The 70,777-nt window shown below is 50.6% G+C and overlaps 2 protein-coding genes across 2 annotated transcripts; both read left to right on the forward strand.

Moving 5' to 3' along the window:
• The first annotated feature begins 1,785 nt into the window (after positions 1 to 1,785).
• Positions 1,786 to 12,772, forward strand: SLC25A28 (solute carrier family 25 member 28). The gene is made up of 4 exons (XM_002718637.5): positions 1,786 to 2,181; positions 9,450 to 9,678; positions 10,745 to 10,801; positions 11,927 to 12,772. The coding sequence occupies exons 1-4, from the start codon at positions 1,891 to 1,893 to the stop codon at positions 12,442 to 12,444; spliced, it is 1,095 nt and encodes a 364-aa protein (XP_002718683.3). The 5' UTR covers positions 1,786 to 1,890; the 3' UTR covers positions 12,445 to 12,772.
• Positions 12,773 to 37,144: 24,372 nt separating this feature from the next.
• On the forward strand, positions 37,145 to 41,764 carry LOC138845284 (large ribosomal subunit protein uL23-like). The gene is made up of 2 exons (XM_070057140.1): positions 37,145 to 37,371; positions 41,629 to 41,764. Exons 1-2 carry the CDS (start codon positions 37,145 to 37,147, stop codon positions 41,762 to 41,764), a joined length of 363 nt encoding a protein of 120 aa, XP_069913241.1.
• The last annotated feature ends 29,013 nt before the right edge of the window (positions 41,765 to 70,777 follow it).

Genomic DNA, 70,777 nt, shown 5'->3' on the forward strand with positions numbered 1-70,777 from the left:
ATAAATCTTTTAAGTAGGGCTTAAAGAGAGAAGGCAAAAGTCATTATTGGAGACAACTGGGAGAAAAGGAATTAGTACTCCAGCAGGACTAAGCGGGTTTCTTGTGAGATCTATTCATTTCTCAAGGGTGACAAATGGACAAGAGGGAACATTGAACATGCTGAATGGGACTCCACCAGTTACCTGCAGGGACTTTGCAACTCAAAAGTTATATGCAAAATTTTGTGTGTACGCGGGAAGAGAGGTGGGATAACAGGATCTGTAGTTTCATTAGCTTCCAAAGGTCATGACCCAAAGGTTAATAATGGCTACTGATGAAGTAGAGAATAGGTGATTTAAAAGAGGGGTGGGGGACATGCAAGGTTAACAAGCAAAAAGAAACAAAACACTGGAGGCCTGGGGAAAGGCAAAAGTTCAGAGAAAAAGAAAAACCTCTTCCCTATTTAAGGAAGCGCGGTCAACAGATGAGAGTTCACAATTGCATCATCAGTCAAATAGGTGGCAAAGACCGAGCTGCAGAGAGCGGGCATGCAGGCGTGCGCAAACTCGCTCGGAAGCCCGGCCGCGCGGGTGTAGAGAAAGCGCGGGGTTCTCAGAGGCCGCAGCCTGGCCCCGGGGCAACGTCCAGCAGCTGGGACTCTCGGGCATTGTCCGACAGCCAGCGGGCGCTGCTCCTAAGACTCTGGCCCGCCCGCGGGCAGGGAGGGGCGGTCTTTTCAGTCTGGGCCCTCGCTGCAGCGCCGGCTCAGGGACCGGACGCTGAAGTTTCGCACTCCGGACCGGAGTGCGTCCGAGCCTGCCCATGGTCGCCAGACTTTCCCCTTGCCGCCAGTCGAGCTCCGCACTTGTCCTCTCGGAATCATCCCTCCCCATTTCGACATCTCCCTTCCCGCCCCAGCCCTCAGCCTGGCCCAGGGCCCGGCCACAGCCCGGGCCGCGGAGCACTCATCCATTCAATCAGCGCGCGGTTTACTCAGCGACAACGGCTGCGGGGCCCGGCGCCGGGTCCTGCCCGAGGGAGCTGCGGGTCCTCCGGAATCCTTCCGCGGACCCGGCCCTCCAGACCCGACCGGCGTCTAACGGGCTGCCGCGGTCCAGCCCGGCGGCCGGTCGGGCCCGGCCTGCGTGTCGCAATAGTTCCCCACACAGACACGCAGGTTGTGCCAGGGGATGCCCGGGCCGGCCGGCTCCGCCTCCCGCGCGCCACAAGATCCCGCGGGAAGACAGCCCGGGGACTTGGGGCGCGCGCCGGAGCGCGGCTAGTAACGGCATCCATCAGCGGTTTGACCTTGGAGACTCTGGCGCCACACCGTCCCCAGTGCGATAGAGCCGCCAGGTCCCCTAGCGCCCCTAGCTTCACAGGCGCCAGCCTGGGGCTCCCAGTCGGCCACCTTAGGGTCCCGGGGCGCTCGGGTCTCTTTCTGCAGCCAATCGGAGACAGACGTGGTGAGGGCCAATGGCCGCGGCCAAAGTATCAAGAGTGGTTGAGCCTATCAAAGTTCAGTCTTAAGTTTTTCCCGCCCTCCTGAAAAGTCTGAGGCGGGCTGATCTTACCTGTCGACCAATCAGTGGCCAATAAACAAGAAGCTTCCAAGATCAAAGGGGAAAGGGTGGGATCTAGACGGTAGCAACGCCTCAGGGCGGGTGAATGACAGGCAACTTCGCTAATACCACAGAGATATTTTTACAACGTAAGGAAAGGGGTGGGGCTAACTTGTTATCTGCGCCAATGGTTGGCTGGGGGGCGTGTCCGCTGGGCCAAGCGGGAGCCGGAGGCCCCGGGCTCTCTGGGCCGTGCCTGAGGTGGACGCGACGGGGCCCGGGGGCGGCGGCAGTGGCGGCAGTGGCGGCAGTGGCGGCGGGGGTGGGCGCCGCAGCTGGCCCGGTTGGATGGAGTTGGAGGGGCGGGGCGCTGGCAGTGTGGCGGGGGGGCCGGCATCTGGGCCCGGGCGGAGTCCCGGGGAATCGACACTGCTGGACGGGTGGCTGCAGCGGGGCGTGGGCCGGGGGGCCGGCGGCGGGGAGGCGGGGGCCTGCAGGCCCCCGGTACGTCAGGATCCGGACTCCGGTCCGGACTACGAGGCGCTGCCTGCTGGAGCCACTGTCACCACGCACATGGTGGCGGGCGCCGTGGCCGGGATCCTGGAGCATTGCGTGATGTACCCCGTCGACTGCGTCAAGGTGAGACCTGGACCCGGCTCCGAACCCGACCTGGGGCTGACCTGACCCATGGGTCCTGTGTGGAGCCAGGATCCCGGTTGAAAGCCGGAATCAACACCGGTTCCCTCCTGGCTCTTGCCACTACCACTCGATTGGAACCGATACTGCGTGCAAGCAAGGTCCTATTGCTAGCGCCAGTGAGATCTGAATCGGCACACAGGACCGAAAACCTGTCAGCCAAAGCCCTGGACCCCACCTGGGACTAAACAGGAATAGGGTGGGCTGGGGATCCCGAAGCACAGGTAAGTGTGCTGCTAACTCCATTAAGGTGACGCCAGCTGGCATACATCAGAGCCTGGGTTGGATCTTGGTGCTTGAGGTGTTTCCTGAGCTAGTATTTGAGAAGTTCCTTGCTGTGTCTTCCCTTAGAAGCGACCCGGCAGGAGCTGGTGGTGTCTGGTCTCTGTTACATGAAGGATTTACATGCAAAACCTTTACCCCTGAGTGCCGGGAAATCATTGTGCAGTCAGAATTGAGTTCCAGACTGGAAGTAACACGGGAAAGAGCGTGTTCAGGGAAAGGTTTCAGTTTCTCTGTGAAGCAAAGCATGCTATCCCCCCCTACTTCCGGACTATGAAAACAGCTCGGATTAGGACTGTGTGTGTGTGTGCAGGGAGACAGCAGCCGGCCAGCGAGAGAAGGAAACGGGTAGTGTATTTCTTTGGCCACCTGAAGCTGACTTAAAGGAACAAGTCGCCGAGAAGTGTGAGTAATAGAAAAGTAGATGGAAGTGTAAAGAAGATGAGATGAGAGCAACATGAGGACACGATTCCTGTGAAAGTCAGACTAGTTGTTACCACGACCACGCACAATGATTAATGGCTTCAGAAGCCTGGCCCTTCTGCAGGAAGCTAGGTGCGGAAGGGGACAGATTGTTGTTCTTTACAGCTCTTGTTCTTGTATCGTAGTAAAGGGGAGGCCTAAACTGAGGAGAAGTAAACTCCGGGAAGGACGGCCATTGAAATAGAGGGGTTGAGGCCTCCTTTACCTGTTAAAGTTAACAGTCAGTATCCTGGTGGATGGCTTCTCCCCAAATTAGGGGAATGCTGTCTATACAAAAGGAGGATAGTATCAACTTAGGAGATGCGAAGGAAATCATGCAAAAGGCATGCCCCTGGCTCCAGTACCGTTTCATGTCTTCATGAGGCACGTGGATGAGGAAGTCGGGAAAGTGCTCACAGAGCTTCTCAAGTGACACTAAGTTGGCAGGAGTATTCTGGCACAGTTGCAGGGTCACTCCTCCCAAGGGCCATACCCACTGAGAATTAGGTACATGGATATTAGCATTTCAAATCTCTTATCAACTGGGGGAAAGGGAAATAAACAGCAAAATCCATTGAAATGTAAACTGATTAAGTAGAAATTAAAAAGATGCAGATTGTCCTCTGGATTATGTAATAGACTCTAGGTTGAATGGACTGTGAGTTAATAATGCTACATATGCAAAAGTTACTTTTATCTAGTTACAGAGTAACCTCAGTCTGCTTCTACTGTGAGTGGAGTACAGGGTATAGGGTGCTATGTTTCAGGACCATCAGCAAATGAAAAAACAATCAGGGCAATTTTTCATGGCTTGAAAAATACAATGTAATAATATGAGAAATATTACTATAACTTATCAATGTAATTGTTGTCCTATTATAGTATGAAGGGCTATCTCTTTGCTCCTTTAATTTACAGAATGGTATTAATTCTTGTTTTAGAAGTACCTCTAGAATTTTTGGGTATACATTTTTAATGGAGACAGGTCCTTGTCCTGTGACAAGATACAATCGATTTTGTAGTATCAGTCCACTGAGAATCAAATATGGAAAATGAGGTGAGAGACCAAAATGACTGATACTGCTTGGGGTCTAAGTTATGATGGGCCTGGAAAGCAGGGACACTGATTTGCTCCTGAGGCCTATAAACCTAGGAAGGGAACACTTCCAGAAGAGGAGATCTGAACTATTTTGCATAACCACAGCATTGCTGCAATCAGTCACTTCTGGCCTTTTCAAGGTAACTATTCTGAAGAACAGTTGTTCATTTTCATAAGCTTTGGAATTTTTGATTTTTAGAAATTAGTCATATGACACTACAACCAGGCCTCATAACCTGGCATTAAAGAAACACTTATTTGATCTGGAGGACAGCTGCTCAGGAGTACAAATGCTTATTTCAGAAGAGTCATTTTTATTTGCCATCAATGCTGGGATTTATATGACCAGAGGGAAGGACTAGGTGAGGCCAGTGTGATTTAGCTTCTGTGCAGACAAGAAAGCAAACATCAATCTCTTCCTTCAGGAGGAGCGCCCAGTTCACATGTGCCCTGGTAGCTAGTCTCTCTAACCAGAAATGGATAACAGCAAGGAAATCAGCCCAACTGTACTCTGAGAGAAGAAGCAGGTGTCAATGTTGTAGCCTAAACAGCCACCAGAATGTTTGCAAATGAAAGCTGACATTGCTTCTTGGCATGCAAGCCTGTGTCTCCCCAGCCACTTCTCAGGGTCAAGTTGACTTAAAATATCCTTGGGAGGGGCTGTGGAAAGTCAGTATAGCCTTGCTGGGCCATGGTTATTCAGCCAGCTATTTCCATGGTCATAATAGGAAGGTTTGGAAGCCCAGATAAATCCCACTTTCCTTATCTAGGCCTCTGAGCCAAATGTCAGACTCGATCTATATGGACAGGCTTTGCGACCCAAGGCAGTCAGAACCCTTCCCAGAATCATCTGGCCAAGTAGCCACCTGTCACCAAGGTGCTGTTTGGGGTTCTGTAGTGGTGAAGTGAATATCTATTTACATAATAAGTTAAAGGAGAAAAGAGCAGAGGAAGACAAATCTTTTCCAAACTTCAGATATATATGAAAAGTGAAAAGTGAGGAAATAGAACCATTGGCTTACTTGATCTTGCACCTCATAATAGTAAGTACTCAGCAAATGCCATTTGTTTTTGTGTAGCAAGTGCTGTCTGATGTGCCTTACATACATTGATTCATTTAAACCTTGAAACAAGTTCATGTAGTAGACACCATTTTCCTTATTTTATAGATGAAAAAAAGAGGAGTAAAAATTGTCCAAGGAAGCAGCCCACAGAGGAGAATCATAGAATGACAATTGCTCTAAACAGCACTCTGACCTCAGAATCAGTCTTTAAGGCATTCTGGTCTGGCTGAAAAGCCCACAAGAGCATTTCAGGCATGGAAAGCCAAGACACTGTGGCAAAAAAAGGTCCTACATGAAGTATCTCTGTGAGTGAGACCCCAGTGGAAAGAAGTAGCCATCAAAGAAGGATGTACTTTTCTTTAAAGGGAGGAGAGAACTTCCACTTTGCCTATGGCCTTGTCTAAATACTGACAGAGATTGTGGATTCAAAAGGCTTCCATTGTTGTGGCAGCTCATGTCAAGAGCCTTGGGTGATCACTGATATACATAAGAGTGTTAATTGTTAAATTAACAACAGCAGTCACTGTGCACTTACTTCCCATGCAGGACCTCTGTCCTCAATGAGTTGTATTATGAGAATCAACTGTAAAACTTGTTCTCAAATAGTTTGTGTGTGTGTGTGTGTGTGTGCAAATTGTTGGAAACTTTACTTAGTATACAGTTGGTCTTCTGTGTATAAAGTTAATTGATAATGAATTTTTTTTTTTTTTTTTTTTTTTTTGCCAGGCAGAGTTAGACAGTGAGAGACAGAGAGAGAGTTATAGACAGAGAGAGAGACAGAAAGGTCTTCCTTCCATCGGTTCACTCCCCTAATGGCCACTACGGCCAGTGCTGTGCCGATCCAAAGCCAGGAGCCGGGTACTTCCTCCCTGTCTCCCATGTGGGTGCAGGGACCCAAGCACTTGGGCCATCCTCCACTGCCCTCCCAGGCCACAGCAGAGAGCTGGTCTGGAAGAGGAGCAACCAGGACTAGTACCCGGCACCCCAACCGGGACTAGAACCTGGGGTGCTGGTGCCGCAGGCGGAGGATTAGCCAAGTGAGCCACGGCACTGGCCGAGAACGAATCTTAATAGAGAATGGGACAGGGGATGGCAGAAAGGGGAGGAGGTGGGGTAGGAGTGGGGGCGGGAGGGCGGGTATGGTGGGAAGAATCACTGTATTTCTGAAGTTGTACTTACGAAATTTGTACTCATTAAATAAAAGGTTTATTTGGGGGAAAAATTGTCCAAGGCCATATAGCTCATCTTTCTTACTCCTAAGCCTTCTGTAAAGTGACTAAAAACTAGATTTCAACTACACAGCAAGCCGGGTGGGTGTTTGGTGCAGTGGTTAAGACCCTGCTTGGAACACTTAACATCCCTTTTATGAGTGTCTGAGTTTGAATTCCAGCTCTGCTTCCAATTCTAGCTTCTTGCTGATGTGCAACTTGGGAGGCAGTGGGTAATACTCTAAGTACTTGGGTCTTTGCCAACCACGTAGGAGACCTGAACTGAGTTGGGTCTCATGGCTTGGCCTGGCCCAGCCTTGCTGTTTTGGGCATCTGGGGGAGTGAACTAGTAGTTGGAAGATCTCTGTCTGTCTCTGTTACTGTGCCTTTCAAATAAATTGGAAACAAATAAAAAAGCAAAGCACAGAATTTCACAATAGAGCTAATCTCTGAACATACAACCTTCAGATTAATTGCTGAACATGTAAATCATATAGCCACAGAGAAACTTCAAATGAAAACAAAAAATAATAAAACTGAACCTGATTTATTAGTAGCTAAGGACCAGTTTGTTGCCCATGCATATTTGTGAAATGACGTAGACAAGAGACAATGCTTCCATGATCTGTAAACTCTTAGATATGAACAAATATATCTTGGAATCATTGGAGTCCATTGAAGATTACATTTCTCACACCTTATGAATCACCAGTGGCTTTACGTGCCCTGCCCCCTTCAGTCCGCACAGCAGCCATCTGTGCCAGCCGTTGCTGGCCTCTGGTAACAGATGACAGCTTTGAAGCTCAGAGAGCTACATGGCGTGCCCAGGACTACACACCCAGCAAAGCTGGGGCTCAGACACGGGCTCGCTGACGTAACGTAGCCTGTCTTCTTACCAAACTGCTCACCTCCCTGCTCGTTTGCTTGGTTCTCCAATGCCAGGCCATGGCTTTTCATGTTGCTGGCTTTTCATACATCCTTACTCAAAGAGTTTATCTTTCTTTAAAAGGTAGACTTAGTGGCCCCCAGATCTGGGGAGACATGTTCATATTTAGACTTGGCAGTTTCTGTCCAGGTTCTTTCCATAGGGAGGATGCATTTTCACTGAGTTAGATAGTGTGGGAAATGTTCAGAGAACTTCTGACAGTCCAGCTTGCTCTTAGGGAACGAAGCCTCTGAATCCAGACCTTTCAAGACTGCCAGATACGCCATTGACTCCAGCAGAACAATGCAATTTCTCAACATTTTTCCTATTCAAGATCAGTTTCCAACAAACATGGAAATGTATTTGTTAAGCTACCAGGTCTGATTTATCTTGGTTTATTAGCTATCACCAGCATGGACTCATAGTCTCTATAAAAAATTTCTTAGATTTATTTATTTGAAAGGCAGAGTTACAGAGAGAGAGATCTTCTATCCACTGATTCACTCCCCAAATGGCCGCAATGGCTGGAACTGGGCCGATTTGAAGCCAGGAGCTTCCTCTGGGTCCCTCAACGTGGGCCATCCTCTGCTACTTTCCCAGGCACATTAGCAAGGGGCTGGATTGGAAGTAGAGCAGCCAGGACTCGAACCGGTGCAAAGGTGGTATGCAGGCGTCACAGGTGGTAGCTTTACCTGCTGTGCCACAATGCCATCCCTTAGATGTATTTAGTATCCTTGGGTAATGTGAAAAATTAGTAAGCACATCCGTTATTAGAAACTCATGGGCTTTTTTTTTTTTTTTTGAGAACTGGAAAGAATTTGTCAAATTGTGATAAGTGATACGTGTTTCAGATTGCATTTCTGATAACCTTTTAAGCTTCCAGTTTTTTGTTGGTAGCAGGCAGGAGGAAATAACTCTAGAGGAACTTGGATTGCTTGTGGCTAACCAGGACCCATTAATCTGGTTAGTTTCTTTGCTCTCATGCTCTTGAGAAAGGTATCACTCTTGGATACCAGTTGGCCAACAATAAGGTTTGAGCTTTTAAGTCTACACTAAAGCTATTGGTTGGCATGAAGCAAGCTTTTAAACCATGTGGGCATCAGTTGCCCTGTTGGCTCACCAGTGTCTGTACTTGGTATTTTTAGCTGTGTGACAAAAGATTCATTCATTCATTCAGCAAAGAAATCTTAAATACCTACTATGTGCCAGGCACTGGACATCGATTTCATATTAACCATTAGTCTTCATGTTACTTTAACCTTGAAACGGGTCAGGAGACGAGATTTTCATGGAGAGACATACCCTTCAGAGAAGGTCTGTGATTTTGGGGAATTGTTCCAAATAAGATGCATTCCCCTAACTCCAATAAAACTTTATCCAGAAACTTCATCCAAATTGTCTGCCATACACTTTGTTCCAATCATTGACTCCTCCAGAGATTCTGGGGATTATGTTTCACTGGGGCTGATTTTAGTTGCTGATGCCAGTTTTGGGATTTGGTCATTAAGACTAGAAATCTGGAAGGCTCTTCAGTTTTAGAGACTAGGCTGTTTGCAGCTAGATACTCACCACCTTCACAGTTTCAGGGTCAACTTTCCTCCCCAGGAAAATTAGAGCAGCATACATTAGGAAGGCTACTCGTGCCAAGACTCTAACTTGCAGCCCCAGCTACAACTGCCAGGTCGTTTGAAAAGGTATCAAAAGATGAGCCATCATCTCATTAGTCAGTGTAGTATGTGGTTGGGAAGCAGAGCCAAGGTCAGCATTTAGAAGTAAGGCATAAATTATGCTGTAAGCAGTAAGTACTTGAATTTCAGGTCCATTTATAAAGAACTCTTAGCCGGGGTTTAGTATGGCACAAAAGCAACTTTTCCTGAAACTCATGCATGTTACTTGTCACCGGGCCTATGAATCATGTTGAAGTTCCAGGACACTTACCAAGTAGTGATGCTCTCAGGGAAAATAATGGCGTTTCACTCAGACTAGAAAAAGGTCCAAGGCTTGGAAAGATCAGATATACATTTGGAAAGAAGGGAAGCTGGGTGCCAGGCATCACTCCCACAGACTGGCATGATCCCATGTGGAGCTTCTGCCCAGTGCCCAAAGTGTGCATAATGAGGTTGGTTGAGAACTTGACCTCACTGACGTTGTTCTTCTTACTGTAATTTCAGACCCGGATGCAGAGTCTGCAGCCTGACCCAGCCGCCCGCTATCGCAACGTGTTGGAGGCCCTTTGGAGGATTATAAGAACGGAGGGCCTGTGGAGGCCCATGCGGGGGCTGAACGTCACAGCAACAGGCGCAGGGCCTGCCCACGCCCTGTATTTTGCCTGCTATGAAAAGTTAAAAAAGACACTGAGTGATGTAATCCACCCTGGGGGCAATAGCCATATTGCCAATGGTATTGAGCCTTCCTGTGCTGGTTCTCCCACTTTCCCAACTCTCTGGGCTTTGCTGCTGTCAGTGCGTCCCAGTCTCGAGATGATTGGGAGCTGAAGCTTTGGGCTGGGGGAGGCCAGATCATAGGGTGGGCCTTCCAAACCTGATACTCTCAGACAGTGGGCTGCTTCTGCCCCACCCCTCCTTTGGGGCACTTCAGCAAAGGGCACGGTGTCCTCCCTTACCCGCCAGCTTGACTTTCTGCTCATCTCCCTGGCTTCAACTTCTAATACCTGGGGAACATGCAGACACACGCCAAACTACCCCTGTATGTATTTTCTTGGTAGTCGGGTGGTGTCCTGCTCCTCAGGGCAGGATCGGAGGTGACCAAGTCGCCCAAGGAAGACAAAGCCTCAGCTCTTCGCCTCACCTTTTCAGGATCCTGACTGACCCACAGGCAGCTGGTGTCGTTGAGGATGTGACAAAGCCTCCCTACGTGAATAGGGCTGGGAACAAGGGACTATTTGCAGAAACCAGAAGGTTGGAGGCTGTATGGAAGGAAGGGAAGGGAAAGCAGCCTAGGGTTTCATGATTGGAAATCAAATCAAGTGTGGAGAGGCTGAGGGTTGTCAGGACCTGGAGGAAAGATCTAGAGGGACACATGTCAGCATTTGGTTGGGCAGCAGGAAGCAAGGCCGGATTCTATGGTGGGGATCTGATCTCCTGGCCCCTGCATTCCTCCACTGGTTGATGTGCTCGCCCCCCTCGGCAGCCATGTGTCTGCCAATCAAGGGGCCATATTTCCTCTCAGAATCTTCTTCATTCATAAAATCCGGCTGCTTTCTGTGATTCCTCCTGGCTTTCCCATCATAGTTGGGGACTACACACTGGTGACTTTATTAAGTTGGTGGGAACGAATGCTTTGATTTCTTGGAAGATGAATCTGGGGGCAGTGAGTTCCTATCTTTTGGACTGACAGCACTGCCTTGCCCCCAGTGTGGTTTAGCACAGCTGCCCCCCTTCTCTGGGGGCCTCAGTGCATCGGTCACCCTCTCCCGGTCTTACGTGGCAGTTGTTCTCATTGGCAGGTGCAGCGGGGTGTGTGGCAACATTACTGCACGACGCAGCCATGAATCCAGTAGAAGGTAATGGTTCCTCAGCCTGATCTCTCTGTGTCAGCTGCATCTGCATCTCTGAGCTTTTCCTTCAGGGGTGAAGAAGAAAGCCAAGGAACCCATCAGTTTTGGTGGGAAATTCTGTACGTTATATTATGTTGCCACTAGATGGCGCTGCCCCCGTGGTTTTGGAATTCAGGAACCCCTCAGACAGGAAGCATTCATTGGGATTTAATTCCTCTGCGGGACTTCCCTGGCAAAAGATGGGGCTCCACTTGACCTGTTTCTGAGCCTTCCCAGAAGTCTCCTTTGTAGTGGGTTTGATCTAAAAATTAGCAGATTATTTCATTTTTCTTCAAAGAGGCTGAGATGGATTTTGACGTTTAAACATAGCGCCTTTCTTAATGGAACGAGACGGTTGAGAAAGGAATGAAAGGTTAAATTGCAGAGTTCAGTCCCTGCACTGCTGCCTGGATCTTGCTTTTCAGCTGCAGGAAAGTAGTCCAAAAACAGTCTTAGTGTGAGAATGAGGCACCCCAACAAACATAAAGAGGTGGCCATGTCCAGTTCTTTGTCTGTCTGGGCAAGGCCCTAGGGTGGAAAGGCCCAAAGCTAAGCTGAAGATGACCAGCTCACACCTTGTTATCTGCTTGAGGAGGCGGGAGATGTTTGGAAACTGAAGCTAAACTCTTTGGCCCAGAATCTCGCTGTCTTTGTGGTAGCACTTCGTGCCCCGCTCAGGAAGGATGCCATCTCATGTCTTGACAGTCAGGTGCTCTTAGTGTCAGCGTGGGGCTGGTTGGACTCTGTGTCCATGAGTCCATTCCCTGTGAGCAGGTTGGCTCTTGTTGGGAGCTGTGAAGGGGCCGGATAGTGTTACTAAGCCATAGACACAGCCCTTGTGTTAACTGGCTGATTTTTACAGCAGCCCTCTAAGGCATGGGTCCATTATTGACTGTTTGCCAACCTCTTCTGCTACCCCCTGCACTAAAAAGAATGAGAAACATTAACTTGGCAGGTTAGCCAGCAGCTCACTCTTCCTTTCTTCTCTCCCCATTCGCTTGGCTGACCTGCCGACCTGGGATGCTGAACCTGGACACTGTGTCGCTGGCTGGTGGCTGTCACCGTTTCCTTCCTTAATGATGATGCACCCAGTGGTCAAGCAGAGGATGCAGATGTACAACTCACCGTACCACCGAGTGACAGACTGTGTACGGGCAGTGTGGCAAAACGAAGGGGCCGGGGCCTTCTACCGCAGCTACACGACCCAGCTAACCATGAACGTTCCCTTCCAAGCCATTCACTTCATGACCTATGAATTCCTGCAAGAGCACTTTAACCCCCAGAGACGGTACAACCCTAGCTCCCACGTCCTCTCCGGAGCCTGTGCAGGAGCCGTTGCTGCCGCCGCCACAACCCCACTGGACGTTTGCAAAACACTGCTCAATACCCAGGAGTCCCTGGCTTTGAACTCAAACATCACAGGACACATCACAGGCATGGCTAGTGCCTTCAGGACGGTGTATCAAGTAGGCGGTGTGACCGCCTACTTCCGAGGGGTGCAAGCTAGAGTGATATACCAGATCCCCTCCACAGCCATCGCATGGTCTGTGTATGAGTTCTTCAAATACCTAATCACTAAACAGCAAGAAGAGTGGAGGGCAGGCAAGTGAAGGAACGCTGGACGAAGCCAGGGTGCAGACAACACTGCTGCCTTCTGCCCACCCCAGCCATGTTCCCGGTCTTCTGGCGTGCTTCCGCCTTGTGTGCAGCTGGAGGGGAAGTAGAGGGCTCCCCCAGCCCACCTACTGGGGGTTTGGCTAACGCCACTTCCTGCCAGCCTCTGTCGCCACTGTCTTTCCTTCCAGGCCTAAGGCCAAGTGCAGCCGAGCTCAGCACTTGTGACACCCTCTCTCCATCCTGGGCCTGAGGACCTGCTCAAGACTGTTAGGGATCAGTAGCACATCCCCCTGGTTCCTAATAAAAAGCCTTTAAGTTAAATGGTTTCAGTGGGTTTGTCTTGCCAAAAGGGACAAGAAATGCTGTCTCCTGCTCTTGACTTGGAGCATACATGAAGGGACCCAAAGCAAAGGTTTGCTGAGTGCCTGTAGTTCTTGTTTCTGCTGATTTTCATGATCATTTGGGATTTTAGGGCCCACTCCGGTGTTTCAGTGGGCTCCAAAGACAGTTCTTGCTGGCTGGAACAGTGGGCCTTGGGCAGACCCCAGCTAAACAGGTGCTCCTGACCACTACCACCCCTTCCCTCGGGCAGCAGCTGGCATAGAGGATTCTGTGGCATAGAGCTGATTCTCAGCTCTGCCCGCAGCTCTAAGAGTTTGCACATGGAAATGTGTTTTCTAATGTCGTTGCAAAATAAGCTGATTCAGTGAAGTTGCAAGCCCTGAAGACTGATAATGATAATACATATCATTAGATTTTTAAGGCTCTTACAAAGTACTTTAGTATGCACAATCTCATTTGGTCCTCAAAATCTGTGAGGTGAGCAGTGCAGATATGTCCAGTTCACAAGAAGGGAAGCCCCTCCGTGCAGAGTTGAGACCCCAACCCAGAGCTCGTCCCAGGAAGTGAATCTAGTTGTGGCTTCCTGCATATAGGGGCTGAGCTAAGGGTGGATTCTCCAATCTGCTACCTGAAGAAGCCCCCTGCCTGATGAGTTTTCTGCTTGGAGACTTTCAGAGCTGGGGCTTTGGCCATGCTTTGTGGGTCAGTCTGTTCCTTTTATGTTTTTTTATATTTTTTTTTTTTTGAAAGAAAAAGAGGGAGTTAGGTTACATCCTCTGATTCACTGCCCAAATGCCCACAACCACCAGGGCTGGGCCAGGCTGAAGAGCTAGGAGCCAGGAGCTCCATCTGGGTCTCCCAGATGGGCAGCAGAGACCCAAGCAGTTAAACCACCATCTGCTGCCCAGGGTGTCCAGGAGCATGAAGCTAGATCAGAAGTGGAGGAACCAAGACTTGAACAAGGCACTCGCATATGAGACATGGGCATTCAAGTGGCAGATTAGCCACCGCACCAAATACCTGCCCCTCTGTTCCTTTTTAGGATATTACCAGCTATTGGCAAGTCTTCCATGTACAGAATAGAAATTTCCTCTTGACACTTCCAGCAATCATTCTTCCATCATCTGTTACTCGTTCACTCTAACTATTGAGTATCTGTCTGGGGATCCCATCATAAATCAAGCCCAGCCCTCAAGTTGCTAATTGTCTGCAGTAGGAAGATTCATGGATCGGGCAATCACAAGGTCAGATGACGAGAGAGCTGATGGTGAAAGCCTAGAAAACCCAGCCTCACCGTGGGACTAGAGGAGGTGACACCTGGAAGGCAGATGAGCTAACAGTGAAGAGGGCACAGGAACATTCTAGGCAGAGATGTGCAGAGAAGAGAAGAAAGGGATTGGGGTGCAAGGCCTGAAACAGCAGGGCAAGGCCTGCAGCTGGAGCACCAAGCAGGAGCCGGGCCTCCAAAGCCACACTCAGGAGTTCCGAGTTTATCCCGAAGGCAGTGCAGAAGCATCACGGGGTTTTAAGCAGAGGTGTGGTGTGATCCGATTTACAAGTTAAACAGCTCACTTAGGCTCTCTGGAGAAAGGATTAGAGGAGCAAGACTGGACAGGCAAGCAGCCCGGGCAGGAGGCTGTTGCAGTAATCCAGGCAACTGCACGGTGGTCTGGGCAGGACTGCGGCAGGGAGCCGGGAGCCATGTTAGGGTTGTCAAAGCAATAGGATTTGGTTACAGAATAAATCTTGTTCCCCTTGCATCTGACAGCCCTTCAAGTATCTATGGAGAATCATGTCTGAGTGGACTTAAAAAAAACAGAACTGTCAAGAGAACAGCAGGGTCTCCTGTTCTGAGCCTTGTTTAAGTAAGTGAGGCTGCTCCTCTGATTTAGTGATGGAAAGGAGAGAGGTTAGTAGTGCCAAACAGCGCTCATGGAGTTTGAATTATCTGTGGAGTAAAAAGTGTGATGATGACACTGCAGGGAAGTTTCAGAGGGTTTGCAAGGGAAAACATCAGAGTAGATACCTGTCATCGGTGACAATGCAAAAGGCCCAAGGGCTCTGCACAGCTCCTGTGTGGCCAAGGGCTGGCTCTCCGGGCCCCATCCCTTCACTCAGCTCTGCACAGCTCCCGTGTGGCATAGCATCTTCGAGAAGAGGATGGAGGGTAATTTCTGAAAGAACGGTTGCTACTCAGGACTCCTGCAAGCTCTAATGCAGTTCAGAAATAATGAGAAAAGAATGCAACAGTAACCTTCCAACCTCAGATTGTACCCTAGAACTAGAGTTTCGTTTGGGATTTGGACAGGGCCTTAAGCTCTGCAGGTCTTGCGGCCCAGTCCCTAGAGGAGACAGAGGCAGGGTAGTGGGACAGGGCTGAGGGGTGTGGACAGCTGGGTCACGTCCATGGCATTGTACCCAGGAGAGCTGTGGGTGTTTGGGTGGGGTCTGGAATCTCTTCAAAAAGCTGACACCCGGAGGACCAAGCCACTGTCCAGTGGCCAATTGCTAAGCACTCTTACCCAGTGCTAAGTGCCAGGGAAAATAGGGAAATAACTCACAATGTGGCAAGAGTAAATTTTTCTTAATTGGTGAAACAAGACCAACAAGAAACAGATGATCTTGCTATAGCACATACCGTACATAGCCATGTCCCAGATTATACACAGCCAACAGTGAGGTTTAGGGGCAGAAAAGATAAACTTAGGGTAGGGTTAGCAGAGAAGATGGTGGCTTTGACAAATATTAGAATAATTCATAGAGGTTGAATCAGACTAATTTTACAAAATTTAGAACACAAATATAAAATGAAAATACCTTGACCCATTACCTAGAAAATAAGAAGTTTTGATGTATGCATCATCTATTATTTTTCCTATGCTCAGTTTTTTTTTTTTTTTTTTTTTTTTGACAGGCAGAGTGGACAGTGAGAGAGAGAGAGAGAAAGGTCTTCCTTTTCTGTTGGTTCACCCCCCAATGGCCCCTGGGGCAGATGCACCATGCTGATCTGAAGTCAGGAGTCAGGTGCTTTTCCTGGTCTCCCACCCGGGTGCAGGGCCCAAGCACTTGGGCCATCCTCCTCTGCACTCCCAGGCCACAGCAGAGAGCTGGACTGGAAGAGGAGCAACCGGGACAGAATCTGGCGCCCCGACTGGGACTAGAACCTGGTGTGCCGGCACTGCAAGCAGAGGATTAGCCTATTGAGCCACGGCGCCGGGCAGTTTTTTTTTTTTTTTTTTTTTTTAAAGATTTATTTGTTTGAAAGAGTCACAGAGAGAGACAGAAAGACAGAGAGGAAGGTATCTTCAATCCACTGGTTCACTCCCCAGATGACCACAATGGCCAGGGCTGAGCTAGGCTGAAACCAGGAGTCAGGAGTCTTCCAGGTCTCCCACAAGGGTAGCAGGGGCCCAAGCACTCGGGCCATCTTCCACTGCTTTTCCCAAGCCATTAGCAGGGAGCTGGATCAGAAGTGGAGCAGTAGGGACACAAACCGGCACCCATATGGGATGCTGGCAGTGCAGGCGGCAGTTTTACCTGCTATGCCACAATGTCAGACTGCTGTTGCTGCTTTCAAAAATGAGATCCTACTGAACCCAGCTTCTTTCACATAATAGGATACGATGGCCATCTCTGCACATCCTTAGCTTTCTTCCATCACTCCCATGTAAATGGCCACACAACATTCCATTATATGAATGTGTAATAATAGTTATCCCATCAGGCCCTTGTTGCACCTATGTAATAATTTATTTTTTTTTTAAGATTTATTTATTTGAAGGGCAGAGTTACAGAGAGGCAGAGGCAGAGAGAGAGGTCTTCCATCAGCTGGTTCACTCCCCAAATGACTACAGTGGCTGGAGCTGGGCTGATCCAAAGCCAGGAGCCAGGAGCTTCTTCCGGGTCCCCCATGTGGTTGCAGGGGCCCAAGGACTTGGCCAATTTTCTACTGCTCCAGGCCATAGCAGAGAGCTGGATAGGGAGTGGAGCAGCCAGGACATGAACCGGCACCCATATGGGATGCAGGCAGTGCAGGCGGCGGCTTTACCCACCATGCCACAGTGCCGGCCCCTGTAACAATTTATTATTAGAAACACTGCTGCAGGGGGAAGAATCCAAAGGACTGAAAGGAGCACAGACAGGTAAGGTCCAGAGTTTGGCGCCACCTCCTGGCAGGCACTGAAGAGATCCTCCGTGGAGACAGGTGCCATCACGGGGGCCCGTGAGCGTCAGAGGTGGGTGCTTCGTGTCCCTCTCGGAGCCCAGTGGCCCCAGAGCCTGCTCTGCAAGGCTGTCCATGTCGCTGTTGCAAATTTCCATCCGTCAGAAAGCTCCTGGTGTCTGGCCTCCGCTCCAGGCTCATGTCACTCGCTTGCCTTTGGGACAGGGGCCTCATGGCCCACAGGGCTTTACACGGCTTGGCCCTGGCCTCTGTCTCCAACCCCTTGCGTGCACCTGACGTGTCAAACACAAAAACCTATTTCCTGCAAAATCTCAAGTATCCATTCATGGATTTAGAATCTTCACGAGGGGCCTTTGGACTGGGGGTACAGTGTCGAGCTACTTCCTGCCACCTTTGACCGTGAGAGGACAGCAGGTACTGTAAGAACAGCACGCAGTGTTCCACGCACTCTCAGAGCTCGGCCAGCACAACCACCCCCTCCCTCACTCTTCACCCCTGCCACCCACAGTCACATGAACAACACGGACATTTCTGGATACACAGAGGCACTTGACTCTCCTGTAGTTCACACCGCTGATGGCACTTCTGCCCGCTGGGGCAGCCCAGAGCAGACTCCTCCTCCTCCTCTCCGTCAGCCCTTCAAAACCATGAAGACAGCTGTCGGGTCACCCAGCGAGGGGTGTGAGTGTGGACCGCAGGGAAGCCAGCAGGCGTCGAGACGTGACTGGTTTGCTCATGCATCTGCGGCCTGGACAGATGGGCCCCAAGGAGTGTCTGAAGATGATTCACCCAGCACCCCGACACGGGAGGGCCTGGAGAGGGGACAGCTGGGGGCAGGGGCCACTGTCATCATCTACTCAAAAGCCCACCTGAGAAGACGCAAAGCTCCTGGCGCTGGCCAGGCCCCCACGTGGGGACTCACTGCAGGCTGTCTCCCAGGCACTGTGTTCTGTGTCCCTGGTTACGGGGCCCAGACGCGGCTTTCTGGTGTCAGCCCCTCGCCCGCAGCCCTCACTCCAGGTGCTTGAAGTTTGCTGGCCCTCCACCGACTGGCTGGGGTCTGACACCAGCATTTCCCTGGGCAATGACACTGCTGGGACTAGGATGGAGCCTTCTCACCTTGCAGACAGCTACTGAGCAGGCGGGGCCTCGGGCAGGTGCTGGGCTCTGTGGAAGCGGCCAGGTTGTAACCCTGCAGACGCAAACACTAATGGAGGCGTCACTGTCGCCCACGTGATGACAGGCCTGGAGCAGAAAGTGGTCTCATCATTGAAACGGAATCTAGGAGATAGACACATATGAGGGGGCTTCAGAAGGTTCAAGAAAATTCACTTGAATTCCATTTTCCACAAACTTTTTGAAGTACCTTCATATGTAAGTAGGAGTATATGTCCTATTGACTTTCTGTCTCTCATTACACATACACATACACACACACACACTAGGGGTCTTCAAAAAGCTGATGGAAAATGTGGATTATATAAAAACTATGAATGGGACTGGCACTGTAGCATAGCAGGTAGAGCTACTGCCTGTGACACCAGCATCCCACATGGATGCTAATTTGTGTCCCGGCTGCTCCATTTCCAATCCAGCTCTCTGCTGTGGTCTGGGAAAGCAATGGAAGATGGCCAAAGTCCTTAGGGCCCTGCACCAGTGTGGGAGACAGGGATGAAGCTCTTGGCTCCCAGCTTCGGCCTGGCCCAGTTCTGGCCCTTGTGGCCATTTGGTGAGTGAACTAGTGGATGGAAGATATCTCTCTATCTCTCCCTCTCTCTGTGTAACTCTTTCATATAAACAAATATTTTTTTAATTTATTTTTATTTTTTTGACAGGCAGAGTTAGACAATGAGAGAGAGAGAGACAGAGAGAAAGGTCTTCCTTCTGTTGGTTCACCCCCCAAAATGGCCACTACGGTCTGCGCACTGCGGCCGGTGTGCTGCGGCTGGCACGCTGCGCTGATCCGAAGCCAGGAGCCAGGTGCTTCCTCCTGGTCTCCCATGTGGGTGCAGGGCCCAAGGACCTGGGCCATCCTCCACTGCACTCCTGGGCCACAGCAGAGAGCTGGCCTGGAAGAGGGGCAACTGGGACAGAATCCAGTGCCCTAACCAGGACTAGAACCCAGGGTGCTGGTGCCTCAGGCAGAGGATTAGCCAAGTGAGCCGTGGCGCTGGCCAAATTTTTATTAAAAAACTTATTCATGAATTTCAACAATTTTTGCACCAAAAGAAACATCTTTTAATTCTGCCTTTTTTATAAAAGATTTATTTATTTATTTGAAAGTCAGAGTTACACAGAGAGAAGAGAGCAGAGAGAGAGAGAGAGGTCTTCCATCTGCTGGTTCACTCCCCAATTGACTGCAACAGCCAGAGCTACACCAACCTAAAGCCAGGAGCCAGGAGCTTCTACCGGTCTCCCACATGGGTGCAGGGGCCCAGGGACCTGGGTCATCTTCCACTGCTTTCCCAGGCCATAGCAGGGAGCTTGATCGGAAGTGGAGCAGCCTGGTCTTCAACCAGCGTCCATATGGGATGCCAGCACTGCAGGCGGTGGCTTTACTTGCTACGCCATAGCGCTGGCCCCTTAATTCTGTTTTCCACAAGCTTCCTGAAGCATCCTCATACTCCCTGTAGTAATGTGTAAGTCTTTCAGTTTATGGTAAATATTCTTTTCTCTTACTTTTTCATTTTTATATAATTTCATACTTTTAGAAAAGTTACAAAAACTATAACTCCTGTGCATTCTTCACACAGATTTACTAATCGCTAACATGTTACTTCATTTATTCTACCACTTTATCTATCTATTGTTCTTATACACCTCTATAATTTTCCAGAACTATTGGCACCTCTCTTATCCATAGACATCTCAGTGTGGACTTCCTAAGAATGAGAACTTATCCCGGCTGCTCCTCTTCTGATCCAGCTCTCTGCTATGGCCTGGGAAAGCAGTGGAGGATGGCCCAAGTCCTTGGGCCCCTGCACCCATGTGGGAGAACTGGAAAAGCTCCTGGCTCCTGGCTTCAGCCTGGCCCAGCCCTGGCCATGGAGGCCACTTGGGGAGTGAACCAGTGGATGGAAGACCTCTCTCTCTCTGTGTAACTCTGCCTTTCAAATAAATAAAAATAAATCTTAAAAAAAGAACTTTCTCCTACTTAACCACCATGCATTCAGACAATCTGGGAAAGCGGCATTGTTACACAACTCTTATCCAAGCGAAGGTTCATGACTGAACTTCACTGATTGCTCCTTTAGAGCATTTGTTTCCTTGACTCTGCCTCCAAACCAGGCCACACACTGCATTCACTGTCCATTTCTCTTCAGTCTTCCTCAACCTGGAGCTTATCTATCATAAACTTTATTCCAGGGTGTTGTTTCTTTCGAGGTCACAGTCCAATTATTACATAAAATGTCCTTCAGTTTGGTTTGATGTTTCCTCATTGCTGGATTCAGGTTATGCAATTCGGGCAGGTGCACCACAGAAACCACGAGTTCTTTTCAGGGCACAGTATCACAGGCACATGAGGTCAGTACATCTCTTTTGGTAGCGTTAACTTTCATTAAACGGTTATAGTTGTGCTTACCATGTTAACCCACTGTGGAGTTAATCATTTTCTCCTTGCAGTTAATGAGTTATTTGTAGAGAGGTACTTTTGAGTTTCTGTAAATACCCTGTTCATCATCAAACTTCTACCCTTCTAGTTTTTGCATCTGTTGATGGTTTTTGTCCAAGTCAATTATGGTTACAATGTTTCATAATGATGATCTTCCAACTCCATCATTCCCTCGGTATTGATTAGTTGATCTTGTATTAAAAGGATAAGAACTATCTTTTCTCCTTGTATTTATCTTTTTATGTTAGCATAACCTCACAGATTCTTATTTTGTCCTATGACTATTCCATGGTAATATTACTGTTGTCATTTATTTTGATGTTCAAATTGTCCCAGATCAAGCCAGTGGGAGTCCCTCTGAGTCCCGTGTCCTTTTCACGTGTTCTATTATCTCTTTAGCACATCCTTGCTTTCTAGTACAATATGGTATTCAAGGCTCATCTGTACTTCCCTTCTCTCAGCCCTGGAACCAGCCATCTCTCCAAGGTGCTTTGGTCTCTTTTGGTGGAAAATGGTATTCAGAAACCAGCTTCTGGGCCAGCGTTGTGGTGTAGGTTAAGCCTCTGCCTGCGATGCCATGTGGGCATCCTATCCCACATGGGCACCAGTTTGAGTCCCGGCTGCTCCACTTCCGATCCAGCTCCCTGCTAATGTGCCTGGGGAAGAAGTGGAAAATGGCTCAAGTGCTTGGGCCCCTACACCCATGTGGGAGACCCAAATGGAGCTCCTGGCTCTTGGCTTCAGCAGGGCCCAGCCTAGGTTGTTGGAGGCATTTGGGGAGTGAACTAGCGGATGAAAGATCGATCGATCTCTCTCTTTGCCTTTCAAATAAATCAATAAAATCTTTACAAAGTACTACAAGACCTGGTCCATGCCACATGGCTCCAAGAGTGCTCAGAAAGTCAAGTATGGAGAAAAGCAAAATCATGCAACCGAGATGAGCCCACCCAGCTCAAGCGATCTGGGGTGTGGGGTAAAAGGCGGGAGTGGAGGAGTTGTGAAGAATCTTTGGGACTGAAGGAGATAGAGGAGACTGGCATGCCTCCCGGGAGGAGTGGACTGGGCCCTGACTGACAGCAGAGGAGGGAGCTGCTTCCAAGACCAAAGTGGAGGCTGCGGAGGTTGTGTGCTCAGAGGGGCACTGCCCTCAGGAGGAACAGTGATGGGCGCAGTGCTGGAGGAGGAGCTGCAGGCGGGGATGAATCAGGGAGTGGCCAAATGCAAGGTGGAAGGCAGGAGGATTACAGAATCCCACCCACCGTGCCCAAGGAGGCACTGGCGGCCTGGGACAGGTGGCTGTGGGACCAGGAGTTAACCCTATCTGCTAGCAGTTAAATAAAAGATGACAATTAGGCCAAGGACCTCAATAGACATTTTTCAAAAGAGGAAATCCAAATGGCCAACAGGCACATGAAAAAATGTTCAAGGTCACTAGCAATCAGGGAAATGCAAATTAAAACCACAATGAGGTTTCACCTCACCCCGGTTAGAATGGCTCACATACAGAAATCTACCAACAACAGATGCTGGTGAGGATGTGGGGAAAAAGGCACACTAATCCACTGTTGGTGGGAATGCAAACTGGTCAAGCCACTATGGAAGTCAGTCTGGAGATTCCTCAGAAACCTGAATGTAACCCTACCATACAACCCAGCCATCCCACTCCTTGGAATTTACCCAAAGAAAATTAAATTGGCAAACAAAAAAGCTATCTGCACCTTAATATTTATTGCAGCTCAATTCACAATAGCTAAGACATGGAATCAACCTAAATGCTCATTAACAATAGACTCGATAAAGAAATTATAGGATATGTACTCTATAGAATACTATACAGCAAAGAAAAAATGAAATCCTGTCATTTGCAAAAAAAATGGAGGAATCTGGAAAACATCATGCTGAATGAAATAAGCCAATCCCAAAGGGACAAATATCGTATGTTCTCTCTGATCTGTGACAACTAACTGAGCACCTAAAAGGAAACCTGTAGAAGTGAAATGGACACTATGAGAAACAATGACTTGATCAGCCTTTGTCCTGACTGTTGAGGAACAACTTACTATTTTATTCCTTTTAGTATTTTTTGTTCTACTTAATACCACTGGTTGAACTCTTTAAGTAACACACAATTATTCTTAGGTGCTTAAATTTAACTGAACAGTGATCCCTGTTAAATATAAGAATGCAAATAAGAGAGGGAGGAGATGTACAGTTTGGCACATGCTTACTTGGAATTACCCTAATGGTAGAGCTAGAAATGTGCCAGGGGATTACAAATCATTCCCATGAATGTGGCAAGTGCCAATGCCATCTTACTGGTCAAAGTGATCAGTTTCAGTTCATAATTGATCATAATGATAGGATTAAGTGTCAAAGGGATCACATAAACAAGACTAGTGTCTTCTAATAATAACTGATAGAATTAAAAAGGAGAGAACGATCCAACATGGGAAGAGGAATACACAGCAGACTCATAGAACGGCAGATGCCATAAACAGCACTCTGGGCTCAGAATCAGCCCTTAAGACATTCGGATCTGGCTAAAACACCAAGAGAGTTTCTCAGGCATGGAAAGCCAAGACACTGTGGGGAAAAAAAAAAAAAAAAAAAACTAAACTAAACTCAAGAGGCTTCCATAGCCTTGGCAGCTCATGACAAGAGCCTCGGGTGATTACTGACGTCATAAATAAGAGTGTCAATTGTTAAATCAACAACAGGAGTCACTATTCACTTGCTCCCCATGTAGGATCTCTGTCCTTAATGTGTTGTACTATGTAAATTAACAGTAAAACTACTACTCAAGCAGTACTTTATACTTTGTGTATCTTTGTGAGTGCAAACTGTTGAAATCTTTACTTAGTATAGAGTTGATCTCTATATATAAAGATAATTGAAAATGAATCTTGATGAAGAATGGGATGGGAGAGGGAGTGGGAGATGGGAGGAAGGTTATGGGGGAAAAGCCACTATAATCCAAAAGTTGTACCTTTGAAATTTATTTTTATTAAATAAAAGTTAAAAAAAGAATTTATATTTTATGTTTCTCTATGGTTTAAAAAAAAATCACACCTACTGGGCCAGCGCGGTGGTTCACTTGGTTAATTCTCCACCTGAGGTGCTAGCATCCCATATGAGCGCCGGGTTCTAGTCCTGGTTGCTCCTCTTCCAGTCCAGCTCTCTGCTGTGGCCCGGGAGGGCAGTGGAGGATGACCCAAGTGCTTGGGCTCCTGTACCCGCATGGGAGACCAGGAAGAAGCACCTGGCTCCTGGCTTCGGATCAGCACAGCGCCTGCTGTAGCGGCCATTTGGGGAGTGAACCAGCGGAAGGAAGACCTCTCTCTCTGTCTCTCTGTCTATATCTCTACTTGTCAAATAAAAAAAAAAGCTTTAAAAAAATCATACCTACCCATATAGAACGTTTACTAGCCACAGTAATAGTGAGTTGTCATTTTTTATTGAGCCTCTACTGTGTGTGACTGCTCAGGTGGGCCTCACAAGCTCTCTCCAGGGAAATACACAGGAGCCGTGTGTCTCAATTTGTTCAAATGCAAGTCTCATGAGAGCTCTGTGAGTTAAGCGTGGCAGGAACTATCATCCCCATTCTACAGAAGAGAAAACTGATGCCAGTTGCCAACAGTCACACAGCCAAGCACCAGCAGGCAGCGCTAGGGACCCCCAAGGGCAATCCTCACATCTCACATGCACGCTGACTTCACACGTGCGCAGTGCTAACAGAACCTCTGGCTTTTTACCTAATATTTGGCCCAGATCTGCACCCTCTTCAACTAAGCACTCTGAACTCCAGGCATCGATTTATCAAAGGTCACGAATGCGGCTCCTTTAGGATCATTGGCAGAAGCTGGTCTGCCTAGGCAAAGTGCAGGGGTGAAAGCAGGGGTGAGGGCGAGGGGATCAGTGCTGCCAGTCACCTCCCCACTTTTACTCTGACTCCAACTCAGAGAGGGCCTGGCTACCAGAATGCGGAGGGCACACTGGGTCGGCATTGCACTGGGTTGAGCCGGGCTAGGTCTTGAGGTCACCATATCTCTGCACGCCAGGCTGGAGTCGCAGGAAGGCGATTATCCTTTTCTTTACAAAGAAAAAAGGAAACACAGGCTCGGGCGGGGGGCGTCGGTGCCTCTCCCAGGCTCCTTCAGGTGATCACACCCCCGTGTAAGCCCAGCAGCTCTGAACATGAACTTCTTCCTGGAGTATTACTCCAAAGCCTTCGTTCCAAAAAACCTATTGAGCACTTCCTGTCTACCAGGCATCTGAAATGTGGTAGTGACCATAAGTAAGATAATTTTATACCTTGCAAATGCTGAGCCCTGTTCCTTTTCACAAAAGCCCTGGGAGTTAGCTCTAACTACAGTTATCTACTTACAGATAAAGAAACCGAGGCTCAGAAAGGCAGGAAACATGCCAGAACAGACACAGCAGGGCCAGGCTTCCAACCCAGGGCTTGCAAGGCTGTGGGGCTCGCCCCTGCCTGGGCCCTGAGGACTGAGCAGCAGCTATGGCTACAGAAGTGCGTGTCGGAGGGGAGAGACAGACCTGTAAATACTTAAGCACTCCTGGCTCTGGCAGAGGCATGGAGAGAGCGTGGGTTTCCTTCTCCTTCTGCCTGTGCCTGGGGTGATGCCTGTGGGAGGGATCCCAGGGCCACCGGAAATGTCAAGGGTAAAACCTGTCTGCACAGCTGATCACTCCGCTGGTTGTCAGAGGGTCACATCCAGACAGGCCAGGCCCAGGGCTTACGCCATCCTGCTGCACCTGCTGATCCTCCTGTGTGGGACACTCATCCCCAGAGGCCACCAGCTCCCTGCACTTCTTCCTGCTCTTAGCTCTGCTCTTACCTCTCCAGAGAGGGCTCCCCCGAATCCCTCACCTAAAGTGCCTTCCCTGCCCCTCGGTCCCTGTTCTTGGCTTGATTCTGTCACCTCGCCGGTGGCTGCCTGCTGTTCTACCGCATGTTCATTCGTTGTTGTCTGTCTCTCCCAAATGAAGGTGACTTTTTCTCTCTTGTGCACTGCTCCACCCCAGCACTTGGAACACAAGTGCTCCACATGGAATTTGCTGGCGAGTAAATGAATCCAGACCTTCCTGAGACCCGCAAGAGGTTTCATTAAAACCCACAACCTCACTGCTGTCTTGCAAATAAGGCGCTGGCTCTGAGGAGTCACGCGGCTCATGCAGGGCGTGAGTGTGCACGCCCGCCCCTCTCCTTCCCACACCACCCTCTCCTCCCCTGACTTGAAGATTCCGTGTTCTGCAGCCCAGAGTCGGGAGGCTCAATGTAGAAAGTAACCCAACAATAGCACGGAGAGCCCTTTACAGCCGCTGGCGGGCACAGGGATACATCCTCAAGAGCACAACATAGTGCCACGTCAGCAGCTTGCACAGAACCTCCCTCCAGTTGTGTCCAGCCGTGGTGTGGCGCACTGGCCCCAGGCCCTCCAGAGAGCAAGAGCAGCAGCTCAACCTCACCAAGGTGCAAAGGCCACCTGCTCCCTCCTGGCCCTTTGCCGGGAGCCCTGGAGCAGTGCGCAGTGCGTCTGTCTCTGCAGGCTCAGCGGGGAGGGGGTAAGAACCGCCTGCAGGTGTGCCGCCCCGCACGGCCAACAGGCAGCTCCCGGCACAGTGAGGCCTGAGGATCCAACTCCCTGCTAATGCACCTGGGAAAGCAGCAGAAGGTGGCCCATGTGCTTGGGTTTCTGTACTCATGTGGGAGACCTGGAAGAAGCTTCAGGCTCCTGGCTTCAGCCTGGCCCAACCCTGACCATTGCAGCCATTTGGGGAGTGAACCAGTGGATGGAAGCTCGCTCGCTCTCTCTCTCTCTCTCTCTCTCTCCCTGCTTCTGTATCTCCTTCTCTGTTACTCTTTCAAGTAAATAAATCTTTTTTTTTTAAAGAACCAAATCCAACAGCAAATGTGCAAAAGCATCTTGGACACTCAAAAGTGTCCAAAAACAGAGACGTGCTGTATATACTTCTTTTTGATACACAGGAATAATGCCACCTTCTAGAAAATGTAATCCAAACACAAGAAACATAAATAAGATAAAAAAAAAAGGTGATTCCACCACTCATAACCAGTGCTGCTTTTTTGACAGTCCCTCCCATCTTTCATCCAAAGCACATGTATGCAAATATAAAATTACATATGCATATGCCCATCACCACAGCCGGGATTACAGAGATTTACCCCCGGGGGTTCCTGGGCGTTTTACCATCGATTTCCTTTGAGGAGTAACCTCCGTCGACACTGGCGCTTGGGTAAGTAGTTACTGCTCTGGATAAGTAAGGCGCCTAGAAATGCGCGGCTGCTGCTTCCTCAATCCTTTGCTTTCATACATACGTAGTTGCCTGCAACCTGGCGCGTGGGCAGAGGACAGCTGAGCTCTCCTGTGTCTGCCAGCGAAGGACGATGTATTCACCAGCCGGAAGTTTCCCCTCTGTGAAGTGCAGGTGATGGTCTACGCCTTCCGGATGAGACTGCGTGGGACAGTGCTCAGGAAAAGCACCATGGGGAGTGGCGGGGAGGTCCTGTCTCTATCCAGCTCCGTACACCTCGGCAGAGACGGGGAGACTTACCCAGGCACTCAGCCTGAACAAGCCCCACAACCTGAGGCAAAGGCTACCTTGAGAGTCTGCTCGTTTCTCAGATGCTAACGTGCCTTTCCCTTGCTTCCAACACTGAATAAGGAGTCATGACACACAACTGCCACAAACACCACAAACTGCCGCGAAGTGGTTTACTGCTACCCCAAAGGAGAGGCATACCGGAACAGCTCCCAGTGGGAGCCTTGTCTTTGAGAGAGTGGAGAAGTCCTCTTATAGGGCATCTGGTCCTGTTTCCTGAAAGTAAGCGTGGGGCTGGCACCGAGCTGTAGCAGGTAAAGCCACCGCCTGCAATGCAGACATCCTATACGGGAGCTGGTTCAAGTTTTGGCTGCTCCACTTCCAATCCAGCTCCCTGCTGGTGCGCCTGGGAAAGCAGTGGAAGACGGCCCAAGTGCTTGGGCCCCTGTACCATGTGAGAGACTGGGAAGAAGCTCCTGGCTCCTGGCTTTGGCCTGGTCCAGCCCTGGCTGTTGCAGCCATTTGGGGAGTGAACCAGGGGATGGAAAACACCTCTCTGTGCGTCTCTCCCTCTCGCTCTGTAACTCTTTCAACTAAATACAATAAATTTTCAAAAGAAAAGAAAAGCAAGTGTGGGCATCTCCTGCAGGTGGATAGGATGGAGCTGGTTAAACGTGAGGACTCCCAGGGACCCAGCACAGAGCCAAAGTTCCATAAGTTCAGAGTCTGGTTCTCGGGCAAACACACAGAGAACTTCTGATCCAGTCCAGCCTCTCCTTTTACCGGGGGAAAACTGAGGCTCGGAGTGACACAGCCGTGAGGGCCCAGGACCAGAACCCAGACTTCATTTTCCATCTTTCCCCTTCCTCTTGGCCCAAGAAAAGACTCTGCCCCCAGCACGCTGGGAACCCTGTGCCAACATCTGGTATCAGGAGGCCTAGGAGAACCCACAGAGCCAACCGATGTCATCTGCTCTGACTTTAGTAGGATTTCAATGGGTTCCCACTTAAGGAGCCCTTGAGAAACCTGGAAAATCTGGTTGAGTGTGCAAGCTTCATGAAGCTGATATTGGGGGAAATTGGTGACATCGCGTCACAGGCCCCCACGTCATCCTTGCTGTCGTTCTGCTCTGCCCAAGGGGCTCGCTGAGCCACCCTTGCCTCTCTTGCCTTTTGGCTCCGTCCTCAACTCAGCGACACTTTCACACCCGACACCATTCTTCAGAGGGACCCACAGCCTCGAGCAGGGCTATACACGGCACCTGCATAAAACTGGGGTCACGGGAGGTATTACAGAGTGATCTTACAAACACAGGCCACGCGCCGCTCCAACCTAAAAGTCTAAAACAGAAAACCATCGTGAAACACAGAGAACAAGGCTTCCGTGGGAAAACACACTTTGCCTTGGGCCATCTGTTTGGACACTGGCACAAGCGAGGGCCCAGCAGAGGGAAAGCACTGCGGAGGCAGACAGTTGTCCATTGGGTTCAGAGAGGGGAATAGCCGGGGGCTGCAGGATGAGGTGTGAGGTGGCCAAGGCTGAGGAAGATGCTCTGGTCTCTGTCTTTCTCCACAGTCAGCCCTGCAAGCCCACAGCTACCCCCTGCAAGAGGCAGAAAACACAACGTGAAAAATAACCGCTACGGATACTTACAGCTCTGTTGACTGTGTCTCCTAAATGCACAGCACTGGACCAAGAGATTTCTGCACATTCTCCCACGTGACTTCTCCAAAAAATTCTGCAGGGGGGCGTTCTCATTGCCTGCTGCACGATGAGCTCGCCACGCTCACCCAGCTAAGACAGGATTAAACTCAGTCCCCCTCTTTTTTTTTTTTTTCCTTTAAAGATCTATCTGAAAGTCAGAGTTACAGAGAGAGAGATAGAGATCTTCCATCTGCTGGTTCACTCCTCAAATGGCCACAACAGCTAGAGCTGGGTCAATACAAAGCCAGGAGCCAGGGTCTCCCACATGGGTTCAGGGGTTCAAGCACTTGGGCCATCTTCTACTACTTTCCCAGGCGCATTAGTAGGGAGCTGGATTGGAAGTGGAGCATCTGGGACTTGAACTGGCACACATATGGGATGCCGGGCACTGCTGGCAGTGGCTTTACCTGGTATGCCACAGTGCCAGCCCCATCTTTTTTTTTTTAACTACATCACAGAAAAGATGAATATAAGAATCCGTGCCAGTGATGACACAAGCATTTCTCATGGTTTCCCACATTTATTAGTTTATGAGGGTGTTTCCAAAGACTCATGGAAAAATAGAATTAAAAGACAAGTTTGGAACCAGCGTTGTGGCTCACTTGGTTAATCCTCCACCTGTGGCGCCAGCGTTCTAGTCCTGGTTGCTCCTCTTCCAGTCCAGCTCTCTGCTGTGGCCCAGGAAGGCAGTGGAGGATGGCCCAAGTGCTTGGGCCCCTGCACCCGCGTGGCAGACCGGGAAGAGGCACCTGGCTCCTGGCTTCAGATGGGTGTAGCTCCGGCCGTAGCGGCCATTTGGGGGGTGAACCAAAGGAAGGAAGTCCTTTCTCTCTGTCTCTCTCCCTCACTGTCTAACTCTATCTGTCAAATAAAAAAAATTAAAAATAAATTTAAAAAAGACAAGTTTATTGGCACTGGTGCTGTGGTGTAGGTTAAGCCGCTGCCCGCAGTGCTGGGATCCCATATGGCTCTTGGTTCAAGTCCCGGCTTCTCCACTTCCAATCCAGCTCCCTGCTAATGAAACTGGGAAAGCAGCAGAGGATGCCCAAGTCCTTGTGCCCCTGCATCCATGTGGGAGACCTGGAAGAAGGTCCTGGTTCCTGGCTTGGATTGGCCCAGCTCCAGTCATTGCAGCCATTTGGGGAGTGAACCAGCCAATGGAAGATCCTTCTCCCTCTCTGTAACTCTGCCTTTCAAATAAAAAAAAAAAAAAAACTTTTTAGAAAGCTTTTTCAAAAAAATTATTTATTTATTTGAAAGGCAGAGATTCAGAGAGGGAAGGAGAGAGAGACTGAGATCTTCCATCTACTGGTTCACTCCCCTGGATATGATGGTCAGGGCTGGGTCAGGCCCAAGCCAGGAGCCAGGAGCTCATCTGGGTCTCCCATGTGAATGCAGTGGCACAAGCACTTGGGCTGTCTTCAGTTGCTTTCCCAGTCTGCATCAGAGAGCTGGATTGGAAGTGGAGCAGCTGGGACTAGAACTGGCACCCATATGGGATGCCAGCACGGCAGGTGGAGGATTAATCTACTGTGCCATAGCACCAAGTCCTCCACAAGTCTTTTAAAGTATCCTCATATTGTGTCTTTGAAAAATCATTTTTTTTTTATTTGAAAGACAGAGCTACAGAAAGAGGTAGAGACAGAGAGAGAGGGCTTCCATCTGTTGGCTCACTCTCCAGATGGATGCAATCGCCAGAGCTGTGCTGAACCGAGCCAGGAGCCAGGAGCGTCTTTCAGGCCTCCCACATGGGTGCAGGGTCCCAAGGACTTGGGCCATCTTCTACTGCTTTCCCAGGCCATAGCAGAGAGCTGGATGGGAAGTGCAGCAGCGGGTCTTGAACCAGCGCCCACATGGGATGCCGGCACTGCAGGCTTCACCGACTTCGCCGCAGCGCCGGCCCCGTGGATTATCACTTTTGTCTTGCTCTTCCGGCACAGCGGCTATCTTCTGTGGGATAATAATGTCCTCTGCATCCCGCTGTCCTCCACTTAGGTCCTGGGCATTTTCCACACCGTCTGTCTCGTCTTCTTGCCCCTTGAGGTTACTGTTTGGGGAACACGGAGGAGCCGCAGTTTGCTTCCCCATCCCCTTATGGCCGAACAGTTGGGCTGTTTCTAATCATTCGCTATCATCGAGTGTGTGGTGAGTGAGATCGCCATACTTTATTTTTTCTTTCTCTATTTTGGACCATTTCCCTAACATTCCCAGAAATGGAATTACTGGGTCAAAGGGCGTGACCATTGTTCAAGCTCTTTATGCAAAGTGCCAAGCTGTTTCCCAAAAGGATGGGACCAGTGTGCGCTGTTTGCAAGCCTGCTGCTCGCTGGACGAGAAGTTCTGGGGAAGACTTTGTTTAAGGCTTCTCTGCTGCTTAGCTGAGATCATCCTACTTAAGTCTGCTGCCTCATACGGCCTCTTTCAAAGTCTGTTGACAATGTTTGACCATCTGATTATGGAGTGGAAGATTTGTGTTGGTCTCCCTGTCTCCAGGCCCTTCCTGCCTTCAGTCTGTTTGGCACGCTTTGGCCAGAGTCATTCCCTGGAACACATCACTCGCCTCCGGCCACTGCTCAGAACCTGGCCGTGGCTGGCTGTCTCCTCCCTCAGCAGGCCTCGAAGGCCCCCTGCGTAGAGTCAGAGACAGAGGAGGGAGAGCAGAGGGGTGGGGGCCCGGCTGTGGGGCAGGGGCCATGGCGCCCACGCCAAAGGCATGAATGGGCTGGCCATGGAGGTCAACGCCGACGACCTGACCCAGGTGCTTCTAATGGCCTCAAGAGGGCTCTGTGAGACAGTGGCGTTGTGGGCTGTGCCTAATAACATTCACCATAAATGACAGCAAGTTAGTTAGGATGAGTTTCACTTTGACATTTGAAAAACAATGGCTTAAGTATGAAAAAAATGATGTGTACTTTACAAAAAGAAATTCTCAGGAAGTCCAGAGCTGGAATGGTAGCTCCCTGCTCATCAAGGACCCACATTCCTGAGCTCTCTGTGCTGCCACCCACGGGTGTGAACCTCCTCCTCATACTCCGAAACAGCAGTTAGGGCTCCAGCCATCACATCTAGACTCCAGACGAATAACAGGAAGAAAGATGTTGAAGAATGGCTCCTTTGCTTGGGGAGACCATCTGGAAGTCCTGGGTGATACTTCTGCTCAGAATTACTTGGCCTTGTCTCCTAGCTGTGCCTAACTGCAAGGAAGTTTTCAGATAAAAATCAGCGTTCTGTAACTAAAAGAGAAAGTGTGCAGGTAGAAATTTCCGCTATAATCTACTGAGGTTCTGCGGTCCATTTATATCTATTCTCTCTTTTCATTTTTATACCAATTTTAGGAGCAAGTACCTGGTTGAAAGTGGATTTAGACTTGGAATTTGAGTCCAGAGTCTGGATTTTATTTATTTTTTTCTTTTTAGGATTCATGCTAATTATTTTTCATGATATAAAAGCACAAAATAATTGATAAACATTTTTCCCTTGAACACACACACAGACACAGAATTTAAGTTACCTTTTACTCACTTGGAAAGCAGACAGAAGTCGTCCATCTGCTGGTTCGCTCCCCTAAATGCATACAATTGCCAGGACTGGGCTTGGCTGAAGCCACGAGCCCCAAGTCTAGTCTGGGTCTCCTATGTAGGTGGCAGGGACCCAAGTACTTGAGCCACCACCTGCTGTCCCGAAGGGATGCATCAGAAGTACAGAGGTTCTGCTGGGCCCCGAAGTGGAATGTGGGCACCAAACACCTGCCCCAGAATTCACCCTTCAGAAACTGAGCCGGGCCCGTGGACAGCACACCGGGCAGAATGTGCTCGGGCCCCTCTTCTAATGTGAGCGCCATGATGCTTTGTGGTACAATGTAGGTCTTATCTGTGAGGACTGCCTAAGACTTCCTCCGTAGCTTGTAAACCACAAGCACTTACAGTAAAAAAAAAAATACTGAAATGGTGTTCTCAAAACAATTTATTTTCATCAAGGACACCAAGGGAAACCAGTGTTCGTAGAGCGAGGTTTAGTGAAGTCATCCTCAGTGGGAAAGGAGGTAAGACAGGCAGAGCTCCTCGTGTTCTGAATGATCCCAGTTCGTCTGTGAACGAATGACCCGAACCCTCGGCAGCTAGAGTGAGCGGTGGGAGTTGATGCTAAGCACCCAACGTGTGAGAAGTGCGCATGGGGTCACGGCCTCCATTGGAGAGGGGCTGAGGGAGAGGCAGGATGGTGGGGGCAGAGGGCACCTTGATGGGTGAGGGAAAACTGTCAGACAGCGGTGGCCAGGGTGTGGACTGCACACTGCAAGGGGAGACAGAGCCGGGGAAGAGACCAGCTTCACAAAACACAGGGGGCAAGGATGGGGACAGGGGTGGACGCTGGGGTGGGAGGATTTACATATAGGGCAGTTTCATCTTTATGCCACTGATGCCCCAGTACCCCTGATGTCCCAATACCCCTCACTGCCTCCGAGTACCCCTCACCGATACCCAAGTACCCCTTACTGGTGCCCCAATACCCCTCACTGTTACCCCCCATCCTCACCGATGCCCAGTACCCCTCACTGCCACCCCAGCACCCCTCACTGACCCCGAGCACCCTCACTAATACCCTCAGTACTGCCAGCATCTTGCCAAGGTGCCCAGCACACTGTGAGCGTGAGAGCCAGTGCGGCTGCATGCCCCAGCGAAGGCGCTTTTGCAGCCTGGAACAGGGCCACCTCAAGGGCAGGGGCTGAGCAGTCTGGGGACTGATGGGGAGGCCTTGTCCCTTCTGTGTCTCCTGCTGCCCTCTCCCTCCCACTCACCGAGCCCCTGCTGTGTGCCAGGTGGGACCCCTGAGCAAGCCAGGACCATCCTTACTTTCCATTCAAAGACTCTGGGGCGGAGAGGGGTGAAGCGCTCTTTCCCGGGGATGGGAGCTCTCAGGCAGGAAGCAAAGCCCGCCCCATCGCGCCTGCTCGTTCACCTGCTCACCAACGGTGTTCCATGTCTCTATCCAACATTTAATTCTGGCACATTTTAACAGAAACTTCACACACACGAAATATGCAGTCTCCATATCCCCTCCGCCCCCACGCGCCCGCTGCGGGTCTTTTACGGCAGGGTTAATACTGCTCGTCCTTTCTCACTATGTCTTTCTATTCCCAAGGACTTAATGCATCATTTGCTTTTCAACATCACCAACCCTTGCCTCGGGGGACCTGTCGGTGGTTGGGGGCAGCAGGCTGTGCTCACCACGTGGGAAGCTGAGCCATGCAACAGATGTGCCGACTCCCAGCGTTCCCCCGCCGGGGCAAGAGGGTCATCCGGCATCTCGCTGGATGGGGAGGCTGCTGAGGAATGTCCCGGACTGCAAGCCTCGAGAGACGGATTGGCTAGAAAGATGTCTAAACACAGGAAACATTAGCGACCACAGCCCCTCAGCATCCTCCAGAGAGACCTGCTGTGACCCTACTACGCGCCAAAGCAGAACACGCTGCTGCTGCTGCTGCTGCCCCCGTGCAAAGGGACATGGTGGCTAGAACTGGGCGTCGCCAGGAATTTCCCTGCTGGTTGGCCACCAGGGACACTCGTTTGGAGAAAACACCTCACGAGTATTTTGGAAACAAAAACTAGGAGAGAGAGAGGGCGGGAGGCAGGAGCAGATGGGACAAGTTCCCGCATGAAAACGAGGCCCTCCGGCTTTGCTTCCTATCTAACGTGGGTGGGTTTTGGAAAGGGTGGGAAGGGCACAGGGAATGAGGCCTGGTTAGGTGCAGCCCTAGAACCACAGGGCTGGGAGGCTGCGTTCTGGGGACGGAACCCCCACACAGGCAGTGCGGTCTCCCGAGCAAATGCACAAAGCGAGCAAAGCAGAGCCCACAAGAGCTGGTGCTTCTGGGATGACACCCACACAGAGCAGAGGGGCCGGCAGATGGAGAGCCGGCAGCAGCTCCGCCCCCAGGATCAGGCACCCCACCCTCAAGCCTTCCTGGAGTCCGGCCCCCACGCTTGCTTTCTTCCCATAGACTCTTAGTGCCTGGAAGACCCCAGCGGAGCGCTGCTGGGGCTCTCCAGCGGAACAGGGTGGAGCCCAAGTGCCAACGCGGAGGCTAGCTGGCCAGCTGGCCAGGTCTCTTCTCCGAGCTCCGTTCCTGTGTAAGGCGAGGTGCTGAGCCCCCTTGCCTGCATTGGATATAACCAGTAAAGGACGGCATGTAGGTCAAGTGCCCGACAAGGCTCTGGGCAGCCGTCCTCTTCCTGACCCCTCTGCCCACCTTCTCCCACCCCTGTCACCCTCGCTCTCGGACACACTGGTGCCAAGCCTGTTCCCATCTCCTTGATCAATTTTTCCAGGCTATCAAAGAGCTGGCGGAGCTGGGGTGGACTCCCGCTGCTGACTTTGGACACGTCACTTTACCTCTCAGCGCCAGGCTCCCCGCTTGCAAAATGGGAATCCTAACACCTACCACGGCTGAGCTCTGCAGGGAGGGGCTCGAGAACAGTCCACTGATGCTCCACTGCTCGCCCCACCTCCTCTCCCCTTCCTTCCCACATCCCCCTTCCCCTGCCAAGCCCAGCGTGAGAGCACTGGAGGAGGAGTTAGGACTCTGGGCTTGGGTATCACACCGTCGTGGATTTTGGGTCCTTGAGAAGTCAAGGCCTCCATCTCCTTGGGACCTCTCCTACTGTGAGCTTCCACTGTCCTCCCTGACGGGGTCAGGAGTTTCTTTTCCAAGAGGGAAACACTGGGCTTCGAGGACGCAGGGCTGTGTGCTCAGCGGTGCCCTGGCTGCATTCTTCTATTTAACACAGCCTGACCGTGCCCTTCCCAGTCCTGTGTGAGCCTGAGGGTATCTCCACTACTCCATCTAGGGTAATTAGTCCTTTTGACCCTTAGCAGGGGAAATGTCTCCAGTTGGGGTGGAAATGAAGTTGTCAAACACAGTCCTTAAGGAGAGAGAGATTTATAGGGGATCACATACAAAAGCCCAGGAATTAAACAAACAAACAGGGAAAGAGCACTTAAGAGCTCAGACCAAACAATATATACCGCACGCCATGCTCGGGCAGGTCAACCAGTGGTCTGAGGTCTCCCCAAGCCCCACCCAGGCATAAGAGCCCAGACAATTGTTCATCTTCCAAGCCCTTCCCAGAAAACATAGGGTTGCAGGAAGGTAAAGCCTATGACTTCACTGAGGGGAAGAAGCGGGCGCGGGCAGTGCAATCCTTTGGCGACCATCTTCCTTTTTAAAACTTGCTTTTGTGTAGCCCAAGATTTGGGCCCTGCTCTCTCTCCCACCCCTCCTCCCACGCCCCTCTCCCCAACGGCCGCCGACTGCCCCCGTCACCATGCGCCCTCCTGTGTCCCTCTAGCTCTGCTCCCCGACTTGGCCCTTTCTCAGATCTCGAAACAACATAGGATGCAGTTAAATTCCGATACCAACTAAATCACACACAAAATTTTTAGTCTGAGCACATTGATGCATGATCTGGAATATACTTAGACTGAAAATGACCCGTTAGTGGAAATGTAGGCGTAAGTGGGTGTTCTGCACTTCAATTTGCCAAATCCAGCGTCCTGGGTGGGTCATTTTGCCTTGCTCCAACCTCTGCCCAAAGACAGCAGCCACTCATCTCCCCTTGGCTGCCTCCTTGTCATCCAGGCTGTACTCAAGCCTCCGGTCCCCAGAGAGCCTTCTCAGTAGGTCGGGCTTGACCTTAGGAGTTCCCATTTCCAACAAGCTCCCAGTGGTGCTGATGCTGATGCTCCATGGGCCACAATTTAAGAATTCTGTGTTTCAGGGATGGCCCTGTGGTGTAGCAGGTAAAGCCGCCATCTGCTGTGCCAGCATCCCATATGGGCACAGGTTCGAGTCCCAACTACGCCACTTCCAATCCAGCTCTCTCCTGTGGCCTGGGAAAGCAGTAGAAGATGGCCCAAGTCCTTGGGCCCTTGGACCTGAGTGGGAGACCTGGAAGAAGCTCCTGGCTTTGGATCAGCCCAGCTCCCGCTGTTGCGGCCAATTGGGGAGTGAACCAGCAGATGGAAGACCTCTCTCTCTCTCTCTCTCTTTCTCTGTCTCTCCTTCTCTTTCTGTGTAACTCTGACTTTCAAATAAATAAATAAATAAATCTTAAAAAAAGAAAAAAAGAATTTAACAAGATGGTGCCGAAGGCGGAGAAGGAAGCTTCTGCCCCTCCCAAAGCTGAAGCCAAAGCCAAGGCTTTGAAGGCTGAGAAGGCCATGCTGAAAGGCGTCCACACACACACACACACACACACACACGAAGATCCACATGTCTCCCACGTTCCAGCGTCCCAAGGCACTATGCCTCCAGCGGCAGCCCCAATATCCTGGGAAGGGCGCCCCCAGGAGAAAGAAGCATGACCACTGTGCCACCATCAAGTTCCCCCTGGCCACTGAGTCTGCTATGAAGAACACAGAGGACAGCAACACACTTGTGTCCCTTGTGGATGTCAAGGCCAACAAGCACCAGATCCAGGCCCACCCGAGCCCACTTCAGTAAGAATCTCTGGGTTTGGGTCTTAGAGCACTGCTGGGTTTTGTTTTTACGCTCTCCAGGGTTATCGCCAAATACACCCAGAGCTTGGGCACCTGCCCTAGAGTGTGCAGAGCAGCAACACTTTCCTCTCCTCGCGCCATCCTCACCACAGCCTGGCCCACAGGTAAGACAGCTGTGACCGAGGGCCAGGCGCCCCTTTGCTGAGAGTAACTGAGGTTCAGGAAGGCGAGAGGTGTGCCCAAGGTTACACAGCAGTGCATGACAGAGATGGGACCCACACAGCCCCCATCCAGCCTCTGCCTCAAATCTTCCGTGAAAAGGGCAGCTCCCTATCCATCAATCACTCTTGCGACAAGCTGACTCCAGCCTTTCTCCACCGGGCGGGTCCTTTCCATCTTGGTAGCCGCCTCCAGCCTAGGCCGCTCCCTCCCCAGGGCCTGGTCTGGCCACGTCCTCACCCAGGGAGGAGAGCTGATTAGAATCCTCACCCTGTTTTCCTCATGGATCCAAAAGAGCCCGGGCTCCTGTCCACCAGACCAGAAGGAAATCCCAGCTCAACATGGAGCTTACACTCCCAGGGCAGGGCCTGCCAGTGGAACAAGAGTTAGGGACCTCCCTGTGGTGTGGGCTGGATGCCGCTGGTGGGAGCCGCACAGGGGAAACCGTCTCCAGTATTTAATGCAGATGTGCTTATTTTAATGTGTGTTAAGACACTGAGTCTATGATTTCTCGGATATAAAGTTCCAATCAAAATTGACTGATGGAAGGAAAAAGAAAGGCCGAGACCACGCGAGGGCAAACGTGGTGGCCTGCAGAGGTCCCCGGGGGGTGCGCTGGGAGGGGCGGACAGCATGCTTTGTTCAGAAGGACGGATGTGGAGGAAGGCTCCCGTGGCAAGGGCCTTTCCCACAGCACCTCTCTCCATACTAAAGAATGACAAGAAGTCCGTTGTCTTGGAGTGAAAAGTGCAGGGCCTGGAGCTCCGCGCCCTCCACCCTTGCCCCCTTCCACCGCCCACTGCAAGGCCCGGCTGAGGGAAGGGACTGGCAGCTCCTCCAGCCCCTTTCAGCCCCAACAAGCCTGAGCAAAACCACACTCGGCCCGCAGCTCAGCTACTTCTGCAGATGTGTGGAGGGAGCCGTGCTCGGCCGAGTGCCGCATCTGAGGGCAGCTTCCGATGCACACAGCCTGCTTCCAGCTGCCCAGAGACAGGGTTTCCTCCGCTCGCCAGCCCCTGCTCCTGCCCGAACGTGGTGGGCTTAGCTCAGAGTGCCGGCTGCTCTGTAGCCATGGAGCAGACCCCACAGACTTCGCTTGCAAGCTGGGAAGTCAGAGCTCCCTGGGGAGCCCTGGGATGTGGGGACAGGATAACAGGCTGGCAGCCAAGAGCTGAGAATGAAACGCGGTTGGGTCCAGTTGTTAGGAATGAGCATCTGAACACTCACAATTCAATGTGGGTGACCTGGGGCAGGGGTGGGGGCGGGGAAGGCGTTCACCTCAAGGAGATCCAACGCAACTGGAGGTGCCACAGAGGAAGTTTACACTGGCTATAACTCTACCCAAAGAGAGGAAATACTCAGAACTGGGAGAGTGTGGCTAAGGCCTCCACAAGGTGAGCCCAGAGAGGCATCTGGTCACTGTGACTTCAGCACGACACAGGGGACAAGGGGACAAGGGGCCCAGACTTACAGCTGGAGAAGAGCTCGGAGACAGATCAACAACCAGTCACAGTCACAGAATCACAGGCCCACGTTAACTGAATACTTAGCGCCGGACAGCATTTTCAAAGCATTGAATTCTTACAACAACTCTAGGAGTTAGGCACTTACTATTACCTCCATTAGAAACCGAGAGGCAGAGAGTTGGGTGCCAGAGCCACATGTGGACAGTGGATGTGGAACTGTCTGGCATCCACAGCTGCAAGACGCTACCACGAAGACCAAACAACACCCGTTTTTCCAGCGCATGCTCAACAAGTCATCCTCCAAGGCGATGCTGGTGAAGAGGCAGCTGACTGGCGTTCAAATCCGGGCTCCGACTGAGATAAGTAACGTGGGGGTGACAGCACCTGCTGTGTGCTGGGGGTACGGAGATGAAATGAGAGGCACTAAGAGCACACAGCAGGGTGTGCAGCACTCGGGGAGCCCTCCGTGGTTGCTCATGGCTGCCTATCAGCCTGGTCTCTCCGTGTTAATCATCTTTTCACTGCTGCGGTGAACTGTGTGAGGCGCTCCCTTTACAAAGAAGGAGCCTATTCAGCTCACAGCGTGGGGGTTCATGGACACTGTCGGGCAGGCCCCAAGGGTCTGGCCTCTGGTGAAGGCACCCTGTTTTAGGTTATTTATTTCCTTGAGAGACACAGAAATGGGGAGAGGGAGGGAGGAAGGGAGAGAGAGAGAGATGAAAGAGAGAGAGAGAGAGAGAGAGTTCTAATCCACTGGTTCACTCCCCAAAGGCCCAGGAGTCAGGGACTTATGTGCGTCTCATGCGGGTAGTAGGGATCATCCACACTTGAGCTCTCCTCTGCTGCCTCTTACAGTAGGCTTTAGAAGGAGACTGGAACCAGGAGCAGAACTGGAACTCAAACCCAGGTACTCTGATATGGGACGTCCCAAGCAGTGTCTTACCCGCTAGGCCCAGTGTCCATCCCTGGCGATGGCATTCCTGTTGGCAGAGCCCAAGGTGGTAAGAGGGAGCGCACGTGTCTATGTGTTCTCCACTAACAAGCACGGCACTCCAGCCTCTTGACCCAATGCAATCCAATCACTTCCCAAAGGCCTACCTCCAAACACCACCACTGGATTAAGTCCCCACCCTCTTAGAACCATTAATGTAAGATTCTGGGGACCAAACCTTGGACGCTCGGGTCTTTGGAGGGGCGTTCAGCATCCTGCACTGTAGCACTCCTGGGCAGATAAACCTCAGGAGGCCTCACGGCAAGAGAGGCCCCTTCCCCGAGGGCGTCCCAAGCGCCATGTGCTCTGCTGAGCGTTTTAAGTGCCTCCTCTCCCTTGCAAGGCAGGTAGGTATAAGTATCTTAACTCAAAGCATCTGAATTATGGTGTACGCATTTGCCCCCTCTAACTTTAGCCACTTACTCACAGACAGATCTCTTCCGAGCACAAAAACCAAACAGCACCACCAAACCTGCAAAGCTGAAGCCTGGAGCCCTGAGCCCAACGGGGTGCCCAGCTGGCCCCTCCAGGCACTGCCCCCTGACGCTCAGAGCTATCTCCATAGCTGCCACAGGATACGCCCGGGACACCCTGAAGCTGCTAATCCTAGCATCAACACTGCACTCTTCCTTGAAGGATTTCCTTTCCTTTCACAGAACTGGTACTGAACAACAGTAACACATAATCACAAACTGCGAACCCCAGCGCCTGTGCAGTGTGCAGCCTTCTGGGGGTATAGTTCAGAAAGTCCATGAAAAAGGTGTACCATGAAAAACCAAGTGCAGATTTCAAACCACACATACATGGACCTCTGCAATCCAAATAGGTGCTCTGTGTAACCAAAATAAATGTATCTTTCTGTCAAACTGTTGTTTTTGCACCAAAATAAACGTATCTTTTAGTTGTATTTTCCTCAAAAAGTACCCTCATACTTTTTTTTTTTTTTTTTTGACAGGCAGAGTGGATAGTGAGAGAGAGAGAAAGGTCTTCCTTTTGCCGTTGGTTCACCCTCCAATGGCCGCCGCGGCCGGCACACGGCGCTGATCCAAAGGCAGGAGCCAGGTGCTTCTCCTGGTCTCCCATGGGGTGCAGGGCCCAAGCACTTGGGCCATCCTACACTGCCCTCCCGGGCCACAGCAGAGAGCTGGCCTGGAAGAGGGGCAACCGGGACAGAATCCGGCGCCCCGACCGGGACTAGAACCTGGTGTGCCAGCGCCGCAAGGCGGAGGATTAGCCTAGTGAGCCGCGGCGCCAGCCCCCTCATACATACTTTTAAAAAAGTATTTCATGTACTATTCTGTCTCTCACTTAACAAACGCTATCAATCTTTTCACACCTGAGTGGATGGTTCTGGATCACGTTTTGCAAACGTCTCTGGAGAAGGCAGCAGGACTTCAACTGGTTAAGGAAGGCTGCAGCTTTCTCCTTTTTACCATCTGTACTCTGTGATGCTTCACACAGGAAGCTTTACTGCCTATGTAAAAAAAGACATCCTGACTGCTTTTCTAAAACTAGTATCCAAAAGGTGATATAACTACGCTAAAAGTAAACCCGGCCAGTTTCATTTTTATTAATTTCCAGTTCTTGGCCTCCAAGGCACATGAGAACAGGTAAGTTTCTACCTCGTTACAAGCTGCTGAAACACTCCTTCGTCACGCTGGAGCTGAAGCTGTATCTGAAGTTTGTCTCTGTTCCTACAGAGTTCCCTGGGGCTTAAGCGAAGGGCTGGGGGGCTGGGCAGGGCCATCAGGCAGCTTCCAGCACCCCGCTCCAGGGACTGAACCCCTGGCAGTGTGCTGGAGCCACTGGACCCCTCTCAGAATGCATAAAATAAAACGTTGCATATCCCCTTCTCAGTGCGTTCAAATGCATAAAATGAAATACAAAGATCTGGCAATGGGACTGATTTCTTTCTTTCTTTCTTTCTTTTTTTTTTTTTTTTTTTTTTTTTTTTTTTGACAGGCAGAGTGGACAGAGAGAAAGACAGAAAGAAAGGTCTTCCTTTGCCGTTGGTTCACCCTCCAATGGCTGCCGCGGCCGGCGCACCGCGCTGATCCAATGGCAGGAGCCAGGTGCTTCTCCTGGTCTACACTAAAAAGTCTCAGATTTACGACACAGCTGTGGTTTAGAGAATTTCTATTTGTATTAGCATTGGAAAGATGAAGGGAGAAAATTATTTTCAAATTTCTTCTCCGCATCTGTTTTTTATAAGACTTACTTTTTTTTTTTTTTTAAGAAAATTGTTCATTTATTTGAAAGGCAGAGAGACAGAGGGAGAGACAGAGGGCGAGACCTTCCATCTGCTGATTCACTCCCCAGATGCACACAACAACCAGGACTGGGTGAAGCTGAAGTCTATGTGGGTGGCAGGGTCCCGAGTAGTTGAGCCATCACCTGCTGCCTCCAAGGGTACAGCACATTAGCAGGAAGTTGACATGGAAACCAGAGCTGAGACTTGAACCCAGGCACTCTGACGCGGGGATGTGGGGGTCCCAAGCAGCATCCTAACCACTGCACCAAAAGCCCATCCCCCTTTCATATTTTTTCTACCCAGACCGTTAGCTGATTGGGGGTCATTCAGAAGTAATTTGGGGGTTTCTCCATCTCTAGCACCATCTACCCCGTGTCCCTCCCCTACCTTGGCACTCCCAGGCCATGTTCCACACACTCACAGAAAGAAGCCGTCTTCCCACAGCGGCTTTCATATTTGCGCTAGATTTAACACGCAGCCGCCTTCCTTCCTGACAGCTATGAAGTGGTCTAACAAGTCCCGTCAGTTCTGAAAGAAGGAAGCTGGATAATCCGCCTACTTACTGGGGGCTGCCTAATCCAAATAGATGTTTTTCATCACCGAAGGTATTTTCCAGAACTCTGCAAATCCCGAGGATCAGTCTCCTTCCTTCGCACAAGCATCGGCACTGGATTCATTCTGAAATCACCGGCACCAACGGGGCTCTAGTGTTGGCCCGGGTTTCAGAAATTATCTGGGATCGCACTCTTTTCCTTCCACCAATAATTACAAGCATATTGCATTTGTGTGGCAACTTACACTCAGGAGTGGTGTTCGCTGTCAAAATCTAGCTCTCCCAGAGGCAGGATGTGGACCCCGAGCCCGGCTTCCTTACTGAATGTGTACCCCACGGAGTCAAGAGCCAACCCTGTAACTATTTCCATTGTAACACAGGACCCCCTAAACACAGCCAATGTGTGTCCTCATCAGCAAAACACAAAAATCTCACAGTCGCCTTTAAAATTCTCTGAACATTTGAAGAACTTAAAATGGGAGCAGCCCTTTGGCCTAGCAACTCAGACGCCACATTGGCGGGCTCTGTTCCCAATTCCAGCTTCAACTACTTGGGTCCTTGCAACCTGGGAGACGGGGATTCAATGTCCAGTCCCAGCCCTTATGGGTATTTGGGGAGTGAAACAGTGGATGGGAGCCCTGTCTGTGCTCTCTCTCTTTCTGCCTCTCAAACTTAAAAAAAAAAAAAATAAACAGAAACAAAACAAAGTATTGCAAATATAAACAAATTCGCAATGTGAATTTAAAAGAAATTTAATCAAATTTGATTTTAATAATGACATGCAAGTATATTTCATGTCAATCCTGCACTGTCTGAAGATGATGATGTTTCCACCCCCCCCCTTTTTTTTTTTTTTTAAGATTTATTTTATTTCTTTGAAAGAGTTACAGAGAGAGGTAGAAACAGAGAGAGGGAGATGTCTTTCCATCTGCAAGTTCACTCCCCAAATGACCACAACAGCCAGAGCTGAGCTGATCCAAAGCCAGGAACCAGGAGTTTCTTCCGGGTCTCCCATGCAAATGCAGGGACCTAAGAACTCGGGCCATCCTCTACTGCTTTCCCAGGCCATAAGCAGAGAGCTGGATGAGAAATGGAGCAGCCGAGACTTGAACCGACACCCATATGGGATGCCAGTGCTGCAGGGCAAGGCTTTTTAACACTCTGTGCCACAGCGCCGGCTCTAACCATCCCAGTTTTAAAACTGAAAATTGGGGCTGACGTTGTGGTGCACCAGGTAAAACTCCCACCTTCTGCAGCACCAGCATCCCATACGGATGCCAGCTCAAGCCCCAGCTGCTCCACTTATGATTGCGCCCCTGCTGGTGCACCTGAGAGCAGAGGATGGCCCAAGTCCTTGGGTCCCTGCACCCCCATGGGAGATCTGGATGGAGCTCCTGGCTTCAGCCTGGCCCATTCCTAGTCGTTGCGGCCATTTGAGGAGTGAACCAGGGGGTGGAAGACCTCTCTCCTCTCTCTGCCTCTCTCTGACTCTGCCTTTCCCTGTATGTGTCACTCTGATTTCAAATGAATAAATAAATCTATGAAAAAGCACCAACTGGAAATCCTTCATTCTGTATACTCCTCCGGCCCAGGAAACCCTCTGCTCTGGGTAAACCAGGAGAGTTGGTCATCCTAGTTGTCACCATGGGCTTCAACTTTAAAAAATCCTGTGTAGGGTGAGAGCTAGAGTGTACCATGCAATGGTTTCTTTGCCATACCCGTGCTGCTCCACACAGATATGCCTGCTGACCCCTCTGTGCCACACTACATGGTCACATGTGGCCAGACATAAAAATAAGTTCAAACACTTACTTCCATAAATGGTTTTTAAAATTAGAAACAGGGATTGAACATCTTTCTTTTTGGAGATGGCCTAGAGACCTCACGGCTATTTGCCATGGAATTATTATGCACTATGCATAAATGCATAAATTGCTTAACTGCTAAACAGTTAGACTTCATTGATTATAAAGCCAGAAACTAACTCATGCTAACTTAAGCAGGCAAGGAATTTCTCAGGAAAATATGGAGTTGCTCACAGAATCCAAGACAACCTGGAGGAACTACGCTTTGACATGGGCAGGAAACAGGCAAGGTCCTGGGGTCCAAGTAGCAGGAAGTAGTGGGCAATCCCTTTAGGGCAAGGGTGAGCACACCTGTTCTGAGCGGGTGTACAATCTCTTCAGTAACTGCTCCATGTTGTCACTGCAGCACAGACAACAGGCACACAGATGCTCACGAGTGCCTCCCCACAAAACTTCATGTACAAAAGTAGCCTGAGTTCACGGTTTGGTGGCCCATCTTAGGGCGCTTCCTCTGCTAACATTTTCAGTCTTCACAACACCTGTCCCACATCCAGATTCCCGCCCGAGAACTTCACATCAGCACGAAGGACTTGGGTCACTTGCCCATTCTTTGCCCTCTGGGGGGAGAATGGAACACCTTGCCTGGCCACACTTTATCCAATCCTGGATTTGCTTTTCCCAAAGTTAAGGACTGACACCAGAGGAGGGGGAAGGGTTGCAGGAGAAGCCGAAACAACGGGGGGTTAGCCCGTCACCTCCCGTCTTCCTCGCTGGCCAACTCCTCGCCACCACCTCACTCCGAGGGAAAGACTGGGGGACACCCAGGCGGCAGGAGCAAGACAGCGTGCTCTCAGTCCATCCTTTCAGGCGAGCCTGTGCGCTGGGCCCCACTTCTCCCAGAGCAGGGACTAGAAGGAAGGTTCGCTCACTGCATGCGCGAGACTACCATCAATATTCATCGGGTCTCACAGAGGGAGAAATGGTCCCTGTAGAGATGGCTGCACGGGGGCACATGTGCGTGTCTCTGTGAGTGACACACAGCCACTGGAATTGCTCTGTGAGGCCCTGGGAGAGGCGGACAGCTGGAGGATGCAGCTACTCCGTGAATGGGACCGTGAGAACTTTGTGTTGTTTCCATCCAGGCCTCTCTCTGAGGCACCATCAAATGCAAGGTTTGATTTCTCCAACACAAATAACACCCTCTATCGCCCCCTCCCATCAGCCAGGGCCTGGCACTCTGGCCCTTGTGGAGTCACAGTGGGCTACACCCCTCGGCAGAGCAGGCTGCGAGGAATGGATTCTGCGCCACCTCCCAGGGATCTGGTGCAACACACGCCTATTGTTAGAAGGAGTGGGGGAGGGAGATTGCTCCTCCACATTCTAGCAGGTTAATCCCGGGGAGACTGCTCTGTGGGTTTCTTTTATCCTAGAAGCAAAATAGTCCCAGTTGCCAGTGTCCGGGAGTCTCTGCCTTGTGTTTTGGCCTAGCCTGGTTCTGACCCTCACCCCCACCCCTCCTCTCCCAACACCCCCGCTTCGTGGGGATGGGCCCTTTGATCTTGGCTCCGGTGGAAACCAGAGGAAATCCAAGATTATGCTCTGATGGCCAAAGAATGTGTACCAGCCCCGGGGAGGGGCACTCGGCTGGAATGAGACACAAGCATGGATTCCATGTTGGTGAAAAACACCTGTGTTTTGTGATTTCTGCAGAAGTTGAATTAATCAAGGCAGAAACTGAGGAAAGTGGTTTTGATGGCGGAAAAACACGATTCCTTCATCACCATACCTGACAGTAAGGTTTAGGATGACCTGCTGCCTGGGTTTCTCAGACTTGGGGACGTTCTGTGACATACAGGACAGTCCTGGCCCATGGGGATGGGCTGGTCTCCCCAGGGGTGATCACGACAACCATGGTGACGCACTGTGCATCGCACACCTGCTCCGGGCACTTCACATGCATTCACAGCCTAACCCGTGCAGTGGGAGAGGGTCTGTATTTACTTCTGTTTTATGAATAAGGAAACCGAGGATCAGACGAGGCAAGTAACTCTCCCCAGGTCACAGCTAAGGAAGTGTAGAATTGGGACTGAAATCCAGGCCTGACCCCCAAATCCGTGTTCTTAACCAGAAGGTTATGAAAGTAATCATATACGGGAAAAGGCTTTCAGGGGTTATTGAATTGGGTGGCTCTGGACAACTCATAGCTGTGACCACTCCCCAAACTGCAAAGAGGTTTAGAAAAAAAAACCCATCAGGGCCGATGCTGTGCCGGGTAGGTTAAGAGTCTGTCTGCACCGCGAGTCCCGGCTGCTCCACTTCCAATCCAGCTCCCTGCTAATGGCCTGGGAAAGCAGTGGAAGATGGCCCAGGTCCTAGGTCCCCTGCACCTGCGTGGGAGAACAGAAGACGCTCTTGGTTCCTGGTTTCAGATTGGCCCAGCTCTGGCCATAGCAGCCATTTGGGGAGTGAACCAGCAGATGGAGGCCATCTCTTCCTGTCTCTCCTTCTCTGTGTCTATAATTCTGCCTCTCAAACAAATCTTTTAAAAAAAGATAAGGAAAAAAAGTTTTTTTTTTTTTTAATTTGACAAGTCATGCTTAATTATTCTTGTAGTTACCACACACCACTTGGGATGACCACATCCCATATCAGACTGCCTGAGTTCAAGTCCTGGCTCCTCCCTTTCTGATCCAGCTTCCTGCTAATGCACATCCTATGAGGCAGCAGGTGATGGGTCAAGAACTTGGGTCCCTGCCACCCATGTGGGAGACTCAGATTGGGCTTCAGGTTCCTGGCTTTTCCTGACCCAGACCTGACTGTTAAGGGCATTTGGGGAGTGAACAGAAGATCTCTCTGTGTTTTTCTCTCTCTCTCTGCCTTTCAAATAAATAAATATATAAATGTACCTTTAAAAAGAAATAGATATATTGGGGCCGGTGCCTGCAGTGCTGTCATCCCATATGGGCGCCGGTTCTAGTCCCAGCTGCTCCTTTTTCAATCCAGCTCTCTGCTATGGCCTGGGAAAGCAGTGGAAGATGGCCCAAGTCCTTGGGCCCCTGCACCCACGTGGGAGACCTAGAAGAAGCTCCTGGCTTCTGGCTTCAGATCGGCACAGCTCCGGCCGTTGCAGCCAGTTGAGGAGTGAACCAGCAGATGGAACACTTCTCTCTCTCTTCCTCTCCTTCTCTCTCTGTGTAATTCTGACTTTCAAATAAATAGATAAAAAAGAAACAGATATAAATATAAATATCAGTTTACTGTCTTATAACTTCAAATCAGTGAAGAAAAGGTAAAGGACTCAGTAAGTGCTGCTGGGACAGTGAGACCTATCTGAAAACAGAATGAAGCTGGATTCCTATTTCGTGCTTTAAAATAAATTCCCAGCCAGTGCCGCGGCTCACTAGGCTAATCCTCTGCCTAGCGGCGCCGGCACACCAGGTTCTAGTCCCGGTCAGGGCGCCGGATTCTGTCCTGATTGCCCCTCTTCCAGGCCAGCTCTCTGCTGTGGTCAGGGAGTGCAGTGGAGGATGGCCCAAGTGCTTGGGCCCTGCACTCCATGGGAGATCAGGAAAAGCACCTGGCTCCTGCCATCGGATCAGCGTGGTGCACCGGCCGCAGCGCGCCGGCCTTGGCGGCCATTGGAGGGTGAACCAACGGCAAAGGAAGACCCTTCTCTCTGTCTCTCTCTCTCACTGTCCACTCTGCCTGTCAAAATAAATAAATAAATAAATAAATAAATTCCCAATGGATCAAAGTCTGTGTGAGAGAATGAAGTCAAAGAAACATTAGATGGAAGAATGGGAATGGGGAAATCTTTGTGAGTATGATGCAAAATACAGAAGATATAATAGGAAAATTTATAAATTGACCACATTACAAAAAATACTTGGCATGCTAAAACAAAGTTAAGAAGATAAACTGGGGGAAATATTTCAGTGCTCACAAACCAAGAATAAATTTCCTTAATGGGTAAAGCTTTTGTGCCAGTCATAAGAAAAAGACTAATAAACAACACAACACAGTAAGGAAATAATGAGGATCTGAACAGTCAGTTCACAGAAGAAACTGATTCTGAACCATCTGAAAACCGTTCAGCTTCACTAACAATAAGAAAAATGACAGGCAATGGGCCAGCGCCAGGGCTCACTTGGCTAATCCTCCACCTGCAGCATCGGCACCCTGGGTCCTAGTCCCGGTTGGGGCACCGGGTACTAGTCCCGGTTGCTCCTCTTCCAGTCCAGCTCTCTGCTGTGGCCCGGGGAAGGCAGTGGAGGATGGCCCAAGTGCTTGGGCTCCTGCACCCACATGGGAGACCAGGAGGAAGCACCCAGCTCCTGGCTTCGGAAAGGCGCAACGCAGGCCATAGCAGCCATTAGGGGAGTGAATCAACGGAGGGAAGACCTTTCTCTCTCTCTCTCTCTCTCTCTCTCTCTCTCTGTCTATAACTCTACCTGTCAAATAAAAAAAATTCTTAAAAAAGAAAAATGACAGGCAAGACTATAATCAACCACTGTGTCCCCTCACCTGATTGGCATAAATGGAAGTTTGGTAACTGTATTGGTCGGGTGCAAATTGATACCATCTCTTTAGAAGGCCCCTGGCAACTGGTGCCATGGCTCACCTGGCTAATCCTTCGCCTGTGGCACCGGCAGCCCGGGTTCTAGTCCTGGTTAAGGCACCAGGTACTAGTCCCGGCTGCTCCTCTTCCAGTCCAGCTCTCTGCTGTGGCCTGGGGACATAGTGGAGGATGGCCCAAGTGCTTGGGTCCGTGCACCCGCATGGGAGACTGAGAGGAAGCACCCGGCTCCTGGCTTGGGATTGGCGCAGCGCCAGCCATAGCGGCCATTAGGGGAGTGAACCAATGGACGGAAGACCTTTCTCTCTGTCTCTGTCTCTCTCTCTCACTGTCTATAACTCTACCTGTCAAATAAAAAAAAAAAAAGGCAGCTGGCAACATCTGCCACAGTTTAAAGCAAACCATTATCCTTGATTTGACAATCCTGCAGAAATACTCATGCAGCAAAATGATTTATCTGCAAGAATTTTTGTTGGATAATTTTGAAAATTTTGTAAATTTATCTGAAAGGCAGAGAGACATAGAGAAAGAGACAGTGACAGAGAGAAACCTTCCATTCCCTAGTTCACTCTCCAAATGCTCACAACAGCAGGGCCTAGGCCAGGCCAAAGCAAGAGACTGGATCTCAGTCTGGGTCTCCCTGGGGCTGGCAGGGACTCAAGTACCTGGGCCATCCCTGCTGTCTCGCAGGGTACACACACATCAGCAAGAAGCCGGAACAGAAACAGAGCTGGGACTTGAACCAGATACTCTGACATGGGATGCGGGTATCCCAAGCAGCATCTCGACTGTGCATCAAATATCCACCGGCCGGTGCATTTTTGGTAACTGGAAGCAGCCTTTAGATCCAACAAAGGGGACCGATGAAATAAATTGTGTTATGTCTGTAAAGTGCAATAGTAAACATCCATGGGAAAGAATAAGGAGACATTACCTGTAGGGATAAGGGATGATATGCAAGATATGCTTAAAAATAAATAAAATGCAGAACAACATGTAAAATATGTCACTATCTATGTGTATGTCTTGAAGTAAGGCAGATAGTACACTGTATGTACATACGCTTGCAAATCAATGAAAACCCATGGACAGAAACATAAGATACTGGTGGCAGTGACTCCCATAAGGAAGGGAGCTAGAGATTATTTTTGCATCTTTTAAAATGTGTAATGTGTTAATGCTCTATACCAACCAGTCTATCAATAAACAAATAGCAACTGTAACAACTATCAGACAGACACAGCACTGCATCACAGCCATGAAGCCTGTGACCCTGCGGAGGGCCTGCCCTTGGTTTCGTGCTCTGATGCTTCATCTTTAAAGTCCTCATATTTGAACAAATGGCCCCTGACTTCCGTTCTGTACTGGGCCTGTAATTGTTTAGCTAGTCCTGGAGAGATCCTTGGTTTACAAATGCTATCTGAGACTGAGTCACGATTTAAATGGAAGCATGTGCGGAGTTCAAATACATTTTCATTTTCTTGTGGCCACCAATAGCCACAAATTAAAAAGAAATCTTTGCAATTGTAGTGCACTGCAGGTAAGCATCAGCACAAGCCACACATACGCTAACCCCCCCCCCCCCGGCCCCCGCCACCACCACGAGCACAGCCGGGCGGGCCAGGCTGCAACAGCCATTCACAGCTCTTCGTGAAAGGAAGCCCTGGGCCACCAAACACTCACACGCTTCTGCAGACCAAACACATAGTTCCACTGAAACATACATGCAGGGGGTATTTAGCTTTTAGGGGTTTTGTATGATAACCTTGAGAGGGGAACACAGCAGCACGAGCTCCTGTCTGGCCAGGATTGCACGGATCGGCCCGTCTCAAGTCCAGGTAGCTTTCCATCTGGGCAGTTGTGGTTAAGGATGCTTATCCGAAAATGAATGGGTTATCAACATATTTTATTACAGGACTAGAGCACAGCAGAGAGAATCAAAGACAATGCTTAAAGGATCAGGTGATTAAAAAAAATAAGATGCAGCTAAGACAACAGTGATGCATTTCTTACGCATGTGCTTTCTGAGCTAGAAAATGGGTAAAACGCCACCTGTTTTTCCACAAAACCAAGCCATAAATTAAATGAGATAATGGAGGTAAGCGTGCTTTGTAAATTGCTAATTACTAAGGCATCAGCCTCCATATTATTATGTGAGGATATCATCTGGAGTGGGTATTTGTGGTTTTACTGCTGGCACTGTTCTGAAGGGGAGGAGACAGGCACATAATACCTACAGCAGTAACTGCAGTAACTGCACCTTCCTTCTAAGTTACAGACATAACACACACACCATGTAATAAACCTCACACCATGTAATAAACAGAAGTCCCAGAAACAAATCACATGAAAATCTTCCTTCACTTTCTGCCATAAATTCTATTCTGTTTGTACAGTGTGAATTCTTCTTTTTTTTTTAAGATTGTATTTATTTGAGAGATTAGAGTTATAGACCGTGAGAGGGAGAGACAGAGAGAAAGGTCTTCCATCTGCTGGTTCACTCCCCAAATGGCCACAATGGCCGGAGCTGTGCCAATCCGGAGCCAGGAGCTCCTTCTGGGTCTCCCACTTGGGTGCAGGGGCCCAAGCACTTGGGCCATCCTCTGCTGCTTTTCCAGGCTATAGCAGACAGCTGGATTGGAAGTGGAGCAGCCAGGACTCAAACCAGCATCCATATGGTATGCTGGCACCGTAGGCAAAGGATTAACCTAGTGCGCCACAGCGCCAGCCCCATAGTGTGATTTCTTCCATGAGGTTTTTCTTTTATAAGAAAACACTTCAGGGGCCGGCACTGTGGTGCAGTAGGTTAATCCTCCACCTGTGGCACCGGCACACCATATGGGCGCCGGTTCTAGTCTCTGCTGCTCCTCTTCCAATCCAGCTCTCTGCTATGGCCTGGGAAAGCAATGGAGGATGGCCCAAGTGCTTGGGCTCCTGCACCCACATGGGAGACCAGGAAGAAGAACCTGGCTCCTGGCTTCGGATCAGTTCAGCTCCGGCTGTTGCGGCCATTTGGGGAGTGAACCAACAGAAGGAAGACCTTGCTCTCGCTCTCTCTCTCTCTCTCTCTCTCTCTCACTGTCTGTAACTCCAACTCTCAAATAAATAAAATAAAATCTTTAAAAAAATAAATTAAAAAAAAGAAAATGCCTCAGGGGCTGGGCATTTGGCGCAATGGTTGAGACATCAGGTGGAGGGCTGGCACCAAGGCGTAGCAGGTAAAGCCGGCACCTGTAATAGCAGCATCTCAGTACGGGTACTGGTTCTATTCCCGGCTGCTCCACTTCCAATCCAGCTCCTTGCTAATGCACTTGGGAAAGCAGCAGAAAATGGTCCAAGTCCTTGAGCCCCTGCACCCATGGTGGGAGACTGAAAAGAAGCTCCTGGTTTTTGATTGGATTGACTAAACTCTGGCTTTGCAACCATTTGGGGAGTAAACCAATGGATGGAAGTGCTCTCTCTCTCTCTCTCTCTCCCCCCCTCTCTCTTTCACACACACACACACACACACACACACAAAACACACACTGCCTCTGCCTCTCTGTAACTCTTTTTTTTTTTTTTTTTTTACAGGCAGAGTGGACAGTGAGAGAGAGAGAGAAAGGTCTTCCTTTACCGTTGGTTCACCCCCCAGATGGCTGCTGCGGCTGGCACACCGCACTGATCTGAAGCCAGGAGCCAGGTGCTTCTCCTGGTCTCCCATGCGGGTGCAGGGCCCAAGCACTTGGGCCATCCTCCACTGCCCTCCCCGGCCACAGCAGAGAGCTGGACAGGAAGAGGAGCAACCGGGACAGAATCCGGCGCCCCGACCGGGACTAGAACCCGGTGTGCCAGCACTGCAGGTGGAGGATTAGCCTATTGAGCCGTGGCGCCGGCCCTCTGTAACTCTTTTTTTTTTTTTTTTTTTGACAGGCAGAGTGGACAGTGAGAGAGAGAGACAGAGAGAAAGGTCTTCCTTTGCCGTTGGTTCACCCTCCAATGGCCGCCGCGGCCGGCGCGCTGCGGCCGGCGCACCGCGCTGATCCGATGGCAGGAGCCAGGAGCCAGGTGCTTTTCCTGGTCTCCCATGGGGTGCAGGGCCCAAGCACCTGGGCCATCCTCCACTGCACTCCCTAGCCACAGCAGAGGGCTGGCCTGGAAGAGGGGCAACCGGGACAGAATCCGGCGCCCCGACCGGGACTAGAACCCGGTGTGCCGGCGCCGCTAGGCGGAGGATTAGCCTAGTGAGCCGCGGCGCCGGCCCCCTCTGTAACTCTTTAAAACTAAACAAATAAATAGACATCACTTAGGACACCTGCATCCCACATTGGAGTAGCTGGGTTTGAGTGCCAACTCTGTTTCCAATTCCAGCTTCTTGCTAATGCACACCTGGAAGGCAGTAGGCAATGGCTCAAATTACTTGGATCCCTGCCACCCATGTGAGAGACCTGGATTGAGTTTTGGCTCCTGGCTTTGCCCCGCCCAAACACACCTGTGCCTGGATTCAGTGATTTCCAGATCCAACTCCTGACTCCAGCTTCCTGCTAATATAGACCCTGGGAGGCAGCAGTGATGACTCAAGAAATTAGGCTCCTGTCACCCACATGGGAGAGCTGGACTGTGTTCCCAGCTCCCAGATTTGCTCCCCCTGGCTGTAGTGGGCATTTGGAGAGTAAATTAGAGAATGGGAGCATGCACTCTCTCCACACAGACCGAATAAGTAAAAAATAATTTTAAAAATTTAAGCACAGCTGAATGGCTTAAAATGAAACCATTAGACTATTCCAGGATGCATCACCTCATCCTTGTCTCACGGGACAGACCCTGCCACTAGAATAACCCCAGACTAGATTACTGGATTTATCCTGGGGGCAGATCTGAGCTGCCAATCAGTGGACAAACCCATCACAAAGGAAGCCATCATCTCCAGTCACCTGTCACGGTGATAGTAACACCTGCCCCTGCTCCAGTTCTCACAAAGACTCTACTAGGGAGGGGGCCTCATCAGTCCCATTTTAGAGATGGGAAACTGAGACACAGCCAGGTCCAGAGCCTTTCACACTCTGGAAGGGACCATGTGCACACTGAAGTCCCCAGTGGCGTGCAATCCTCACACAGGGCTTTTGGGAAACAGCCACCATCCCTAACACCAGCTGCACCAAAACCCCAGAAGCTCACAGACATTCCTGGGCGAGGGACCAGCACTGTGGCATAGTGGGTAAAGCCGCTGCCCACGTGGCTGGAATCACACCCGGGTGCTGGTTTAAGTCCAGTACTCCATTTCTGATTCAGCTCCCTGCTAATGTGCCTGGGAAAGCAGCAGAGGATGTCCCAAGTGCTTAGACCCCTGCTACCCATGTGGGAGACCCAGATGGAGTTCCAGGCTCCTGTCTTCAGCCTGGCCCAGCCCTGGAATTTGGGGAGTGAACTAGTGGATGGAAGATCTCTCCTTGCCAATTCTGCATTTCAAATAAATAAAATCTTTAAAAAAAAATTCCCAAACCTGTGCAGTCAACACTGTGGGATCCAAGAATCTACTCTTTCAAATTTTGTTAATTTTTAAAAATTGTGATAAAGAGTATGCAACGTAAAAATGATAAAAATGTTTCATTTCCGTGATTCCTGCATGAACGATGCAGTGGCATTAAGCACGTTCAGAGCTCTGTGCACCTGGCACAGACACCCAGGTCCAGCACTTCTTCATTTTTGCAAACTGAAGCTCTACCCATTAAACAGTAACTCTCCAGTGCCCTCTCCCTCCAGCCCATAGTAATCACTGGCCTGCTTTTCCTTATGAATTTGCCTAATTTAGGCACTTCAAAAAATAGAATCGTATGATATTTGTCCTTTTACCTTAGGTCACATAGCACGGTGTTTTCAAGTGGAGGTAAGTATCAGAATTCCACTCCTGTTCAAGGCTAACATTCCACTGGAGGTATTCGTACATTTTGCTTATCCATTCATCTATTCGAGGACTTTGGGTTGCTTCCACCTTCTGGCCATTGTGGATAGCGCTGTTGTGAACACAGAGATATAAATATCTGTGTAAGCCCTGCTTTCAATTCTTTTGGGTACAGTCCCCAAATGCCCACAACACCCACGAGTGGAACTGCCGGGTCACATAGTATTTCTATATTCAAGTTTTTGAGGCACTACTATATTTTCTTCAGTGGCTGCACCATTTTACACTGCAACCAGAAACACACAAGAGTTCCAGTTTTGGAGGTGGGCATTTGGTGCAGTGGTTACGATGCTGCTTGGGACGTCTGCATCCCACATCATGCAGAGTACCTGGTTTGAGCCCTGGCTCCTGCTAACACACACCCTGGGCGACAGCAGATGATGGCTCAAGTACTCGGGTCCCTACCTCCCATGGGGGAGACCTGGGTTGAGTTTCTGGCTCCTGTATCCTGGTTTTGACCTAGCCTAGCCCTGGCTGTTGTGGGGATTTGGGGAGAAAACCAGCAGATAGAGGATCTCTCTGTGTGTCAGTTTCCATATGTCTCTCTGCCTTTCTAATAAAATAAAAATAAATAAATAAAAGAGAACGTTCCAATATTCCCAGGTCCTCTCCAACTCTTGACATCCCCTCCACCTGAAAGCTTCCCTCATGCTCGGGTTCATGTCCACATCATTTTTGGATGGGAAAACGCACTGGTAAAGAAATCTGGGAAACAGGGCCTAGGCTTTCAAGTGGTGAAAGTGTGCCCCCTAGTGGTTGCTCTCTGCAACATTAAAGAATCCCAGGCCAAGGGGAGGAGGAGGGCCCTGCCCCCGTTAATTCACACATCACAGTTGGCTGGGACTGTGCAAATTGTGGCAGTACCTTCTGTAATGCAGAGTGACATTTCTTTTATTGTTTTCATGTTTTATTATTATTTATTTGAGTGACAGAGAAATAGAGAGACAGACGGACAGCCAGACAGAACTACCATCTGCCAGTTCACTCACCAAAAATCCACAACAGCTGGGGCTGGGCCACACCAAAACCGGGAGCCTCCCAGGCGGGTGGCAAGGACTCGACTACCTGAGTCATCACTGCTGCCTCCCAGGGTGTGCCCTAGGAGGAAGCTGGACTCAGGAGCCAGAGCTGGGAATCGAACCCAGGCACCCCAGGGCGGGAGGCAAGCCTCTTTACCGCTGGGCTAGGTGCCCGCTCCTGAGCTATATTTCTTGAGTGCTTCCAGATCGCACCTCAGCCCTCTGCATGGCACTGACAGGGGCGTTTACTGGGGTCCTGCTGCCACTATAGCCGCTCCTGGCCCCCTTTACTTCATGGAGGAACGGATACTCGGGCACATTGACTTGTCCAAGGCCCTGGCTCTACTCCCAAGCCTCAGGTCCTCTCCGCAGGTCAGCACACACCACCACACTGGAAAAGGAACGGAGCGGTTAGTGGAAGGGAAATCCACACCTCCTTATGGGAGTTCCCTGCAAGCACATGAGGACAGCAGAGATAAGCACTGGAAGTCCCTGGGACAGGGCAGGCGCTGCAGCACAGTGGGGTAAAGCCCTGGCCTGCAGTGCCTGCATCCCATACAGGCACCGGTTCGAGTCCTGGCTGCCCTACTGGTTAGACAAGCAGCTGGGACACTGGCCTGCACGGGTGACAGGACAAGCCCCTCAGAAGCCAGTCTTTCAGCTTCCAGAACTTCCCGTGGGGAAACTGCAGGAGACCCCGCACTTCATCTCAAGGCATCGGCCATCTCTGGGCCCTCCCTAAGGGAGCACGCATAGGGACATCCGACATCTGACTCTATCCTGGTACCCCCTGCGGGGCTATCACGTGACAGAGACCAGACTTTGGAGAGAACGCCGTGGGCAAAGTGACAAGAAGTGACAAGCAGCACTCCTGGCCAATGAGGAGAGTCCCGAGGGGCCTGGGCCATCTGGGTTTGGTGTGGGCACCTTGTGTGTGAGCATCTGACCGGGCGACACCCAAGCCAGCCTGGACAGCCACCTCTGGGCCCCGCACACCCACAAATGCCCCAGGCAGTGGGCCAGATCTTCCAGTTCTCAGATCCTAAGCGTCTCCATGAAAGATGAGAGAAGAAAAGAAGGAAAGAGAAACCGGCGAGAAATGGGGCCAAGCAGGCGAGGCTGGCAGGAGGGGTGACGGCGGCGTCGCCGAGGGCAGCTTTCTCCGTGTGAAGGCGGCTGCATGAAGACAGGATGGTGCAGCGGGCAGCTGAGTCAGGATGCAGACAGCGCTGCGGGAGGGACCCAGCTACCCAAGCCCGCCCTCGGGTGCTCTCAGGAAGCTGGTGCAGTGGCTGAGACCAGGGCTCCCCCCGCAGCTGCTCCACGCTCCTCTTAGCAGCTGTGCGACCTCGGGCACTGGCATCTCCCCGTCTCCTCTGCCGTGGTTAAGACAAACTGGGGGCAAAGGCCTGTAGCTTAGAGGTTAAGAGGTCTCATCCCACATCCGAGTGTCTGGACTGACTCCGGCTTCCTGCTGACGCAGACCCTGGAGGCAGCAGTGAGGGCTCCGGTCGCTGGTTCCCCTCCTCCACGTGGGAGACCTGGATTGCACGCTCAGCTCCCGGCTTTGGCCTTGGCCCTGTGATGTACCAGTGGATGGGGGCTCTCTCTGTCTGTCCCTGTCTCTCTCAACTGTTTTTTTTTTTTTATTAAAAACAAAGATTCCTGGAAAACAGAATTGAAAAGATAAATTTATCTTGGAATAATAATAAGCTTGCTCACAGATCTGTTCTGAGGGTTAAGTGAAATAACATAAAACACGTAGTTAAGCCCTGACATATATTAATGACCAAAATGAACTTAGTCACGCCCAAAGCATGAAGAGGATCTTGGTGGGTACAGGAAGCTCCCTATTATGGGTTGCTGTGGGCTAGTCAACCTCACCTCCCAACTTCACATCAGATCAGATACTGCCACGGTCTGTGCACTTACTAGACACATTTATCTGCCAATAGCCAGATAACTTGTGAAAGCTGATTACGGCTCTAACCATGCCTGGCACAAAAAGTTTGCTTGTGGGGGACCTCGAGGTCTAGAAGCAGGATCTGGTCAGCTTTAAGGCTTTGGGCCATGAAGATATTTTGATGCCGGGGCTGGACACAGGTCAGCTCTGAATGGAGCCTCAGGACCTAGTGTAGAGGACCTAGTGGATTCTTTGTTCTTCTCATGCAAGGGCAGGAAGTGATGATAAGTTGATAAATTACTCTAGCCGATAAGTGTATCTTGGATGCCACTGATTTTAATGATAAGAACTCATTTCTAGGGCCAGTGCTGCGACATAGTAGGTTAAACCTCTGCCTGTGGTGCCGGCATCCCATATGGGCACTGGTTTGTGTCCTGGTTGTTCCTCTTCTGACCCAGCTCTCTGTTTATGGCCTGGGAAAGCAGTGGAAGATGGCCCAGGTGCTTGAGCCCCTACATCCACGTGGGGGACCCAGAAGAAGCTCCTGGCTCCAGATCGGCTCAGCTCCAGCCGTTGCAGCCATTTGGGGAGTGAACCAGCAGATGGAAGACCTTTCTCTTTGTCCTTCCCTCTCTCTCTGTGTAGCTCTCTCTCAAAAAAAAAAAAACACCAAAACAAAACAAAAACACACACACACAAAACTGGGCTTATTAGCAAATCCATCTCTCCCCCAGTGAAAACCAATCTAACACATCTATTATGCTCATTATGACGTTCTGGTGCTAACAGAACAGCTCATGGCTGCGGCGACAGTGGGAACAGGGGATGTCTGCTGAAATGCCAGCCGGCGGCTTCTGTGCCACGTGTCAGCCTGCATGAAGGCGCTGACCTCCCGTGGAGCAGTGTGACGGACGCACACCTGTGATCACACTGCAAGCACAGACGGCCTGTCTCCAGTGCCCTGGTATCTCCAAAATAGCAACTCTCAGCAGGGCTCAAATCTAGATTTGGACTCCATCAACATGATGGACAGCGACAGCCTCCCATAAGCCAGTCGGTCATTCCTTAACTCTCTTTGAGACATGAACTACCCCTCGTGATATCTTTGAGGAAACAGAGGTTCAGAGGGGTTAAGCTACTTGCCCAAAGCCACAGAGCAGTAGGTAGGACATGAAGAAAAAAAGAAATGAGGGGCCAGCCTTGTGGCTGGGTGGGTTAAGCCGCTGCTCGCAACACTGTCATCCCATTAAAAGCACTGGTGTGAGTTCCAGATGCTGCGTTTCCGAAACCACCTCCCTGCTAATGCACCTGGAAAGCAGAGGAACGTGGCCCAAGTGCATATGGGAGACCTGATGGAGTTCCAGGCTCCTGGCTTCGGCCTGACCCAGCCAAGGCTGTTGCAGCCACTTGCGAAGTGAACCAGCAGATGAAAGACCTCTCTCTCTCTCTCTCTCTCTCCACCCCCATCTCTCTATCACTCTGCCCCTCAAATAAAGAATTAAATAAATCTTTAAAAAAAGAAAAGGGGAAGAGAAAGGAGAATCTCCCTGTATATGCAGTATTGTACTTCAGATGGAGAGCAAAACCCAGAGGGAGGATGCCCACCGAGCCCATCTCCCACCCTCCCCCACCCCCCGCAGAGAGCCTTCCCTTAGTAATGAGAATCGCTTATCCTGGCTTGTCACTCTAGTGCATCTAATTTACTTCCATTTCAGTACTAATTTCATACTTGCAATTGACTGCAGAGTGATGCACTCTCTTCCCGTGCTCTGGCTGAGGACTCTCAGACAGTTCGTACTGGCCCATCCCCGCCCACAGCCAGACCACCACCATCTAGAATTACAGCCGGCTCAGGGCTAGGGTTACGGCACTTAGCTCTGAAAGGCCCCTCATTCCAGCCAGTTAGGGCCAGGGGGCTAATCACTCATCGCTTGCCAGTTGGCTGGTGCATTCTGGGCTTGCTTCGCTGCTGCCGGGGCCCAAAACAAGCAAAAGGTCAGGGGCCATCAGAAATGGAACAGGCTGAGCAGGGACCGGGCACACCCTGGTGTCAGGGCTTGTGGACCCCTGCGAAGGCCTCCACAAGGGACATCGTGCACGTCACTCAGGCCTTGCAGGGATTGTCCCCAGCGGGGATCACACAGGGCCTGTGAGGTGCAGGGCGTTTTTAATGGGACCTGCTTTCAAAGGAGCCTTGGCATAGGGGGATAAGGAAGGTGTCCTCTTGGGTGTCCCCCAACATGCTCAGCCAACCTGTTCCTCCCCCTTGCCCTCCTGCCCATCTCACAGTCTTCCGGTCTCCATGAAGAGACCCCCGTTTACCGTCTCACCTAATTCAAGAACCTGGGAGTCATGCAAGAGTCTCCTCTCTCCTTCACTTGTCACAACTGATCAACGACCACTACAGAGGTCACTCCTTTTCTTCCTCACTCCTATGATCCTGGCTCAGTATTTAATCCTCTGTCACTCAGACTACAGCAGAAGCCTCCCCACCAGCATCCCTGATCAGGGCTCTGCCCCTGAGTCCATCTCCTGCCCTCCATGGCCAGAGTGGTCTTAGAAAGGCACACTTGGCCTGCAGAAAGCTGGAACCAGAAGCAGAGCCAGGACTCAAACACGAGCACTCACTCTGATCTGGGATGCAGGCTTCCCAGGTGGCATCATCACAGCTGTGCCAAATACCCACCCCTGACCTTTATACATGAATAACGGAATACATAAACATTTTGAATATTTTTTAAAGAAAAGATTTACGTACTTTGAGTGAGTTACAGAAAGAGATGAAGAAGAGAGAGATGTCCCATCCGCTGGTTCACTCCCTAGATGGACACAATGGGCAGTGCAGGGCCAGGCTGAAGCCAGGAGCTTCATCTGGGTCTCTTACATGGGTAGCAGGGGCACAAAGACTAGGGCCACCTCCTGTTGCTTTTTCCAGGTGCATTAGCAGGGAGCTGGATCAGAAGTGGAGCAGCCAAGATTGCAACCAGTGCCCATATGGGATGTCTGCACTGCAGGAGGCAGCACTGCTCACGTCGCCAAAACACCAGCCCCTTCCTTGAATATTCTGACAGTTAACAGACAGAAGGAGAAACGACAGAGGGAAAAGGAGAGAAGAATGACAAGCAGAGGTCTTAAGAGGGAAATAGCTACGCAGAGTGAGAAGGAGGGGAGTTGGGCAGAGGAGAGACAAAGAAAGGGGAGGAGAAGGAGATGGACCTCAGGGCCAACAGGAAAACAGGATGGACAGCCCTAAACAGGGTGGACGGCCCTGCTGGCCCTGCTACCCCATGGCCGTCACCAGTGTCACCTGTTCCCCTTGCTCTCCAGGTGCAAGTCTCTCGTCCTCAGCTGCCCACACCCAAGTCTCTATCTCTGAGTTATTTCTTTTAGTGACTCAAGGGCTCACATCCGCTGTGGGAGCTGTGGTCAATTCAAGGAAGGGTTCTTCAGGTCCTCGGGCCGGTGACAAGAGCTGCATCGGCCCCAGGCCTGGGGAACGCAGGCAAACCCGGCACGGGGCTGGGCCAGAGAGATGCCAAGCTGGGTATTCACTGCTGGAATTTCATCACAAAGTGATTGTTCTGTGGCCTGTACATGTGGCCAGCTCACCCTACGGTTAGTGTCATGTTATTGAGGTAGGAGGCGGGGAGTGGCATCAAACTGCCATGTTCAGTTGTATGGGTTATTTACCAAACAAGAGCGCCCAGCCCAAGAGAAACCCACATCCATGGACCAAGCCAAGCGCCTGGCAGGAGCCACTTGGAGGAAAGGCTGCCTTTGTCGCATTTGCCCAAAGGTGCCAGCGGTCCCACGGGACCAGTGTCCAATCAGAGCAGTTTGTTCATTTATCTGAAGGATGCTGTGGACAGCACTGGATCCACAATGGGCACCAGTGCCCCCGAGACAGCAAGGGAAGAGGAGGCTGAGCGACTTTACACGGCACACCTGTCTCACGTGGGCCCCTGGCTTCACCCTCGTCACATTCCTCTAGGGGAGGGAGACAAGATTTCCACTGTGTTGTCAGAAGAGACATACTGCTCAGAGAGATAAGAGACCTACCCATGATCCCGTAAAACAAGTCTGGGGACTTCGTGCGATACCAGGCACAGGTGTGTGCCAATGAACAAAGGGCAGTGGACACTAAGAATGCAGACACAGAGTCCAGCGCTCCTGCTGACTTCCTGAAAAGGGACCTGGGGCCGTTGCCAAGTCCTCTCTCACCTGGTTTCGGTCACTGTCAGGCATGGTGGTCTTCCCTAAAGCACGAGCAGGAGTGGGGACCCAGAGAGCCCACAGCTGTCCTCGGGGAACAGCCCCGGGGAGCCGGGGAGCCTTGTGCCCCTGAAGCCTGAGTCTCATGGTCTTGTGCTCCTGGCCAACACCAGAGGAGGTTGACAGAGGTCCTTAGTACCAGAAAGAGTTGTACATCCCCCTGTGACCACGAGAGGGCGCAGGCAGGGCACTGCTTAGTTTGGATGATACTAAACCAATGGGATCACTGACAAAGCCAAGGTAGTAGGGCCGGTTCTGGGCTGAGTGAAATGGGCATACAGTTGAATGGGTGGACAGTTGCCCAGTGTGTCCCAAAGACTGGAAAAGGCAAATAATCAATTCCATTCCCCACTCTGATACCAGCATGCAACCCAGAGCAAGCTGCTTTGCCTCTCTGAGCCTCAGCGTTCTCATCTGTAAAATGGAGCTGAAATGGTAAATGATTTTGGGTTATGGAGCTGCTGTCAGCCTTCTAAAATGCCTTGCATACTGCCTGGCACTTCAATAGGTGGGATTACAGTTTATTATTATCAAAACCCCACTGTGTTGGCCGGCGCCGCGGCTCACTAGGCTAATCCTCCGCCTAGCGGCGCCGGCACACCGGGTTCTAGTTCCGGTCGGGGCGCCGGATTCTGTCCCGGTTGCCCCTCTTCCAGGCCAGCCCTCTGCTGTGGCCCGGGAGTGCAGTGGAGGATGGCCCAGGTGCTTGGGCCCTGCACCCCATGGGAGACCAGGAAAAGCACCTGGCTCCTGGCTCCTGCCATCGGATCAGTGCGGTGCGCCGGCCGCATCGCGCTGGCCGCGGCGGCCATTGGAGGGTGAACCAACGGCAAAAGGAAGACCTTTCTCTTTGTCTCTCTCTCTCTCACTGTCCACTCTGCCTGTCAAAAAAAAAAAAAAAAAAAAAAAAAAAAAAAAAAAAAAACCACTGTGTTAACTGACCTAGGAGAATTTTGAGCTGAAGATTCTCAGAACTCTAACTGGCTGGTGGAGGTACTGTTCCACACATGACTGAGGTGTGAGTATCCATGAGCTTGGAGGTGCACCTGCCGACGTGCCCGAGAGTGCTGTGCACAGCACTGAACACAAACTGGGGGCTCGCAGAGGAAGGGTGCGGGGAAGGAAGGAAGCCTGCCTGGGAGGAAGAAGGGCTGGGGAGAGGAGCGGGGCAGAAAACCGAAAAGAGCGAGGGAGTCACATACAAGGCAGGGGCAGGGCTGCAGACACCACTGGACTGAGCTTCAGAAGAAACTGGCCGCTACAAGCCCAGGTGGCTTGGGGACAGGCGTTCCCCTCTCTTGGATCATTTCGTCACCTTAAAGATGAAGAGTTAGGGGTGGGCTGATCCGGTCTCACTCTGACCTCCTCGCATTCCGCAGGGAAGCAGGAAGAGGCCCTGAGGCACTGGAAACAGGACGAAGGCAGCACCCACTCCAGATCACATCTCCAGTGGCTGGTTCTTGTGTCAGGCACTTATTCAACCATGCAGCGCATGCTGGCCACTGGACGGAGGTGCTGGAGAAAGCTGGACAAACAAGCGGCGTGAGTCCTGAAAAAGCCCCTGTCCCGTGGGCCGTGTGGGTGCTTGTGCTCGGGCACACTGAGTCTGAGAGGACAGGAAGGTGTTGCGAGGGAGAAATGGAAGGAGGAGGAACCCCGGCCTGCCTTATTTAAGGAACCCCTCAGGTTTACACTGTTTCATGAACCTGTGCCCAATATCAACCAGACAATAAATTTTGCTAAGTTCATAAAATCAGCAGTATTAAGAATTGTATGCAGGGCCAGCGCTGTGGTGTAGCAGGTAAAGGCGCCACCTGCAGTGCCATCCCATATGAGTGCATCCCATATGAGCGTTGGTTCAAGTCCTGGCTGTTCCACTTCCAATCCAGCTCTCTGCTGTGGCCTGGGAAAGCAGTAGAAGATGGCCCAAGTGCTTGGGCCCCTGCACCTGAGTGGGAGACCCAGAGGAAGCTCCTGGCTCCTGGCTTCAGATCAGCTCAACTCCAGCCACTGTGGTCAATTAGGGAGTGAACCAGAGGATGGAGGATCTCTCTCTCTCTCTCTTTCCCTCTCTGTCTCTCCATCTCTCTCTGTGTAACTCTGACTTTCAAATAAATAAATCTTTTTTTTAAAGAATTATATGCTTCATTTGAATTGTACTTTGCTTTTCTAAACATGCTTTCCTAAATTGTCTCATTTATAAGCATCTCTGTGGGTCAAAGGAGAGATAAAACATGATCCTACTCCTCTGGAACTTCCTTTCTAATTAAGGAGGGCACTAATGAGACAACAGGAAGATACTAAGGTTGAAATTTTGCAGGAAAGACCATTTCATCTCCATTCAGAGAATGCACGGATGCTTGGGCTGTGCTAGCAAGGAAAGACTGCATTATTAGGAGGAACTTAAAGCTACAAGTTTGACAAGAGCTAAGAGATCTCTCCAGGAATGAGCATGGCAGGTAGAAGGGTGGGCAGAGAGAGATGGTAAGAAGACTGTGAAGACCATCCAAAAAGTTAGTAGAGACTGGGTTGGTCAAGGCAGACAGTAGGGTTCTGCTACTGGTCTTGGGTGTATATCTGATCCCCCACAGTATGGCTGAGAAAATGCAGATGCCCTTGAGTGAGAGAAACTTGGGGAAAATGAATTGGCACTTGCACTTGTGTGAGGATGGGGTTTATCAGCAATGCACCTGAGCCAGTACAGTAAAGCATTTGGGCTTTAGAATCAGCCATGGATTTGCATCCTGGACGTCACCTCAGGGCCAGGTGTCATTAGCAAAGTGTTCATATTCTCAAATTCTGATTTCCTAATCTATAATTTGAGGATAATACAATGACATGTTTCAGAGTTCTAGCATGGAACAATCCAGGAAATGCAGAGCCCAGTGCTCACTACATGGCAGGCACTGAGTCACTGTTTGTTCTCCCATTACTTCTGCTCTAAGAGAACAAGAGACTCCCAGAAAACAAAACAAAACGAAACAACATTTGTCGACTTGTTCCAAACATAGAGATGAGAACAAGGAAAGACACTGTCATTGTCAAGTTGAGATTCGAGTAGTTTCAGGTGTGATGATGAACTTGAGGTGGCAATGCTATGCACAAACAGAATTATCTCCTATATTTGGAAATGGGGCAGTAGAAGGAGATTGAATCTAAGGCTGAAGGTTCGGGCGCTCTTGGTATGAGAGTGGCAGCTGACACTGTGCAGTGACAAACTTTAGGAGAGCAAGAGTAGAAAAGTCACAGAGTAGAGGGTTCCACAGAGTGGAACAGGAGAAGGAAAGGAACTGCTGTTTGTGAGAACGGTCGGAAAAGTACAGGTGTCAGAACCACCACGAGACTTCCCAGCAGAAAGTCGCGATGCCAAGCACTGAAGAGAAGTAAGAAGGACAAGCCTGGGGGGAGCCACTCCACATGCTGGCTCCAGAGATGACCCTCGGGGAGGCAGAGGAGTCGCAGGGCGACAACGCCCCAGGACTGCAGGGCAGGGGCCTCAGGCATGGGGACAGAGTTGAACCAGATGACCACAAAGGTATCTCCCAACTGGGCACCAGGATTCAGGCATCAGCTAAGTAGGCACCAGTATTCAAGTTCCAACTGGACATCGGTACTCATCATGTAAGAGGTAAGCATCAGATAGGCTGGAGGAAAGGGAAAGAGGTGGTACACGAATATTCAGGAATCTGAGAAACAAGCAGACAAACGATATTTGAAGAAGGGGCACCAGTGTGGAGAAGGTAATACGGAAACACTGCTAGACGTCTGAGGTTAGAGAATATTAAATCGCATGGTGGGGAGACCTCAAAATTAGAACTATGATTTTTATTTATTTTATTTTTATTTATTTATTTTGACAGGCAGAGTGGACAGTGAGAGAGAGAGACAGAGAGAAAGGTCTTCCTTTGCCGTTGGTTCACCCTCCAATGGCCGCCGCGGCCAGCGCGATGCGGCCGGCGCACCGCACTGATCCGATGGCAGGAGCCAGGAGCCAGGTGCTTTTCCTGGTCTCCCATGGGGTGCAGGGCCCAAGCACCTGGGCCATCCTCCACTGCACTCCCTGGCCACAGCAGAGAGCTGGCCTGGAAGAGGGGCAACCGGGACAGAATCCGGCGCCCCGACCTGGACTAGAACCCGGTATGCCGGCGCCGCTAGGCGGAGGATTAGCCTAGTGAGCCGCGGCGCCGGCCTGATTTTTATTTTTTAAAGGATTTATTTATTTGTTTGAAAGGCACAGTTAGAGAGAGGAGAGACAGCTCTTCCATCCACTGGTTCACTCCCTAGAGGGCTGCAACAGCCAGTGCTGGGCAAAGCCAGGAGCCTCATCAGGGCCTCCCACGTGGCTAGCGGGGACCCAAACACTTGGGCCATTTTCTGCTGTTTTTTCCAGACCATTAGCAGGGAGCTGGATCAGAAGTGGAGCAGCCAGCACCACAGGTGGCAGCTTTATCCACTGTGCCACAACACCAACCCTGAGCCATGATTTTTGGACCCAGAAAATAAATTTAATCTAGACTCCAAGGAGGAAGGGTTACTTTCAGAGAGAAAAATGGGTACTAATTCCCGCGAAGACTGAAAACAGAACCCCAAGTTGAGGAGAGTGGCGCCCACAGGGAGAACCTCCCACTTGGACCAGCCTTGGGGGGAAATGGGAGCTGGTGGACAACATTGAAAACTTCAGTGAGGGGCCTCCCACGGGGAGTCAGCAGAACAGCCCAGGGACATCGGAAACAGCCGGGCGAGAATCCCAGTGAGGAAGGACCAAGCGGGTGGGAACAGAAGGCTGCACAGGACTCAAGGTTGACTTGCAGCATTTGAAGAGTTGACAGACAGGAGTAGACCCCTGTGGGAACAGGAGGAGCCTCGGCCGGAAGCTGCAGGAAGGCAGACTCTACAGAACAGAACGGAAGGCAGAAGCTTCGCACACGGCGGAGAGGGAAGGTGAGCGGTTCCCCCACAGAGAGCGATGGGCAGCTTGTTGCCATGACATTGCAGGCAGAATTTGGCATCTGCAAAGGGCTGAACCGTGGTGACTGCTGGCTAAACGCTATAGGTGACTTTTAGGAAATGTCGCAAATGTAAAGAATCTCAGGACCAGGAGGGACTTAAAGCTCATCTAATCTGATAATGCATTTGACTCCTGAGCTGCCTCTCTGATCAGGGATGGAAAAACACACCCAAATTAGGCTTGTGTGCACTATTAGCCACCGGAGGCAGAGGGGTTCCAGCTACTCATCACCAGGATTGAGAACGAACGTACGTTCCTCCCAGAGAGTTCACATGCTCAAGGTGGTTCGGGGGAACTTTCGTGATAACCCTTCCCAATGAGCCGGGAAAGATGGGCTAAGTACTGATGAATCTTGCATGTAATTTTGTGTTACTTGTCACTCTTGCTTGTTACTTGAGAATCTAAATTTAGGAAACAAATACCAGGTTATTCTTCATATTTCAAAGGGATCCTTCACTTTGGGATACTCTGACGTCACTAACGCCAACAATGAGCTCACGGTTCACCAGTTTCCTCCCTAGCCTCAGGCAAAAGCTCTTTGCACACAACTTTCCAAGAACTGGCATGCCACACAAGGTGAATCCCTCTGATACAGCAACATAAATACTCCCTTTGCTTGACTGCCAACACACACGTGGCCAGTGATCAGTCCAGGTCCACCCAAAGGGAGGCCTGGCAGAGGCATCTATTCAGATGCAGAATTTCAAGACCTGTACCAGTCAGGGCTCTGTTTATTGAGAGGAGACAGGTAGAAAACATCAGACATTGTTCTGAATGGCATTGGACTCAAAATCCTACTGGGGTTACTCTACTACAGTTTGTTAGCTGTGGACCTAGGATGGGGATGGGGGGCTGACTTAATCTTTCTGAGCCTTGGATTCTTATTTTTTTTAAAAATATTTATTGAGGGGCTGGCACCATGGCTTACTTGGTTAATCCTCTGCCTGCGGCACCGGCATCCCATATGGGCGCTGGGTTCTAGTCCCAGTTGCCCCTCTTCCAGTCCAGCTCTCTGCTGTGGCCCGGGAGGGCAGTAGAGGATGGCCCAAGTGCTTGGCCCCTGCACCCGCATGGGAGACCAGGAAGAAGCACCTGGCTCCTGGCTTCGGATCGGCTTAGTTCCAGTTATAGCAGCCATTTGGGGAGTGAACCAACAGAAGGAAGACCTTTCTCTCTGTCTCTCTTTCTCACTGTCTATAACTCTACCTGTCAAATAAATTTTTAAAATTAAAAAAATATTTATTGAGGGGGTAGGCGCTGTGGCACAGTGGGTTCAAGCCCCGGCCTGCAGCGCCAGCATTCCATATGGGCACCAGTTCAAGTCCCAGCAGCTCCACTTCTGATCTAGCTCCCTGCTAAGGCTCCCAGGATAGCAGTGGAAGATAGCCCAAGTGTTTGGGCTCCTGCCACATACATGGTAGACCCAAATAAAGCTCCTGGCTCCCGGTTTCAGCCTGGCCCAGTCCTGGCCATTGCAGCCATTTGGGGCATGAACTAAAAAGATATTCTTCCCCACCCTCCAAAGAAATAAACTTTTTTAAAAAAATATTTATTTGTTTGAAAGGCAAAGTGACAGAGACAGAGAGAGCACATGCTTCCATCCACTGGTTCATTTTCCAAATGCCCACAGTAGCCAGGGCTGGGTCAGGCCAAAGCCAGGAGCCCAAAACTCTATCCAAGTCTGCTATGTGGCTGGCAGGACTCAAAGCACCTGGTGATCAAGTGCTGCCTCTCATTACATTAGCAGGGTGCTGGATCTGAAGCGGAGCAGCCAGGACTCACTCCAGCCTCCAATATGGGATGTGGGCATCAGAAGAGGAGGCTTAACCTGCTGCACCACAGTGCTTGCCCCTGAGCCTGAGTGTAATCAAGGAATACTGAATCACACAGTTACTCTGAGGACTAGAGAGAATGGCTACAATGCATGCACACACACACACATGCGTGCCTTCCCCTCCCGAACACAAAGCCTGACACATGATAGGGAGTCTCTCTGCTACTTTGCTGCTTAGGAAGCCAGTGAGGTAGCACGCCCAACAATTGTTAATGCTGTTTCATACATGGCAGAGCCAAGCCACAAACTACAAGTGCAGCCAGAACAAAACCTGGCTCCTCCACCCTGGCTGCAGCTGCCAGGCAACTTCACCCTCTCCTCTGGTGAGATATTCCAGTAGGTAAGGAGAGAGGGCTGGTTTTAAGAAGTCATAAAGTAACAGGAGCTGTGGGTGGCAGAAAACCTCCAAACACACTGCCCCTTCCCTGATGTCCTGCTGGTCTTAGAGGCCCTGGTCTTAGAGAAGGCTGAGTGGGTGGGAGGCCTGACCGCGGGGCGGGAGGGGGGGTGGTACATCCCTTACCTCCAAGAAACCTGCACCCATCAGTATCATCTTTGCTATGGTTCAAGGGCAATCTCAGTCTTACGTGGAAGTGAACAGGAGCCTCTAACTACATGTTCACCAGAATGACTGAAAAAAAGAGAAAGGAAATGAAAATACTGTGTTCTGAGGACTTTATGGGACTGGCTGGAGTACAAATTGCTACAAGCCATTGTGAAAAACTGCTTGGGAGAACTGTTAAAGCTGGGGCTGGTGCTGTGGTATAGAGGGTAAAGTTGCTGCCTGCAGTGCCAGCATCCCATGGGCGCTGGTTCGAGCCCCCACTGCTCCACTTCCCATCCAGCTCTCTGCTGTGGCCTGAGAAAGCAATGGAAGGTGGCCCAAATCCTTGGGCCCTTGCAGCCGCGTGGGAGACCTGGAAGAAGTTCCTGGCTCCTGGCTTCAGACTGGCACAGCTCTGGCCATTGCGGCCATCTGGGGAGTGAACCAGTGGATGGAAGACCTCTCTCTCTCTCTCTCTGGATGGAAGACCTCTCTCTCTCTCTCTCTCTCTCTGCCTCTCTGTAACTCTGCCTTTCAAATGAATAAATAAATAAATCTTTAAAAAAAAAAGAATTGCTAAAGCTGACATTCACACTTCATGATGCAGCAATCGTACTCCTGGGTACAGAGAACAGAGGTGTGTGTGATCCCCAGCAGAAGGTGGACTAGACCTAGGCCGCACCACGCAGTAGCCCTAGCCGCATGTGGCTCTTTACACTTTAAGTACCATAATTATAATCTTAGAAAATCAAAAATTTAGTTCCTCAGACATACCTGTCATATTTCAAAAGCTCCAAAGCTACCTGTGACTAATGGCTACTGTATTTAACAATACAAGTAAGGGGCATTTCTATCATCAAAGAAAGTCCTACTGGACATTGTTCTAGAATGTTCACAGCTTCACTATTCACAATAGCCAAAAAACGAGACACCTCTAATGCCCATCAACAGCAGAATGGATAAATTCGCTATGGTGTACTCACACAGTGGAATACTCAAGTAATGAGATGAAGAGCATTGGGCT

The sequence above is a fragment of the Oryctolagus cuniculus genome, chromosome 15, assembly GCF_964237555.1.
Source record: "Oryctolagus cuniculus chromosome 15, mOryCun1.1, whole genome shotgun sequence".
Classification (NCBI taxonomy): domain Eukaryota; kingdom Metazoa; phylum Chordata; class Mammalia; order Lagomorpha; family Leporidae; genus Oryctolagus; species Oryctolagus cuniculus.

Bases quoted from the DNA above. Each gene is read 5' to 3' on its own strand.
- SLC25A28 (XM_002718637.5), top strand. From the start codon at position 1,891: ATGGAGTTGGAGGGGCGGGGCGCTGGCAGTGTGGCGGGGGGGCCGGCA. The intron at 2,182-9,449 runs GTGAGACCTGGA...CTGTAATTTCAG, and splicing joins ACCCCGTCGACTGCGTCAAG to ACCCGGATGCAGAGTCTGCA. The intron at 9,679-10,744 runs GTATTGAGCCTT...TCTCATTGGCAG, and splicing joins CAATAGCCATATTGCCAATG to GTGCAGCGGGGTGTGTGGCA.
- LOC138845284 (XM_070057140.1), top strand. From the start codon at position 37,145: ATGTCTCCCACGTTCCAGCGTCCCAAGGCACTATGCCTCCAGCGGCAG. The intron at 37,372-41,628 runs GTAAGAATCTCT...ATTAATTTCCAG, and splicing joins GCCCACCCGAGCCCACTTCA to TTCTTGGCCTCCAAGGCACA.